The sequence below is a fragment of the Gossypium raimondii genome, chromosome 12, assembly GCF_025698545.1.
Source record: "Gossypium raimondii isolate GPD5lz chromosome 12, ASM2569854v1, whole genome shotgun sequence".
Lineage (NCBI taxonomy): Eukaryota > Viridiplantae > Streptophyta > Magnoliopsida > Malvales > Malvaceae > Gossypium > Gossypium raimondii.
The window spans coordinates 38,728,464-38,800,552 of NC_068576.1; the positions used below are offsets into that span (position 1 = coordinate 38,728,464).

At 33.7% G+C, this 72,089-nt stretch overlaps 4 protein-coding genes and 1 long non-coding RNA gene across 11 annotated transcripts in view; all 5 read right to left on the reverse strand.

Annotated features, from left to right (window-relative positions):
• The window catches only part of LOC105764009 (proline--tRNA ligase, cytoplasmic), a 5,024-nt gene extending 2,207 nt beyond the window's left edge, over positions 1 to 2,817 (reverse strand). Inside the window, exons 1-8 of the mRNA XM_012582437.2 lie at positions 2,649 to 2,817; positions 2,120 to 2,182; positions 1,933 to 2,018; positions 1,746 to 1,838; positions 1,501 to 1,617; positions 1,181 to 1,368; positions 838 to 904; positions 1 to 85 (exon numbers count right to left, since the gene is read on the reverse strand). The exon at positions 1 to 85 is cut by the window's left edge and continues 38 nt beyond it. Coding sequence (XP_012437891.1) covers positions 1 to 85; positions 838 to 904; positions 1,181 to 1,368; positions 1,501 to 1,617; positions 1,746 to 1,838; positions 1,933 to 2,018; positions 2,120 to 2,174 — 691 coding nt within the window. The 5' untranslated portion in view covers positions 2,175 to 2,182; positions 2,649 to 2,817. The remainder of the gene's footprint in view (positions 86 to 837; positions 905 to 1,180; positions 1,369 to 1,500; positions 1,618 to 1,745; positions 1,839 to 1,932; positions 2,019 to 2,119; positions 2,183 to 2,648) is intronic.
• A 1,344-nt stretch (positions 2,818 to 4,161) lies between these two features.
• Positions 4,162 to 8,510, reverse strand: LOC105764010 (protein transport protein SEC23). 3 transcript variants are annotated; one of them, XM_012582440.2, is made up of 6 exons: positions 8,369 to 8,510; positions 7,489 to 8,286; positions 5,495 to 7,315; positions 4,975 to 5,091; positions 4,796 to 4,867; positions 4,162 to 4,720 (listed from the first exon to the last, which is right to left on the reverse strand). In XM_012582440.2, exons 2-6 carry the CDS (start codon positions 7,933 to 7,935, stop codon positions 4,583 to 4,585), a joined length of 2,595 nt encoding a protein of 864 aa, XP_012437894.2. In that variant the 5' UTR covers positions 7,936 to 8,286; positions 8,369 to 8,510; the 3' UTR covers positions 4,162 to 4,582. The 3 variants fall into 3 exon arrangements, with proteins under 3 accessions (XP_012437894.2, XP_052481476.1, XP_012437893.2); XM_052625516.1 differs by having other exon boundaries at positions 4,796 to 4,859; positions 7,489 to 8,504; XM_012582439.2 differs by having other exon boundaries at positions 7,489 to 8,502.
• Positions 8,511 to 12,785: 4,275 nt separating this feature from the next.
• On the reverse strand, positions 12,786 to 17,980 carry LOC105764011 (ABC transporter B family member 4). 2 transcript variants are annotated; one of them, XM_012582441.2, is made up of 11 exons: positions 17,856 to 17,980; positions 17,205 to 17,613; positions 16,941 to 17,116; positions 16,647 to 16,868; positions 16,338 to 16,576; positions 15,718 to 16,243; positions 14,485 to 15,630; positions 14,137 to 14,403; positions 13,799 to 14,062; positions 13,421 to 13,714; positions 12,786 to 13,345 (listed from the first exon to the last, which is right to left on the reverse strand). In XM_012582441.2, the coding sequence occupies exons 2-11, from the start codon at positions 17,569 to 17,571 to the stop codon at positions 12,989 to 12,991; spliced, it is 3,858 nt and encodes a 1,285-aa protein (XP_012437895.1). In that variant the 5' UTR covers positions 17,572 to 17,613; positions 17,856 to 17,980; the 3' UTR covers positions 12,786 to 12,988. The 2 variants fall into 2 exon arrangements, with proteins under 2 accessions (XP_012437895.1, XP_012437896.1); XM_012582442.2 differs by having other exon boundaries at positions 17,723 to 17,871.
• Positions 17,981 to 19,455: 1,475 nt separating this feature from the next.
• Positions 19,456 to 20,695, reverse strand: LOC128035387 (uncharacterized). The gene is made up of 2 exons (XR_008191831.1): positions 20,148 to 20,695; positions 19,456 to 19,850 (listed from the first exon to the last, which is right to left on the reverse strand). It is a non-coding gene; the product is annotated as an uncharacterized LOC128035387 (long non-coding RNA).
• Positions 20,696 to 38,460: 17,765 nt separating this feature from the next.
• LOC105764013 (ABC transporter B family member 4) lies at positions 38,461 to 44,491 on the reverse strand. 4 transcript variants are annotated; one of them, XM_012582450.2, is made up of 14 exons: positions 44,291 to 44,491; positions 44,192 to 44,209; positions 43,324 to 43,670; positions 43,185 to 43,239; positions 42,932 to 43,107; positions 42,625 to 42,846; positions 42,320 to 42,558; positions 41,707 to 42,232; positions 41,343 to 41,616; positions 40,145 to 41,019; positions 39,792 to 40,058; positions 39,436 to 39,699; positions 39,071 to 39,364; positions 38,461 to 38,995 (listed from the first exon to the last, which is right to left on the reverse strand). In XM_012582450.2, the coding sequence occupies exons 3-14, from the start codon at positions 43,603 to 43,605 to the stop codon at positions 38,639 to 38,641; spliced, it is 3,831 nt and encodes a 1,276-aa protein (XP_012437904.1). In that variant the 5' UTR covers positions 43,606 to 43,670; positions 44,192 to 44,209; positions 44,291 to 44,491; the 3' UTR covers positions 38,461 to 38,638. The 4 variants fall into 4 exon arrangements, with proteins under 4 accessions (XP_012437904.1, XP_012437901.1, XP_012437902.1 ...); XM_012582447.2 differs by lacking the exon at positions 44,192 to 44,209; XM_012582448.2 differs by having other exon boundaries at positions 44,192 to 44,301.
• Positions 44,492 to 72,089: the final 27,598 nt, after the last annotated feature.

A 72,089-nucleotide genomic window follows, 5' to 3' on the forward strand; every position in this document is an offset into this window, starting at 1 on the left:
CCAGTTCACTCTTCCTGCCTTTCGTAACAGGAATTGCCAAGAATTCTTCATATATACGTCGGTATAGCTCCAATATTTGAAGAACCTGATGTATAACAAAAGTTTAGATAGATTTAAAGTGATCCAGCGGATATGCTTACCACTGTTGGTTAATAAGTCCCTGTTTTTCCAGGTTTGTTAACAGCACAATATACCAAAAATGATGTGAAAATGAGAATATATTGCATGTTAGATTCTGGAGCTAAAGTCTACAATCTACAAGCACAAAGTAAATTCAACAATAAAATACATATAACTCAGCATGTAATTTTTAGCACATCAGTCCTTCCATAATATATTCACCAAAACAATCTGTAATTGGACAGACACAAAAGGTTCTAAGGCACAGGCACATTCTTCAATGATACTTCAAAAGGCAATAAAGTGCAACTAGTAAGAGCAATGAACTATAACCATTTGATTATTTACACATTGCAAAAACAAACAACAAAAATATATTAACATTATTGACGATTATAAAATAACATCTCATGTGAACTTTCTGAAATGCTTACTTAAATACTTAATTCAGGAATTCTGAGGCAATAATGCTTTTTTAAACCAAAAGCCAGTTGTTGGTAAATGTGGAAGAATAAAGGATCAGCCATGCAATATTTCCATTCATTTTCCCCTTTATTTATCGTCTCTCTTCCAGATTGAATTGGGAAGGTCAAAGTAAATGGAAATCTTGCATGGCTGATCACAACCAAGCCCATCGGACTCCAACAGCACAATGCACAAACTTTACCTCTCTTAAGTTTAAATACTTCTCAAAAGTAAAAATTTTAAGACTGCTACCTCAGTGTCTGCCTCTTCCTTGGTTGCGAAGGCAGTATGCCCTTCCTGCCATAGAAATTCACGACTCCTACAATCAAGCATCAAGTTAGCAGTGCAAAATCCATTCTCAAATATTTTAAATAAAAATTCTAGCTTGCCATTGAAAGAATAGAGTAATTAATCTACACATCTGTGAACATTAATAACTAATGCTAAGAAAATTGACCCAATATTAGAAAATTATCTGAAAACTAGCATCTCATTACATGTACGGGATAATCCATCAGGTGGAATGGGCAGGGGGAAAGGAAGTACGATCAAAATGGAAGAGCTAAAGTAGACAACGGAGTTTAACACAAACTACCTGATAAATGGTGTGGGGTTGCTAAACTCCCATCGAACAACATTGCACCACTGGTTAAGCTTCAAAGGCAAGTCACGGTGTCCTCTTATCCACTTAGAATAGTAGGGATACATAACTGTCTCACTAGTTGGGCGGATAGCAATTGGCACCTCCAAATCAGACTCACCAGATTTTGTCACCCAAGCAACCTGATTAAATCAGGATCCTAAAAATTAGTTTCTAATGACTTCAAAAAATGATTAAAGAAAAGTAGAAACTTCAAGCTGAGGCATTTTCCACAATCACAATGTCATCATGCCAAAAAAGAACTTAGTTCTCACCTCGGGAGCAAAACCCTCTATGTGATCCTTCTCCTTTTGCAAAACACCCGGAGATACAAAAAGAGGGAAATAACAATTCTTGACTTTCATTTTCTTGATTTCCGCATCGAAGAACGTCTACAGTTTCACATGATGGATAAGTTAACCACAAAAGAAAGGAAGATAGAGGATTAGCAACCATAACCAATGAAAACTTCTACTTATTTACTAGATAAAATGCAATATAGAAAGATCATACGACTCACTTGCATGTTCTCCCATATTGACATTGCCCATGGCCTAAGAATATAACATCCAGAAATGTCATAGTACTCAATCATTTCACCATTGACAACAACCTAAAAAAAGCCAAAATGAGTATATAATAAGATATTAAGATCCCAATTTAGTATAACAAGCACTAAATCATTGCATAATTGCTACAAAACATACCTCAGAGTACCATTCACCAAAATTCTCATCCTTGGTAAAGGAGAGACCCAAACCAGTTTCCTTCTTCACTTCCTTCTTTTTCCCTCCTACAACAACAAAGTATTTACAAACATAGAAACCACCATACCTTTATGCACTCATTAATAATAAAAATCTAACCAAAACAAGCCCCAAAAAGAAAACGTACCACCGCCAGCCTTTTTCTGCTCCCCTCCACCCTTTTTCTGCTCCCCTCCAGCCATATGTTCAACTTCAAGTAAAAACACACATAAAAACATAAAAGTAGAAGAATTAGAAACAGTGTATCCCCATCAAGGCAAAATAAATCCACTACCCTAGTAATTACACATTGCTACAGTCTCAAGCATGTGGAAAAGATCTTATTCATTGGAGAATAAGTGTCTAGATTAATAAGCAATTATCCATTACTTTTACTGCGTTGACCGACTTTCAGATCAGAGATTTGGAAGTTATTTTTCCTGGAGTGTCCAAAAGGCAATGTTCTTTGACATTTTAAAGAAAGGGTACAAAGCATTCATGTCAAAACTCAAATGGGTAACCATAAAATCGTTGAAAAAATTAAAATTGCTCAAGAATTAAAAGGACAAGCCAAATTTTAGAAAGCTGGAAGTGGAAATCGAAATTAAAAAGAAAAACTGGGAAAAAAAAAAGCAAAATGAAAATGGAAAGCAAAGGGGGAAAACGTGAAGTCTTACCAAAGAATGGTGGAAGATGGTTTGATTTGCTTTTAGCTTATTCTCTATACACAGTGAAGAAATGAGAAGATAAAGAGACGGAAATAAAAAAAGATGGGCGGCGGGGGAGAAAGAGGCTGATAAATTAGAGTGTAAAACCCTGGCTTTCGAGTTTGACTCACTGGGAAAAGGGGAACCCGTTTAGCGGGTAAATTAAAGTCGTGGTCAGTCGTTACGACTCACAACTGGACCAGCTCAGTAACTCGGGATACAGCCGCGGATTACGGGTCAGCGGCTCCTAAATCCCTACTAGCCTAATCTGTTTCTATTATTTATTTCTTGGGTTAATTTCACTTGCTCTCCTAAAACTATGGCCTAAATTTTAAATTGAATCCTCAAAATATTAATATAGTATAAATTAAGTTCTTCGCAATTAGTTAGCATGCATATCGCTTGCTCAAATCTAATGTTGAACATATTGATGTGTTTACAACTTAGGTAATTTGGATAAGACATGTTTATAATTTTTTTAACACATCAGATTCAAATTATTCATGCAATAAGTACATACAATTTATAATTTAATTTATTTAATGCCTATATTGATAATTAAGTTGAATAAAGGATCTTCATATAATACTAATACTTTGATAATTCAATTAGAATATCTTGAGATTTGGAAGCCAATTTAGAATTTAGACAGTAAATTGAGGTGTTTGGTAATTAGCCCTATTAATTTTTTATTTTATATATTTAAATGCCGGGGCAATATTGTTTATAACAATGTTCTCATAATCAAATAGGACCCAACTCCGAAGTAAAAATAGATTTTTTGTTTATTTCAAATAGTTGAGTTCTTCATCATGTTATAATCTATTTTATCTTTGAATTTTTTAATATTTCATTGAAGAAGGCCAGTTTCATCGGACAAAATTGATGTAAGAGGTCTAGTATTATTCTGTAGAGAATTGAGTGTTTAAAAAGGGTACTTAAAATATCAAGCGTGCATAATCACCCACAAAAAATACCTTATACAATATATGTTATAAGATAAGGTAGAGTTTAAATCTGACAAAGTATAATCATACCCGTATGATATTGTCTTTTCAGACATCTAATAAAACTCTCGATGATCTGGCTTTTCAACCATCCCACTTTTGACTTAAATACAAATTTTTGAATGATTTAATGACCCTTGCGTATAATCTGTCTTTTCAAGCATCCAATGAAACGCTCTCACTTTAACTTAAATATAAACTTTTGAATAATTTAATGACTAACAAAACCAAAAAGCTATTAGTTACTACTTCATGGAGCCCTGAGATGAGATTAGCACAGTAAATTGATCCCCTACTTTTGTTTTATTGTAAACTGCTTTTCAATTCTGCCCAAAAAAAAATTAATTAACCCAATATGAAATTATAAAATATTAAAATTTATATTAAATATAAAATCTTTTGAAGTTTTAATATAACAACAATAACAAAAACTTCCTGAACTTAAAAAAAAAAAAATGCTGCAGCAACCACAGGGATACCATTGGAAGAGACTTGGAAATAATGGCATTACAAATTGGACTCTTCACAAAAACATACAAAAATGGCATAATAATTTGATATAAAAATGACACCATGCACTGCTCTAACAAATCATTTTCAGCTAAAAAAATGAAAGAACAATTCTGAAACTTGTAACAGTTTACTATCAAGTATAGCTTATCCTTTCAAGTTTCTTTAACAAAAAGGGAAATCTTGTATTAAAAAAAAAAAAACTAGAAAAGGGAAAAAATTGATTAGGAAAAAGGAAAAGATGAATGAGTTAGATTACATTCCTTCAACAGGGAGAAGAACAAAAAGAAAGAGCAGAATGGTACCGAATAAATGATGATTGGATGCAACTCTCCGGGGACTCCTTTTTTGGAGGGATTTTAACTGCAAAAATACCTAAAACATCTCTTAGATTGGTTCCGGGGGCACTGCTTTTAAACCCCGAATCCATTCGCAGAAGCTCGGATCATCGAAATGTATAAAACTGCTTTTCAGTTTCGTCCGTTGTTCAATTGTCAGGGTTCGAAGCTGAGGAAATCTTGCCTCCTGCAATAGTATCATGGATGGTTAATACCGAAATATTCCCAAAAATGCACAAGATCCTTGTTTTTTTTCTCTTACCTGCTCGTAAGGAGGATCCTTGTTTGCTGGTATGAGCCGAGAAACAAAATATCGAGCCTGAGAGCTGCCCTCCTGAAATGAAATAGGATCAGTAGGTTCTTTTCTGTCAATGGCTAACAAAATAAAGACACAACAATGCAAAGCTAATAGAAAGTTGGGATCAATCAAGGAAAAAAAACCTTGAATGCCAGGATCCGAGGTGCTGGAAATCGTAACTCCGTGAGCTCTTCAGCCAATGTTCTACAAGCTGCCAAAGCTGCTGCACTTCTTCCTTCATCAGCTGCAAGTTCGGCACCCTGAAGCCAACAGTTGAAAGGAAGATGTTTAATAAACCTAGCTTTTAAAGATGTTTCTATACAAAGTAACCTGGCCAACCTGTCTCCAGATATAAACATGCCATGTAAAACACATAGAGCATCAATGATATAAACATGGTCGATGGATGACATATCTGCGACCTTATTTACCTTGTGAATTTAGCAAAGCACAAATAACTTCTCAATTCAAACCCTACCCTTCAAACTAAATATGTTAACAGATGTCTATTCGATCACATAGCAAAAATGGACCCTGTATAGGACAGTCTGTGCATGCAGACTCCATAAATCAGAGATGACAACATAGAAGCAAAAGTAGCTAGAAATCGAATATAGCAGATATAGAGAATAAGAAAGCTAAAAGGTGGGTCGATTTACATACCAACCAAATGAAGACATCTGTACCATGGTCTAGAACAACAGCTGTATCAGACTGCATGGCGAGATCATAAGCAGGCAATTCTTCGAAAGTGCCTCCTTCCCGGTGCATCAGACAACGAGGGGCAATCATGCGAAGAGAAAGATCAAAGGATGCGTTCAAAAACAAATTCCGCAGTACAGACCTCTCATCTTCATGACCAACTATACTTCCCAACAGTGGGCCCCTCCTAAGATGGAATAGAAGCTCTGGTAGTAAAGATATTTCTTTTGGGAACCGATAAAGCTTTGACTTTGGCACTTGAGACCCAAATTTTGAAGCAATATCTTTAATTCTCTCATCTATTGTTGTCTGCATATCAATTGCATCAGAATAACTTTTTGCTTGCAGCAGAGTCCTCTTGGCAATTATGACTGCAGCCACCTCATCTTGAACACTCTGAAGATAGGCCGAAACACTATCCACAGTTGGCAATCTGATAGTAATCACTCTAGCTATATCAGCTTGATAAACATTTGAGTATTGAATAGCAAACTGGAAAAATACGTAATCACTCTTGATGTCATGTTTATTCTGCATCGATATTGAGAAGCACTGTGTTTCTTCAACACTCAGCATTTGAATAGAGACAGCCATATCATTTTTAAAGGTTTCATGGGTGTCTATATTTGCCTCTTCACCAGGACCCACAACCTGAGTAACAAGAATATCATCAGAACAACGTATCTCCAACAAACCATGGGAACTGGCAGCTCTGGCAGATGCCCTTTGTAAGTTTACACCAAAGGCTTCACCAAAGTCATCATGAAGAACCAACACACCTCCTGAAGCATTTGCAAGTGGCTGCAGCACAGGAACCCTTACAGGGCAAGTCCCTGCACAGAGAATGTCAACCACTATGTTATGTTGATGAGCCTCACGACCAAGTCGCTCCATCCATTTGATTGCTGTCTTTTCTCTATGAGGATAATTAGGGTGAGTATAAGAATGAGGGACAGACCCAGGACCATAAGTATTTGGTCCGCCAGCACAAACAATGATCCTGCTATTGCCACCTGGCCTTTTAACTACACCTCGAGACATATCTACAGATGGTCCTTGAATAATTGCCACAGCGACCTCAACAGCAGTACCCAAGCATCTATCTCTTGACACTTCTGGAACATTCAACTTGTATGGCCTCAATGAAGAGAATATTAGGTGTGCAACCTCTTTTGAAGCATGCATTGGCGACAAGTATATACCAGTTCCATAAATCAATCCTTTCAAGGTCTCCTGTGTTGGTGAAGTGCCACCAGGAATCACATCAGCAGACGCTATGGATTCCTCCGTAAAGTCATACACTGATACTGTGCTACCATACAAAATGATTCCTATTCTGGTTGTCGGTGGTACTGAATCGACAAAAGCATGCAAGGAGCTCTGTAAATGCTGAAGGTGTGCCTCATCTAAACATTCATCAATAACAAGAACAACCGGTGCGGAAGTTCTGGAATCAGTAACAGGTACAAAACTTGGCCTCTTATTCCCTGTTTGAATAAAATCAACCAAAGGTGACGACAGCTCAGGAAAATTACGGAGCTCTTCCTTGCTTGAAGCTATATATTCACCTTCACTTCCATTTAGATTCCGGCATATTACACACTGCCATTGGCCTGAGCCAATTAGTATGTTGGAATAAAGATTTGAATAAGCTCCACAATTATGGCATCGATGAGGATCACGGTGTATCACTTGAGGACCCGTTGAAGTTTCCCTCCCAGGAGAAACCAATACTCCGAAGCCTAAACTAGGTACATTTGCTAGCTTCTTGTGTTTCAACAACTAATATACAAAATAGATAGTAGAGGACAAGTAAATTATACATACAAATAGTGCACATAATTGCAAGATAAACAGACTGTAAATTTTAATAATATGTACAAATCACAAAATCTGAAAAAAGAACATTGAGACTTAGGTACCAAAAGCACAGGAAACTGAGAACAATAAGATACCTTATGAGCTGAGAATAAAACGCATGGTGACTCTCCTGCGGGCATTGATTCCTCTGTAGCACCGGGAAGTTGCTGTTGAAGCTCAGCTGACCCATTCGGAAAATGGGGAGGTGAAGATGTGGGCAAAGACGAACCTGATGAGAAAGCCACCGGCTGGGGGGTCACAGGAGAGGTTCGGAAAGGCACGGCAGCAGGCCGGACAGGTGATGTAAATACAGGAGGGCCAGGAGGAGTACTCAGATGGGGAACAGGGCTTCCGGTTTTGACCCCATTTTCCGGTGATAGCATAATCGGATTCTTTATCGAAGGGGAAGCGATCTGATCTTGTTGTAAATTTGGAGGAGTGAATCTAGGTGCACCAGGTGAAATTGTGGGAGGAGCAGGAGTCATTGGACTCTTTTTATCAGTATTAGGTGCTCCGGGAGATGCTTGTGGCGGAGTAGCCATTGCAATTGAATTGAAAGCTTTCTCTTAATTGAATATCAAGAACGATGAAACAAAGGGACTAAAAACAAGTAACGCCCTACCAAATTCAAGCTTTTGCGAAAAACTTCGATGCGGTGTTCACCAAAAGAAAACCATAAAACCCCCATAAACAAACAACAGCCAAGATTGGATTTCGAAGGGAACCCAAAAAAACAAAACAAAACAAAGCAATTTGCAAGAATTCAATCAAGATTCAAGAATCCCCCACCCATAAAATTCACCTTCCAAATGAAGGAGCTTTGATCACTCAGCTCTCTATCTTACACCTCAATTCAAACTTCAATACAATACATTTCTTCCAAAATCCAAAATCTAAAATTAAAAAAAAGAACAACACTGGAATTAAATCTAGGGTTTTTAGGAATATAAAAAAAAATTTAAGGAGATTTCATACCTGATATGAGAGGAAAATGAGAAAGAAAGGAGAATCTTTTGTTTGAATCATCATAGACTTGGAATCATAATAATCTTTTATTCTTTTAATCACTCACCCTTTGTTCCTCTATTTGTTGGGGTTTTAACCCTATACCTCCCCTTTGAGATTTTTATTGTCTATAATCAAATTTGATATAATTACTTTTAAATAAATATTTAATTTATAATTATTTTTATTTTCTATGATACAGAATTACATATTTTATTGTTTATTATTTACTTAATTTTTGTTAAAATATCAATTTTGTAAATCAAATCAGTGGTCGAATTAATCATGTCACCGATTCGTCAATCCTGTCAATAGAATAGATCTAATTTAAAATGTATTAAAATATAAAAAATTTGATTTAATCAATCCGCATCGATTTTCAATCTAACCGATGTAAAACCACTCTCTATATTAATATCCCTACCTATCCGATTTAAACAACTATCATTCAGTCCAAAATCCAAATAATAATATGATTAACTATTCTAGAATGCAGATAATGAATTTTTTACATTATAAAAGTATATAGGACTAAATTAACATACTATAAAAGCATATAGGACTAAATTAAAATTTTAACCTAATAAAAAGAACTAAAATAATAATTTGCGTTCTTCCCCCGCTGGCTCGATCGCTTCTTTTGATTGGTTGACATGACGTGTTCTTAATTTAAACGACGCCGTCTATGTTTCCTACGTGTCAATTTATTGGCCCCTAGATTTCGTATTCACAAAATGGACTCTCTCATAATCCAACGGCTAGTTTACATATTTTGTTTTCTGCTTCAAGGAATAAAACGCTGCCGTTTGATTATAGCAACGCATTTATTTTCTTTTTCTTTTTTCGGCCCACAAGTGTATCAATTTGGACCTTTAAAGTACCGATTAGACCTGTCCATGGGCCGGGCCGGGCCGGGTCCCAAAAAATTCGGCCCGAATCTTAGGCCCGGGCCCGGCCCGAGATATGGGCCTGAATTTTTGCCCATGCCAGGCCCGGGAAAAATAATAAGCCCGGTCCGGTTTTTAATAAACACAAAAAAATATTTTAAAAATAAAAAATAAAAAATATATTTTTAAAGTATTTTAAAATTAAAAATAAAAATAAAAAATATATATTTATTATATTCGGGCCGGGCCGGGCCCGGGCCAAAAAAGTTGAGCCCGAGCCTGGCCCATTTTTTAAACGGGCCTCGTTTTTTTGCCCAAGCTCATGTTTCGGGCCTATATTTTTACTCGAACCCTTCCATATTTCGGCCGGGCCGCCCGGCCCATGGATAAGTCTAGTACCGATAGGAAAAAAAAAAGTCTCGACCATTATTTCAAGAAGTGTTAATATTTTAAATTTTAAAGATAAATACATGGGTAAGTATTTTGTACGATCATTAGGGCTGAGCAAAATTTGATTCGATTCAAAAATTTTGATAAAAAAATTAAATTTTGAATTAAATAGTTCGAGTTAATCGAGTTATTCGATCAACTCGAATAAAGAAATCAAATTTTTGGTTTAACTCGAATATGAATTACACAATTTAAGTTATCGAAAATTCAAATAAGAAAATGCAAAACTACGTCTTTTTTATAAATGTTTACAATTTTTAAAGTTAAAAGTTAAAACCATAAAGTTAAAAGATAAAACTACGTCACTTTGGGTTAAATAATATTTACCCATAAATCTTACTGTAGTTAAATAATATTATATTTCGTCTACTAACTCAAAAACAATAACGCAAGAAGCCACATTATTCAAGTTTTAGGCTTGTGTTCTAGTTTGTTGGGTTATCTCAGGGGTTAGCCCAATCATAATTGGAGTCTCATTGTAGAAAATAAATTTTAAATTACTTTTGCTAAGAAATAAATCTCAAACTATACATGTATTGATTTAATATGCAATTGGGCACTTGAAATTTGATTTGGTACAATTATATATATGAAAATTTGACTGTAGTTCGAATGCATGCATAAATTTTTATTTTGATTCAATTGCATACATTTAAAATAAATATACCTATTTTTATATTGAATAAACATAATTATTTGTATATATGCAATATCTAAATGTAAAATGACTATATCATTAATTCTTCTAGCAATTTTAGAAAATTAGACCATCTTAAAATTTCATGTATAAAATTGTACAAAATCAAGTTTGTGTATAATAAATGCATCTTGAACCAAAGTTCATGTATAATTTTGAGATTTATTTTTAAAAATATTAACTAAGGATGCTCAAACGATTAGTTCAGTTAATACCGAATCGAACTATTGTTATCCAAATTAATCGAAATTTTAAATCTTTTAACTGTTAATGAATCAAATTTTTAAAATTGAACAAAAAATTAGTTAATTCAGTTGGTTAACCAAATTGATATTAAAAATAAATAAAATGGCAATTCTTTTTAAAAATTTTAGTACAATAAAAAAAGAGAGACAAAAATAACAAATAATGCAATAACAAATTTAAATTAAAACATAATTACAATGGAGTAATTTGTTATGATATTAAAATGAGAATGAAATAAAAATAACATTTGTTTTTATGTTTTCACAATATATTTTTGACCCATTTAGTTTACAAGTCCATTTAATTTATGTACATTAGACTTTAGCTAGATAATACATATTGAGTTTATATATAATATGTTATAGATATAACAAATAATTAGTCACGTTTTTATTTTGGTGGCCGAATTATGAAAAATTTCAATTTGATCAATAAATTATCCAAATTCGTTTTTTAAGTCAATGTGCGGTTAAGTCTGAAACGCCCATTATAAACTACATGAATGGTCACTTCTAGTCACCCAATTATAAAAAAATTTATTTTAGTCACTAAAGTTTTTTAAATTAGATTTTTTACTCACCAGATGATAATAAATTTATGTGGTTTTTTTTTTATTGGTCGGTTGCCATTCAATTCTTGAAAAAGTCAATTTCTTGAGTAATGTGATTGTGAAGGTTTGAATTTTAGTCTGTGAAATGTTAGAATGAAGCTTTAACCACTGATTTAAGTATAAAACAACTCGAGTCAAAATTAAAAGAAATAAACCACTTTATTCGGAGTTTGGGCTTGTATTCCTGCTTCTTGGGTCATCTTATGAGTTATACTATAACGAAAATTTGAAATAAAATAGAGAAAATTGATTTGATGATAATTCTAGTTATATCTGTAATTGCAACACTTTAAAATTCTGAATGTCTTTAGTAAAACTATTTCGAAACATAAATAGTAATTTTCTCTAAAATTTAAAATTTATCAATTGACCCATGATAGTAAAGTCAAAATTTGACATTGGAAAAAGGCACCAATAGTACAATTTTAGTAAAGATTAGATTAAAGATTCGTGAAAAGTAGACTAAAATGCAAATTTCTCATTTTAGAAAAAGGACAAATATTTAAGAGTTTTCTTTTTATGAATGTGAGATAGTTGGATCTGAAAAATTGAGATATAAATTTTATTGAAAAGTGGTGAAAAGTAAGGGCTAAAGTGTAATTTTACTAAAAGGCTTCGTTGTGATACCACAAATAAATAAAAATAATAATTATTTAGGACACATAAGTATGCCATGTGTCAAATAAACGGTTGATGGAAAAGGGTAAATAACTATTTTACCCTTATGTCTTGAATATGACAAAAGATATCTTAAAAGGCAATTTAGCCATTTTATCATTAAATATTATTTTTTAATTTTAAACAGGGTATTTACAAAAGGGATCCTCCTATTCTGTAGTGTGACGTGATAGGTCGTTACAATGAATAATGGATTGCAGATATAATTATCTTAAATTGTATGAGATTATTATTATTTTCTAATGAGACCGACTACGTTTGAGGTGCGTTCACACTAAATGAAAGGTCGAGGCCATCCTTTCAAAAGGTGCTAACAACATGTGTCTAAACTCTTGAAGGAATATAACAAAATTAATCCAAAAAGTTTGAAGATTTGAAGTATTTAATGTCGTTAAAGTCAAAATTCCCTTTCTAGAAGATGCCATTTTATTTTATGAAATATATACATATATTAAAAAAAAAAAGGCCGTGGATTCTCAAACTTACTGAAAGGTTGACGTTAAAAAAGGCAACCGGGTCGTGCACGGTGTGACAGCTTATACAAATAAATTAATTTAGCTGTCACATGCCGCAAACCAATCCAAGTTGTATCCATTTAAATAATTAAATGCCATCGTTTTCCTCTAGAATGTGGGATCAATGGATTTCATTTCTGCCATCAGCCATGACGCTTTCTCCACAACACCTTTACTACATAGCCTGCTTTCTCGACAGCAATGAAATCGTATTGTCTGCTGCTTCATGCTCCCTTTTTTATAGCTGTAATTTAGCGGAATTTGGGTCGAAAAATATGTTGAATTGGATTCTGAAAAGATTGACTTGTGGGACCACATTGAAACACTAGAAGTAAAATTAACTCTTGGGTTCAAATACAGGAACCTGCCTCTAATACAGGGATTTATCAAGCAACTTTTAACCATAAATTTATTGTAAAACTATAAAATACATTAGAACAAGAAAAATGCTGATTACTTTACAATAATTTTATGATTACATAAAAAACAAACAATTTAAGCAGCAGTTTATGAAGTAGAAGCACTCATATGAAGTGCAACCAAAGAAGCATAGAAACCATCTTTGATATTTATCAAAGTATCATGTTTTCCTTTCTCTACAATGACACCATTTTTAACCACTGCAATCATATCTGCATTTTTAATAGTCGACAGCCGATGAGCAACTACCACCGTCGTGCGGTCCACCATGATTTTATCTAATGCATCCTGGACCACCCTCTCCGATTCGGCATCCAACGCGCTTGTTGCTTCGTCTAGGAGAAGTATCTTCGGACTTTTAACTATGGCTCGTGCAATGGCTACCCTTTGCTTTTGTCCACCTGATAATTGGACACCTCGTTCGCCTACTAATGTATCGTAACCCTGTATGATAATTGATTATAAAGTGATTGTATGAACCAATTGAGTTAAACCCGGATTTTATGATCGAGTTCTAACCTGTTGTAATGAACTTATGAACTTGTGAGCATTGGCTAACTCTGATGCAGCTAAGATTTCAGCCTCGGTTGCGTTTCCTCCCTTTCCGTATGCGATGTTAGCACGGATTGTTTCATTAAACAAAATAGGTTCTTGGCTAACAAGCCCCATTTGTTGCCTCAACCATTTCAATTGGAGTGTTTGGATTTCGACTCCATCGATAGTGATACGTCCCGAATTGGGATCGTAAAATCTCTGTAATAATGATATCACGGTGGATTTCCCACTCCCACTTTCTCCTACCAATGCAACAGTCTGAAAAATAAAAGTTGACATTAACATACACACACACATATATGGTTTAGTGTCTATAAAATTGCAAAAGGATTGTTTTGTTACCTTGCCAGCAGGGATAGATAAATTCAAGTCTTGGAAAATTTGAATGTCTGGTCTTAATGGATACTTGAAACTGACATGAGAAAGTTCGATATCACCCTTCACGTTTTCTAATGTTGTCCCGGACTCGTCACTCGGGTCTATCTTAGAATTACGGTCGATAATTGCGAATATGGAAGCAGCAGCTGACCTGGCTTTGCTGGAATCAGGAGCAAGGGTGCTTGATTGAGAAATGCCAACAGTTGCCATTGTCAAAGCAAAGAAAACCTGTGAAATTCGGTACTGGTCTCAGTATCACAGGGACATACATTGTGAATATATAAGGTCTTAAAATAACTCACTTGAAAAACATCAGAGAATGTGGCATCGCCACTCTCAACGAGTCGAGATCCGGAGTAGAAACTGGTGGCGTAAACATTAAAGAGCAAGAAGAACGAAAGTCCAAATCCGCCTCCACTAATCAACCCTTGCCTTATCCCTGCTTTCAATGGACCTTCACATTTCTTTCTATAGAGTTCCATTACTTTTTCCTCGGCAGAAAATGAAGCAACCGTTCGTATACTCCCGACTGCATCACTAGCAACTTGGCTTGCCTCCTCGTACATCATCTGCAAAACCATTTATATTTACATCTAAATGAAGTATATGCTTAAAAAGCGTATCGGGTTTTTAGATAGTTTCGAGCATACCTTTGCGTCGGCGCTAAATCCCTTCATGGCTCTTATTTGAACATATCCATTGACCCCTAACAAAGGGATTAGTCCTATGATTATAAATGCCAATTGCCAACTCGCAACAAAAGCAATGACTAAACCGGCAACGGCTGATGCAAGGTTTGAGACCATTTGAGCTAGTGCATCACCAACCAAGGCACGTATTGTGGCTGCATCGGCCGAGAGCCTTGCACCAATTGAACCACTTGAATTATCTGGTTCATCAAACCAACCAACTTCCATGTGAACCACTTTTGAAAAACACATTAATCGGATTCGTTGGATTAGTTTACATCCAGCAACCGAAAAGAAGTACGTTCGTGATGGACATGCCAATAATGCTGCCGAGCCAAGGGCCACATATATCAGTGCCCAGAATCTTGTATCCTGTCTTAACTCATGAGGTGGTTTATAGAATGTTTCAATCACACGGGAAATCAGTAAACCGTAAATCGGAAGTATGCAACCATTGATAGTCGCAGCTATAGTTCCGAGTAGGAGCACGGGAATCTCTGGCTTGTTGAGGTAAGCTAGCCGACGGATGGGAACTTCTGGATACTTTGATGACTGTTCAGTAGAGTCTTCGGTTTCTACTACTGCAGGTTCATTGGCTTCTATTCCAGTAGGCACACCAAAGGCTATAGATAAAGAATGGCGGCTGCTACTTCCGATAGATGATCCCCTACTGATTGATCGCTTCATTGATCTTCTCAAGCTTGATTGTCTAAATGATTCCGGGTTAACTTCTGATACATCCGTTACTTGTTCCAACTCTTTATTTACTTCTTGTAATCGAATAAGCTGTGAGTACCCTCCCTCTGGATCCTTGAGTAGTTCTGAATGTGACCCTTTTTCAACCATCTTTCCTCGATGAATTACGGCAATCGAATCTGCATTTCTCACGGTACTCAAACGATGAGCAACGATGACTGTAGTCCTATTGCCCATTATGCGGTCCAATGCTTCTTGCACCACTCTTTCGGATTCAGCATCTAATGCACTTGTTGCTTCGTCTAAAAGCAATATCCGAGGGTCCTTTAGAATTGCTCTTGCTATTGCTACTCTTTGCTTTTGTCCACCAGAAAGTTGAGTTCCATGCTCTCCAACCATGGTGTCTAGCCCCTACATATTAAGTTCAAAATTCAAACCTTTCATATCTTTTATAACATATGTGATATAAAACATGTTTTTCAGACAAGGGATTAGAACCTGAGGTAGTTTATCAATGAAGTTAGCAGCATTTGCAAGTTCAGCAGCGGCTCGTATCTCTTCTACGGTTGCACCTTCTTTTCCATATGCAATATTATCCTTTATACTTGCTGTAAACAACACAGGTTCTTGGCTAACAAGGCCAATTTTTCCCCTAATCCATCTAAGTTGAAACTCTTTAAGATTAATACCATCGATAAGCACTTCACCGGCTTGTGGATCGTAAAACCTTTCTATAAGACTAATTACAGTTGATTTCCCACTTCCACTTTCTCCAACCAAAGCAACTGTTGTACCACATGGAATAGAAAGAGAGAATCCACTGAAAATTTGCTCTTCTGGTCTAGCAGGATAACTGAAATAAACATCCCTCAGTTCTACATCGCCGTTAATGTCCTCCAACACTTTCCCACTCATATTGTACGGGTCAATCTCCGGTTTCCTATTGATAGTCTCGAACATCTTAACCGCCGCAGCTTGACCAGCAGCAAATGCACTCATGCATGGTGATGATTGCCCCAGGGACCTTAAACATATCCATAACCACAAAGAGTTCAGTTTCAGCCTATGAACTATGAAGCATGCATCATAATTATGTAGAGATTCGGAATTTAACTTACAAAGAACCAATCAATACCGCGACAATCACATTAATGACTTGACCTCCGGTGTATCCATTGTTCAAAATCAACCTCCCACCAAACCATACAGCCATACCATAACTGCAGAATAAGATCATCATAGCTACACCGAGACCAAGTCCAGCAGCAGTCCCTTCATGAACACCTGATTTATACGCAGTAACAAGAAGCTTGCTATATTTACTTATAGCCTGCTGCTCACCAGTAAATGACGCAACCTGGAACGATATCAAATAATCAGTCACATATTTCCAACAAGAACAACAACTATGTTGTGTTAGAACATACAGTTCTGATAGAACCAATTGTCTCTTCAACGATGGTGCCGGCTTTAGCATACGCTGCTTGTCCTCGAGACACCATCTTCGATATAATAAGAGCCATTGCTCCACCAGCTGTTACAAGTAGAGGTATAGCTGACATCATGACAACAGCAAGGAGCCATCCTCTAACAAATGCTATAACAAAACCTCCTAAGAATGTAGACACCAACTGTAAAAACTTCCCAACCTGCAAAAACCAAATTAGTTAATATTATTTCAATGGTTTCAACCAAACTTTTAGTCAGATTTCGATATATACCTTTTCGCCCATCGCGTCCTGTATGAGAACCGTGTCACCGGACATACGTCCAACGACCTCTCCCGTAGTTGTTTCCACATCAAAGAAAGCTATATCTTGTCTCAATATGGTTTTTAAGTACAAACCTCTTATTCTTGCAGCTTGTCTTTCACCTGTAACCATCCAGCAACTCACCTCTGCAAAAAAACAACAACAAATCCAAGCTTTATTAGTCTATGGATAAATTGAGACATAATTGAGACATATAAAGGAGAGATTATTTACGAAGACAAGCCGCCGTTCCGGCCCCGGCAGCGAGGTAGACAAATCTTAAAGCAACCCTTGAGACAACATGAACTACTCGGTCGTTACTCTGGTTTTGTCCAAAAGCATCAATAAGATCTCCAAGTATGGTTGTCATAAGTGGCATACATAAACCGTTCCCAATCGCGCCGATCGTGCCGATGATCATTAACATGGTATCTGTCCGATCGGCGAATGCAAACAGCTTGTAAAATGGAATAGAGTTGGTTTTTTCATTCTTTTTGTTGGTTTCCGTGTCTTTATTTTCTCCATTAAGCTGTTCTTGGTTTTTTGATGTGCTGGCTTCATGTAAGTTCGTATCACCATTTGAGCCATTCTCAGTAGCCATTATTGAAGCTCAAGCTCAACAACTTGAAAATTTATATCGAAGCTGCAAAAAAAAAAAAAAAAAAGAGACAAATCTGAGACTGTTTGATGTAACACAACAACCTCGTTTTTAAAAAAAAAATGAATCAAAATTTTTTAAAACAAAGCTTCACCGTTATTTGAACAGTAAGTAGTGAAGATCGAAGAACACGCCATTGATAAAGCTATGATTTAAGCATTACCCAAATCCCAACAAAATCACCAAAAATGAAAAAAAATTGAGTCAATGAGAAGCATTTTACATACCGAAAATACAAAAGGGGTAGTTGAAAACTTGAAATGAAACACTCAAAGAGTGAATTTGGGTTGTTTAGAAACATGTATTGCTTACTTATATTGCTTATTTCATGGCTCTTTGCTTGAGCAACAAGAACATTCTGTCTTGCAAAAAGGCCTTCAATATTTTTCAATGGGTTAAATTTGTCATAAGTCCTCGTACTCTTTGAAAGTTCGAAATTTAGTTTCTATACTTTTATTTTTAATTATTTAGTCTTTTCACTTTTCACTTTTCAAAATTTAGATTCAACTGTTAATGATCTTTAAATTATTTTATTAAATTCAAGTTATTTATAACATAATTTATTTTAGGTACATAACTATTAAGTGAGTATTTTTTTATTTTAATATGCCACACAAACAAATTTAATAGTGTTAACAATTGAATCTAAATTTTAAAATTTAAAAAGTCAAAAAAATAAAGAGTTTGGGGGCGAAAAAAAGCCTTTTCACCTCGAAAGTAATGCCAAACACTTGACTTTTAAAGTTGAAAGTGTGGTAAAAAAATATTATTCCACCAGGAGTTTAGATACATTTTACTTTTGCGTTTTAAAGTATAAATTATAAAATACCCTTATATCTATTAGCTATTTAAAAGATATTTAAAATTTACATTAATTTATATTTTAGGTATCATTATATTAAATTATTTACATATGTATTATTATATTAAATTATTTAAAACCATTTGCTATTATATTTAAATTTTAAATATTTAATTTATAATTGAATTTATAAATAATTTATTAATTATTAAAAGGTTTAAAAATATTTTATATATAGTTATATTAAATTAAATATTACCTAATTTAATTTATTTTTAATTTTCAATATCATGTATAAAATGAACATTTTAATTTCTCAAGACAAATATTTAATTTTCATTAGAACATTTTAATTTTCAATATCATGTATAAAATGAACATTTTAATATTCAAAACATTTCTTCCGATCGAGTTTTTAAAAGCACTTTTCAATAGAACAACAATGCTAAACTAAACCTAAATTCCTTGAAATAAAAATATATGGACTAAATTTTAAATTTTGAGAAGTTGAAGGACTTATATTTTAACCTTTTAAAATCATAAACGTTCCTGCAAAAGTCAATTTCTTTTTCTAGTTTTCCCCATTCAATGATATGTTATAATATTGTGTAAATGATGAATGATGCATTTGACTATTGATATATATATCCACGTTTCTAGCTTCGTATAATGTATGAAAATGAAACCATGTTCACATTTATTACGGCTAATACTTAAATACCGGAAAATTACAACTTGGGATATTGACAATTGAGACCGCCAAGTTTTGTCTTCATTTGGAGCAAATCTATTATCTTTATATGTCTTGTTTCTTTTTCAATTTTAATATTTTCTTCTAGAAGTTTTATTTTGGATTGATTTGATGGGTTTGCCTTGGAGTTTATTATTCGCAGAAAAGTTGATAATCACATGAAACGTTTGAAATCATCTAACAAATAAGATTTAGAGCACATTTGGTTCGCTGTAATGGAATAGAGGTGTAATGGAATAGAGGCGTAATAGTAATTCAATTATTTGGTTGAATGGAATGGAATAAAACTGTAATAGTATTCTTGTGTTTGGTTGAATGGAATGATGTTGTAATAGCATAAGGAAAAAAACTAAAATGACTAGAATACCCTTAGCAGATTTTTTTAGGTAGATGATTATTGTTATTGTACAGACTAATTTTTGACCCGGGCCTAGTACCCAAACTAAACCCACAACCCAAATTAAGCCAAAATAAAAAAAATAGCCCAAACAAAATAATGACCCAAAACCTTAAAAATTTTTGGAATGGCCAGAAACCCTAGGGTTTCTGGCGCCCCTTGCGCCGCTGCTACCCCATGTGCGCCCTCAGCGCGCACCACGCCCGATGACGACGCCTCCATCCATTTTTGCACCAAAATGGCAAAGCTTTCTGCCAATGGACTCCACAAACCTGCAAATAACATGAAAAAGAAACAGGAGCAGCACCGAAAGAGCAGAAACAGTGAAAAAAATAGAAAAAGAGCATTGATATTTCGGCTTTATAAGCCCGAAATTATGTTGTAAAAGAGGGAGGAAACGGATTGAAAAAAAAAACATTGATGAATCAATAAAAAAAATCGAAAATTTGAAGAAAAGGTTTTCTTCTTTCCTCTTCTTCGTTCTATCTCCTGATTTACTTCTTTCGTTTTCGTTTTTTAGCATATATATATATATTAAATAAAAAGAAGAAAAGACGGAGAGTTCTTACCTTGGCGCCGTCGAAGCTCTTCTTTGCTCCGTCCAAATCGGTGTTGAAGAAGAGCGGCTTCAAGCGGCGGATAGAAAAAAGGGGGAAACCCTTAGGGTTTCTCTTGTTCTTATTATTGTTTTTTTTTGCTGATACAGACTGAATTTTTCCCTTTCTTTTTGAGTCTTAAAGCAACTGTGAAACGACGTCGTTTGTGGCTTGCTTCAGTAGCCTCAAAACGACGTCGTATAAGGCTCAGACCCGATGACCCGATCCGCTTGCAGCTTGACCCGCGCGTTTTGGTATGGGGAGGGTTATTTATGTTCCAGGTCCTTATTATTTTTCACCATGATTCAATCTGGTCCTTTCTTTTCTATTTATGTCAAGATTTGCTACTAAATTTCTATTTAATTCTAAATCGGTCCTTTGTTTTATTATTTTTATTAGTTTACTACTAGTTTTACTTTACTGTTACTATTATTATTATTTAGCATTATTATTATGTTTTATTAACCTATATAACGTTTTATATACGTAATCATATTTATGACATGTTATTACTTTGAGCTTTTACTTATCATATATTATCATTTAATTTTATAATGTATCATTCAATTATTTATTATTAATATAACGTAATATGTATACTTTAATGGTTACTTTGTAGTATATTCTTAAGATTCACTTATATACATTTGATGCTTTAAAGATTTATGCAACAATATTTTATATGATACACCTATATATAATATTTATAATATTTACTTTTATTTTATGTATATATCATTTATTTTCATATCATTAACTTTAAGTTGTCTTTTAAATTTATTTATATGTTTTTTAAAAACAATTTCATTTTCTACACGTATATAATTTATATTTCATAATTTATTGTTGATTCCTATTATATCTTTGTTATTCATTTCAATATACATATGTACACTTAGATACCTTTTATAACTTATTTATATATACATAGAAACTCGTATATATTTTTATTTATTTTGTAATTTGTACCCATATCTATATATATATATGTATGTATACATTTTGTTTTTATGAATATACATATACGTACTTCCTTTTTCATATATTTTATGATATATATATATACATATATGTACATACATGTATATCTTTTATATGTTCATAATTTTATTCATTTTCTTTATTGTTATTATTTATTTATTCATGTGTTCATCATCTTTTTTTAAAAGGGACATTTTAATTCTATTCATTTTTTTACTTGTTGTTATGTATGTGATTGATTCGTCTCTTATATTTATTTATTTCATTTTGTTGATTGTTTGCATTATTTATGCTTAACTTGTCGTATTCATTATCGTTTTGTTATGCATATTAACACCGTACATCAAAAAGAAAATTTTCTAAATAAGGTAATATTTTGTGTTTAGAAAATCGAGAAAACGTGCCCTAATGTGCTGGGTTTCGATTTCTCGTTCGACCCAAATAGCCAAATACCCTTTTTAAACTTTCAAAATAAGACCATATTTCGCATTTGGAAATTCGAGAAAACGTGCCCTAACGTGCTGGGTTTCGATTACTCGTTTGGCCAAATAGTCGAATATCTTTTCGAAATTTTAAAACGAGGCAATGTTTTGCGTTTAGAAATTTGAGGAACGTGCCCTAAGGTGCTGGGTTTCGATTTCTCGTTTAATCAAATTGCCAAATATCCTCTTGAATTTTAATCTATGCTATTCTAGTTTTTTTTAAGGATCGTATTTTAAATTTCTTTAAAGTTTTTTCAGTTTTTCGATACTAAGACATTAAGTAATCAACTAGGTACCAATTTTTGGGCGATCGAGGTGCTAATCCTTCCTCGTATGCGAATCGACTCGAACTCATTTTTTGAATTTCGTGGACCAAACTTGTTGTTTTAATAAAATCAAATCATTTATTAAAAACAACCACTTTTCAAGGTGACCCGATCACACCTTATAAAAAAGGATCGGTGGCGACTCCCATTTTCGTTTTCATTTTCAAAAACCCAAGTCGACCCCGTTTTCCATCAAAAAAATGGTGTCAACAGCTTGGCGACTCCACTGGGGAAATAAAATAAGAGAGTCAAGCCACGAGTTGATTATTTCTTGTCTTTTTGTCGAAAGTTGAAAATGTGATTTAAATATACGATCCTCTCATTGCATTTCCTTTGTTTTGAGTTATAGTTTTCGTCATGTTTTGTATTTTAAATTTTTATATCTTTCTGCACATTGCATTGCATGACCATTGGTCATACCTTTTAAGTGGGAGTGAGAAGCTATTTCCTTCGTGAGGTTTTCACCTTCGTGCAGGATAGTGGATCGCTTTCGGGATACATCCGTACCTATGTCTTCGTGAGGTTTTCATCTCCGTGCAGTCATAGGGAAATGTATTCCCCTGAACTGAACTCGGTCTGTATGAGCCTATAATGGGTGAAGATCGAGGAATCTGCTGGTTCGGGTACCTCATCTTTAGAACCAACCCTCATATAGTGGACTTAGGAACTTAACCTAGGTAGAGCCACTCCAAGTCCCTAGTAGTTACCTGATTAGGTACCTTTTGTTTTCCGTGCTTGCTTATGTTTTGTTCTAACCCCTCTTGTTGTGTTGTGATCATGATTGCATTACATTGCATTTGCATCTTAGGAAAGAGATATTGATTCAAGTTCAATTATTAAATTAGAAAGCTTGTCATGGAATACGAATTCCTTGATAAAGTGGAAAACAATACGACTTCCCGAATATATTCTGAGAAACACAAGAATGGCGATGGAAGAGTTCGTGACCCTGCTTCGTGGCTTGAGGATTCAAGGCAATTGTCTAAGAGCCTTCAACATTCTAACCCCTTAAAGAGGCGGACGAGCCTTATGAGGACGGGCAGGTGATGGATTGCAACCAAGATCAAGAGAATGAGCTAGCAATGGCATCTATTGGAAAGATTACCTCAAGCATGCAGATGAAAAAAAGGATAGATGATTGGAATATGAGGGTGAGGCCGTACATGTATCCGTTTTATGTAAATGAATTTGCTTTCTAGAAAAGTTTCCTAAATGTAATTGAATCAGAATCAACGTCTCTTTAGGCATGCATTTCATACATTGCATTACATGCATTAAAATCCTTTGAAAGAGTCTAAACGAGTAAATTTATTTCAGTTAACCTGGAAAACCAACCAACCAAACACCTTCACGGTACTCGTCGCAAAACTAAAATTATGGATCAAAGGTTGGACAAGCAGAACGACTTCAAAAGGAAATGCAAGACCAGTTACAGACGCAAATGAAGGAACAAATGGAAAAGATTCAGCATGACATGGCACAAAAGATGCAAGAGTCTCAAAATGATCTGATAACTAAGATGATACAATTATTAAAGGGAGTAGATAAGGGGAAAGGTCATGTGATTATTAATGAAGAAGATAACAATGGTGAACCACTTTACCCTCCAGGTTTTACGCCTCCGCACGCGCAGGTTCAGACTGAGCTGCATTCGCGAAGACCCTCTGTGTCGGTTAGGCCTCAGCAGTTCCAAGGCGATATTTCAATACCGATAAATTTTTAACTCGGAGCGGGCTCTAATCCCGGTGATAGCCCGAATAATATTGCTATCCCAGATCTTGATGAGATGGCTGAAAGGGACAAGGCGAAGGAGGAGCTTCCAAAACAATTTGAGGAGAAATGGAAATGGATCGAAGAGAAGTTTAGGGCAATAGAAAGCATTGAAAGCTATCATGGGATAGACGCAAAGGATCTGAGCTTGGTTCCGGACTTGGTGCTACCTTACAAATTTAAAATGCCGGAATTTGAGAAATATAACGGGACCAGTTGCCCAGAAGCCCATATTACTATGTTTTGCAGGAGAATGACGGGGTATATTAATAATGATCAATTATTAATACATTGCTTTCAGGAAAGTCTTACAGGAGCGGTGTCAAAGTGGTACAATCGGCTGAGCAGAACAAAAATTGGTACTTGGAGGGATTTGGCATAGGCTTTCATGAGACAGTACAATCATGTCTCGGAAATGATGCCTGACAGAATTACCCTGCAAAATATGGGGAAAAAGCCTAATGAAAGTTTTAGGCAATACGCACAAAGGTGGAGGGAGATTGCCGTACAAGTTCAGCCACCACTCCTGGAAAAAGAAACAACAATGCTCTTTATCAATACGCTGAAGGCCCCGTTCATTACGCATATGTTAGGAAGCGCGACAAAAAGCTTTTCAGACATAGTCATGAGCGGTGAAATGATTGAAAGTGCCGTGAGAAGTGGAAAGATTGATGCTGGGGAGAATAATAGAAGGTCAGACTTAAAGAATAAGGAAAACAAGGTGAGCAATGTGAACACTTACAATAAGGTGATTGCTAGTCAGCAAGGTTCATCTAGACAAGAACCTTGTGCGAAACAAGGTACTGAGAACCTCCAGTTTACGCCAATTCCGATGACGTACAAGGAGCTGTATCAAAAGTTATTCAACGCGCGCATTGTTGCCCCTCTCTATACAAAGCCTCTACAGCCTCCGTACCCTAGATGGCACGATGCGAATGCACAATGCGAATATCATGCGGGAAATACGGGGTATTTGATAGAAAATTGCATTGCTTTTAAAAAACTGGTTGAAAGGCTTATTAGTATGGGCGTCGTTAAATTTGATGATTCCTCCTGTGCGGAAACTCCATTACCCAATCATAATTGATAAGTGGAGTGAATGCAATGCAGAAGCAACTGAAGAAGGGACCCTGTTAGATATTTGCCCTTATAAACGTGGAAGTGTTCTAAGCAATTCAACTGCGGAAGAAAACCCTATAGTCTCTAGAGATTTTTAAAGTAATGTTCAGAACATTTTTGTTGTTCTTAGCCTAGAAATGATAAAAATTCCTTTGTGAAATAGGCTTATGTCTGAACGTTATTATTTTAATGAAATACATCTTTACGATTATTTTTGAGCCGATATTTTCATTCTTTACGGATAATTCTATATTCTTTCATTCTTTTGGATTTTCTTCCAAACCATCATTCATTCATAATCATATTGTAAATAATCATTCATAAATTTATACATTCTTTTGTATATTCTTCGGTGCATATTATGGGTCATCAGATATCAATGACGTGAATGACTCTGCTACAGACCCAGATTTTTCTTTTGAGAAAGTCATGTGTTCAGAGGGATCTCAGGATTTTGAAAATGACAAAGATTGTAGCTTACTTCCGGACTTATTGAGGATGGTTGAGCAGGAGGATAGACAGATCCTACCTCTCAATGAATCATTAGGAATTCTGAGCTTGGTGAAGATTAGAATTGACTTGTCCTCAAAAATGAAGTAAGACCTTGTTCAAAGAGGTCTTTGTAGGATCACAACAGGATACGCCGGGTTAAGCACTGATAAAGAAATCTACACAACAACACGATGTCAAAACTTGTATGAATGATACAATTCTCTGCTGGGGCAATGCCGTTCTCGTCGATTCAGCATAGCTTTGCCCGTTGGAAGTCAAGTTTCTATCCTTTCATGATATTGGATTTTATCCCGATGGAAGAGGAAGATCAAAAGTTTCCAGTTGTAGTTTTGCCCCAAAAGGCTCTATAAGGGAACTCCGATATTAGAGGAGATCCTTTGAAAGGGATAACAAGGACTTGCCTAATCCCAAGAGTTCAGATCCGATTCGAAAAAAAGGAAAAGAAAAAGAGAAAAAAATCAAAATCAAAATCAAAATAAAAAAATAAAAAGAAAAATAGAAATCAATCAAAGTCAAAATAAAAATATGAAAAGCAAAGAAAAGAAAAGAAGAGGCCAAGGTAAAAACCCAAAAAGGGCGCTTTGTGACCAAAGGTGGTTTTGAGTTGAAAACCCGAAAAGGGCGACTCAAATTTCGAGCAAAATGGGGCATGGACATCACCATTATCGAAGACTTCTAATGGGCATTGCTTCACAATTGAGATCATTAATTACTTCATCAAAGGGATAGAGGCTATTGCACGCGTCAATGTCATCATATGCTGATATAGAATTCTATAGAGGATGGTATTGGAAAATGCATTGAACTGGAATGACAACACGATAGCTGAGGGCTGTAATCAGTTCAAAATTAGACACCACGGTTTGTCACTGTATTGCAAGACAATGAAGTTAAAAAAAAAATATGAAAAATGAAAATGAAAAGTAAAATAGAGAGGCTAAGGGGAAAACCCGCAAAGGGCACCTTAGGCCAATGGGGATTTGAGTTGAAAACCCGAAAAGGGCGGCTCAAATATTGATCAGAATGGGGCATGAGGTAATCAAAGCAACTCGAATCTTGACCAAATTAGGCATATGGTGATCTTGCTATGCCTGAATCAACAGGAAATGATAGACGACATCTTGGGGCATCGACAGAGCACTGTAGATCTCCTAAACACATGTCCAACTCAAAATGGACATTAGAAAGTTTGTACAGAGAAGTTCAAACTGCGATATCTGTGGCACCCAATTCTCATATTATTTGTTATTCTTGGAATACCTTTTTCCTTTCCAAGATATACATTCCCAATTAATTCATTTGTCGTCCTTCTTTACTATTTTCGATAATTTGTTCTTTTGAGCTATGCTTAGAACCAACTTTATTCTTATCCATTGTTATGACCATTTTTGCAAGCGTGTTGCATTGGAATAATAATTAATGGACTAATAAAACTTTCACAAAGGAAGTTTTGCATATTACTCTGAAAAGTTTCTAAATAATATAGGAGCCTGAAACAGGACTATTGTTTAGAACACACCAATTTTAAAGGTTGAAAATCTGAGAATGAATAATCTAAATTTAGCCATTCAAACTCCATCAAACCTGTGAGCCATTCAAACTCCATCAAATTCTATCAGTACAAGACTCTTGGAATTCTACAATAACAAACACAATGATACTATTTATTTTGTTACAAGAAAATTGAACAGAAAAGATCTCTACTTGGAAATGAAAATAATTTAGATGTAGATATTGAAACTCCAAATCTACTTGATAACACATAGTACATACTGAAAAAAAATCAAGGACTAACTGATCTTTAAGAAGAAGCTCTAGGTAAAGCACATTCTACATTATTGGATTTGTTCCTACAGCAATATCGGTATACTGAGACATAGATCCATCATCCGTTTGAACAAATATTTTACAATCTGAACTGCACTTTATATTTACAGAGCTTTATGTATTGGAAAATTAAAAGCCAAAGCAACATGGTCTGAGCATAATCACTCCCAAACTACTATAGCAACTGAACAAATTAGAGCAGAGCTTATGTGCTAAAAACGAGTTGCAAGTTCTCCATGAATAACATTTAATTACACGAATGACAGAGAAGTCTACAAGAGAAGAAGAAGACGTAAAAAAATTCCAGCATATAGTATATATCACGAAAGGAAGTGGTTGTTCAAAATAGCAAGTTGAGTCAATTACGCTTAATTCCAAAACACAAATGGCCAAATTCCTTGCACTTTTTTTCTTCTTTCTAAATCAACTGTCTCAGCAAAGATCACATGCAAGAAAGGGGTTAAAACAAGAAGTATAAGTAAAAGGGTACAAAGCATATTATGGTTCCACATAAAACTTCAGCTCCAACGGAAGAATGAACAAACTTCAATCCAGAATCTAAGAATTCAACTTTCAGGTAAGCATTTTTCCTTACATTTCGAGAATCATAGTCACTCATTCAAATAAAATATGTTTCAGAACACAAATGTCAGATTCGTATAATTTAGGAGAAATGAAAAAGCTCCAGCAACAAAGATTTTATGTGAAGTAGATATAGAATTTTTTTAAAAAAAACCTCGTGTTGCAACCGCCATTTCTCACTTACTCGTCCGCAAAGCATTTGGAATTACAAAAAAAATGAAATAAAAAAATTTAAAATAATTAAAAAAACACAGTGAAACATAACTAACAGAGGAAGTGAGCAATTAGAGAATGGCCGCAAAATGCAGGAAAAAGAAAAAAAGAGAGCAAAAAAGCAACAATGGAATCAAATCTAAAATACCTTTGGGAGATGTTTTCTTCTTGAAGATCTTCAACATGAGATTAACTTCACTGGTTTATCCTTCAAAAACAGACAAAAACCCTAAGAAACTAATTTCAATGTGAGAGCAATAGCACTTCCAGTGAGGGAGAGACCTGGGCATGAAAAAAGAGGGAGAAGGTTGGAAAGAAATGGGAAGAAGAATGAAAAAAAGAAGAAGATGCTTCAGACGTATTACACCCTCATCTAAACCAACTCCATAAAACGAGAAGAAGAAGAAGCAGAAATCGATGGAAGGGAAAGGAAAATTACCTCTGGAAGGGAAACGTGGGAGAATCGATGGAACGAAAGCTTGATGAGGGCAGAGAATGGAATAGAAAAAAAGAATAGGGAAGGAATCCCTAATCAGCGTTTGAGGCAGTGAATGACTATTACAGCCAATGAAGGTAATAGCCCCGTAACCGAATCGGGCCGTAATAGCATTACGGGCAACCAAATGCCCATTTGGTGGTGGGCCCGCAGAATAGGGGGAATGCATGCCTATTCCCCCCAACCAAACGCCCCATTAGGGATAAAAGAAATACTTATATCTAAATTTGGTAACTTTATCTTGGTATGTAAAAATTTTTTTGGTTGATATTATGGTGTTTGATACTTTTTTTCAATTTTACCTTTAAATTCGAATTTTGTTAAAGTGTGCTGATGTGACATTAAAATTTTTTTTGGTCAGAACATTTTCAAAATGGATTAAGAAACAAGAGCTTGGTACAAATTCCTTGACAACAACAAAAAAAAAAGTCACAACAAATCATACTAAAAACCCCTATTACAACGATAGAGATAAAAAATCTTAACTCATAAAAAATCTTGACTCCAAGTTTATTTAGACAGTCATCACTATTCAAAACTTTAAGGGAGCAAGTAGCTCATATTTGTCCAATATGTGAACGGGAGGAGATAGGGGTCTCCTGACCCAACCAATAAGGCTCACCCTCTTCTTTGTTTGCAATGCAACTCAATCTGTTGCTCTATTAGCATTTCACGTGATTAAGCTAAATCGAACATTACGGTTCTCTACAACCAGTTTGTCAAGCTTATTCAAGCCAGGTGCAAGCTTCCATATTGCTTTGCTATCCTTTTTGGAGGCCTTCTGAAAAATCACTTGTGAATCAGTTTCTAGATTCACCCACTCTATCTTGTGTCTAACAACATATTTAACACCGATGCACATGGCATGCAGTTCAACCAATTCAGCTGATTCTACAATCATCGCCTTCCCATACCCACTCTTTAAAGTTTTTGTTTCATCTCTAACAATCACTTCAATTCCAACTTTATTAGATTGCAAATCAAAGGTACCATCCTCATTTATTTTCAACCACCCAAGGTTAGGTTTTTTCCACAAGTTGCTAGCTTCTTCACTTGGGTCTCTTATCATATGATCTCTACTTTCTTGCATTAAACCATCACAAATATGAAATAAAACAACTTTTATTCTAAAGATAACCCTCTGAATATTAATTTCCTTTCTTGCCAACATTCTTTTGTTGTATCTGGTGCCCTAAGTGTAAAATTTTTATCAATATACACTTATAATTTTTCGATCAGATTGGTTAATAAAATAAATTCATTGATTATGATTCATATACTTTGTATTATTGTTCTCAACTAGTTTTTGCACGCAAAGTAAAATGGAAGCAAATGTTACTCATTGGTTATTTAAATGTTTAACTAATACTAAGCGATATTATGTGGTCGGATCGTAGTACGGAAAGACAACTTGTATTAGTAGACGAACCTTAACATATCCTTAGCCTAATCGAAAATAAGCAAATCGATTAAAATACTAATATGTCATCTATCAAGTTCAATTGGGAAGATACCTTGTCTTGAGCACCGAAACGGATGACTCCCAGAAGATAGAGACATAGATGTGATTGACTGGACTGACAATACATCAGAAAAGACCCAAGCATAATAGATCTTGAATCTGTTTATGGATTTATTCACTTGTGATGTTCATAGTGTGACATACATAAATCTTGAGTGGATGGCGGACTATGTATGCGTGACTCATACACTTTGATGTAAGTAAAAGCCTAAGTTCAAATAAATAAGGAATTGAAAGATGATGCGTTGGGTGTACGAATTTTGTAGTATATAGCGTCATTCACAACAATGGAATTCATATCCCAAAACATGGGTAAATGATATCCTTTCATTGGCATTACATGGTTAAAGAAAAGTAAACGTGGCAACAAGTTGTTCGTAATTGTGATGGATGACTTGATCACTATTTGATAGTGATTGACTTTTCATGAAGGAAGATGTAATGGCTACCATGAGATAAAATAATATCATATTAGGAGAACAAATATTATCCCCAAGAGATCAATGATACCCTATGAGGGTAACACACTTATGACAAGGTCATTGGATGAAACTGAGTAGTTGCTTTCGTAATTGTATGTCGTTGGGGAGAGTTTAGTCACGATACTACAGTGGAATGACTTTATGACTAAATAAATTTATAATTAATAGGTGAAAAGCCAAAACATAATTATAAATCATTTGAGCCTCAACTATACATGTCCAATCGATCTATCTACTAGCTCGTTGAAACCAGAAATGAATTCCTAGTGTGGATTCTTTCTTTCACTGAGTTCCTATAAGATGGTTTTTTGGCCTACCCTTCTACTGATCCTTAGATACTTCCCCCTAGACAACCATTTCAATTTTTTTTAGTCCAGGACGGGCTCCTTTTTTTACCATAGTCTTGAAGGACTTGCTAATGTCCCAACTTCTAGGATAACTAGTGAGATTCCATATCACTTTGGTGGATTAAGGCCCTCTTGGGATAAATAACAGTTGGATTACTTCCTTATAATCCACATTGTTTGAGGTACCATGCTTGAATGTGTAACATATCCATCTGTTGTGGGCCTTTCTGACCTTTAGTACTCCGCTGACTATCGTTGGAGTGGCTATTTGTGCCTATGATCTATCTCATATTGGTCCCCTATGGAACTAGCCATTTGGTGGGTACTTTCTTAATGGCTTTCCCCTTTTGGTAACTCTATCTATTATTGGGTTCTAACTAACTCCTCCCGTCCTTGTGGACTAACCAACATACTTCGATCAACAACTAACATACAGGGTTCCTTGAGCACCCTCTGGAGATTCTTGATGGTGAATCCTTATTTGTGATCCTCGGTTAAGCCTTAATTCATTTGCCTATACACCAGACACTACTAGTGTGTTAATTTACGTGACTACTTCTTGTTGGGTACCACCCATATGACCTACTGGCTTTCACAACTACTTTTCTAATAGTCTTTTCCCACTTTTATTCAATGGCTTATTCCTTCGACCTGCTTGGCTAACTATTATGTGTCCATACTTTCATTTTTCCCCTAACTCTTCTTTCCTGTTTACAGAAGTTCCCACTATTGTCATCTTGACTGACCACCCGTGTTTATTATCTCGACAGACCTCACAAGCTGCCATAGCTGAGCTATGATCTTACTTGCTAGGTTCCATGTTTAATGTCCTGGCGGACTCCATTGTTTTCCATAACCAAGCTATGGCATTACACATTATAATCCCTGTGTTTACTATCTCGGTTGACTATCCCATATTTAATGTCTCGTCAGACTATCTCGTGTTTAACTTTCTGTCAGACTATCTATGATACCGTAACGTCTTTTAATCATGGTCTTACACAACATAACCTCGTGTTTACTGTCCCGTAAACTATTAAAGGATGCCAAAGTGTCTTTCAGCCATGATCTTAGTCCTATTCAACCATTCCGGTGTGCTTTAGAATGATGCCATAACATCTTTCAGTTGTGGTCTTACTTATTTCTATCATGATGCTATAACATCTTTTAGTTATGGTTTTACTCATTTTTGGTATATAGCCTCCGATTAAACCCATGACCTAGCCATGATCTTTTTATTTATCTTTCCTATTGCATTTAATCCATTCCTACATTTCACCACCTAGACTTGATGCTCAAATACTTCAGTGTCCCCTTCGCAAGGCTTGGAGCTTCGCACATCACGAGTGCACCCAGCAACACCGTATGACGGTATCTAACAGAATCATCCCTTGTTCTCTATCCTATCTTCATCTATTTCCCTTGATAATTTCCCTTTTAGTATTCTATATAAAATGCACGCATTTTAGAAATAAGACCTTATAGGATCATGCAAGATGAACTAAAATGGCAGATACTAGTATATAATACAAAAATCAGTAGAGATAATTCGTCATTCAAAAAATGGAGTATAGAAACTCACCTAAAGTTTCTTCACCTTCCTTCCCCAGCTTAGCTTTCCCGAATTATAGAGCTCCTACTCTCTCCTGAAAGCTAAGCATATAACCAAAGTCATGAGCTAAGCTCAGAATATTTAGTTTAAACTTAATTCTTAGAAACATACAGAACCCTAGAAAGTTTCTTGAAAATCCTTGACTTTACTTTCTAAATCTTACGTGTATAGAAGGACTAAGAACTTTACCAGTTCGCTGGTCTCTCTATTCTTTCTATCAAAAACTCATTATCATCACTCCATGTAGAGCTTCCCCTAACTATCTCTTCTTCGAAGCAACCAAAGAAGAAAATGAAGAGGAGAATAAAGTGAAAAAGAAAAATGAGAAGAATTCCCTCTTGGGAAACCATTTCCCCAACTATATATAGCCCCCTCTCTCACAGTCTTCAACCCTTTAAGAACAATCCATTGCCAACTATTTCGTCCCCCACTAAGGGACCACGCTGGTTCTAATCTATCTGAACCAGATTTGAAGCTCAACTATCCAAACCAGCTTCAAATTTTTTGGTAAGGATCGTCGGCTAGTGGTCTCTTTTAATTTAATCCCTAACTATCCGACTTTATGGGTTTAAAGGAAATTAGGTGTGACAGATTCTTAGTTAAGAGTGACTATCAATATAATTAGTATAGATTTATTAGCTTAGTTAACGATTAACGAATCAATTGACCATTGATTTATCATTTACATTTTCTAAAATATGGAATAAAATTAGATTAGTTAGTTTAATTGATAATTTAAATTTAGTTTATAAACAATTTTTTATTTGAACTTGCATTAATAATTTTTGACTCGATTAGATTAGTAATTGCTTAACTTGTAATTAACTTGGTAAATACATTTACCCAATTGACAATCCTTTGGGTTCGAACCTAAGGATACTCGAGTGTCCTATTGGCACTACAAATTTTACAATTGACACTGTACGCTTACAGTTAAAAACTCACTTTTAAATTATTTTATAAAATTATTTGTATTTCTGCGCATGCGACACACAGTCATTGATGGATGCCCATACTTGATCTCTATTCCTCCGAGGTGCCCAGAAAGCATCCATCAAGGGCTTATTCACCTCCAGTTCAACACGCATGCAAAGAAAGCTCCTCCCAAGTCCACCATAACCTTATGGACCATCAACCTTAATCACTCGTCCTAGATGTTCTCTTATGTTTCTCGCATTTTTTCGATTCAACATCTTCATAGGAAGATTATGAATCTGGATCCAAAAATGGATTCAAGAGAAATCAATTTTAGAAATAACTAAATCCTTTTCCCACCTCTGCAACTGAATTAGATTACTCATAATTGGACCAATGGCTCTCATAAATTACCCTTTGCATTTTCGTTTCAGATCTAAAGGAGATCGCAAAAACATTTTCCCTTTGACGAAATTCCGTAAAAAAAATTGAGAACTCCTTTGTGTCACTGCAAGGCTTTGATCATCCCCCTCATCCAATCAAATCTCCATAGACTTGAAACAGAAAAGAATAGAGTAAGAAAGTTGCGCACAACACTACTTCCAACCATTTGGTCGCAAAACCTAAGTATTCAATTAGATTAAAAAAAAAGAAAAAGAAAAAGAAAGAGACCTACGTTGAGAATAGAGTTAAGGACACCTTAGAAAAGGGAACAACGCTTACAAGAAAGAAAAAAAAAGTCTTAGAGGGAAAACTCCTGAGAGTAAAACTTTGACTTAGGTTGGATTTAAACAAGGATTTTCTTGTGACACTGAGATGATGTCATGTGATCATATGAATTCTAAAAAGAAAATTAAAAGAATTTATAAGTTTTTTTTTTATAGTTTTTAGATTTTATATAAAATTTTCAAGAGATTATGTAACAATAACATTAATGAAGGGTCTGTTTGATTGACGGAATTGATTTTCCGGAAAATCGTTTCCAACTTTTCCAGCGTTTGATTGGCGGAAAACATTTTCCATTTGAAAAATGAACTCCAAAATAAGAGAAAATGAGTTACATTTTAGGGAAAATGTCTTACCCTTTCAATTTCTGTAAGACATTTTCCGTGCTCTCCTCTCCATCGCCTCCTTCATTCATTCCTTCATTTCCGGTAGAAAGCTGCTTCTGTTTATCGATTTTCCAGTAACTTGTTTTTTAATTATTCAATACTTATTTTTTTAACACAATTACAAATAATTTATTTGATATTAGTTTTTTTCAATTTATAACGATTAATATTGTAGCTTAATAATTGAATATTATTATAAATAAATCATTGCAATATATGTAAAAATAATTTAAAATATAAAAATTTATTAATATATATTAATATATGTAAAAATAACTTTTCCGAAAAATATTTTTAAAAATCTGCCAAGCAATGAAAATATTTTACATGATTCAATCAAACACTAGAAAATATTTTCCAAGAAATCATTTTACAGAAAAGTAAAACATTTTCCAGAAATCATTTTACGGAAAATATTTTACTGGCAATCAAACAGACCCGAAAATAAAGTTCAAGAAAAAATGGTTCTAAAACTTACGTGAACACAAAAAAGCTGAAGAATTAAGTTAAGAAAAAAAATCAAATTTAATGACTAAATATTGGTGTATCCCTAAAATTTATAATATTAATAAATAAAAAAGCCACGTGGGTGGAAGATAAGATCATCAAAATGCCTAGTCATCCAACCTCTTACATTAAAATATATACCTAATTGTTCAATGTTAACATTTTTCAAAAAGCTCTCTAAGTAGATTTGATTAATATAATATTAAAGAAGAATTAGAGTATGAGGGGATCAGATCTTTTGTTTTGGTTAAAATGATGTTAAAATGGATTAAATTAAATTCTTAATTTGTAGAAATTAGGATTAACTATTTTCTTTTCGTTGAATTAAAAGGTAAAAATTATTAAATTGAATCAATAATTTTAGAAAATCAATAACAGTTGAGTGCAGTGCATTCTTAGGAAGATACTTCTAATTTGAATCTTGGAGATGACATTATCGAGAGAGACAACTATAGAACTAGAAATGATTAGTTTTCATGAACTATAAAGTAGATATAAAAAAATTAGAAAAGCTAAGAAAATGATATTAAACTATTTAATTAAGGGGGTCGAAGCTCCTGCCTACAGGGGTGAAGCTAGAAAATTTTTCTTGGGCCGAAATTATTTTTTAATTTTTATGAGAGTTAAAATGTAATTTCTCAATTTTAATAGTTTATATATTTATAATTTTTTAAAGGACTAAATCAAAATTTTATCATTTTTTGAAGTAAAAGTGCAATTTTACCTATAATACTAATTTAGAATTTTATAAATTGTAAAATACCAAAAGTAAATTTCTCATTTTAGGGGAGCGGGGGCCTACCCCCTTGTCTACCTACTTCATTTAGATCAATTTTGGGTTTGAGTAATTTTTTTATTTAAATTATTTTTCATGTTCAAGTGATTTAATGAGCTCATATCATTTCAAAGTTATGATTACTTCAAGTTTAAAACATTTCAAATTACTTGTTTGAATTATTTTGGATTTGAGTTATTTCAAATTCAAGTTATTTTGGCTTTGTGTTAGTTTGAATTCGAGTTGGCTGAGTGAAGTATATGATTTATATAGGTGAATATACTTGAGAGGTCTCTCTATTATAAGAACTTGATCAATTTAGTCCATGCACTATTAAATGGATCAAATTAGTCTTTGTACTATTAAAAAGAATTAAATAAGGCCAAATTGGAATAGAGTTAACATTTACGGTTTAACAAAGTTAATATTTTTAAAATTTTTATGGTTTTATAAATAAAAGTTTTATTTGAAATTGAACTACAATTGAAAATAAATTAATTTCAAGATATTTTTATACAATAAATGTTAACTCTATTATAATTTGAACTTATTTGACTCTTTTAATAGTACAATGATGAAATTGGTCTATTTAATAATAGAGGACTAAATTAATCCAATTCATATAATATAAGGACCTCCTGATACTTTAACCAATTTATATATATCTCAGTTTTTGGAGTTAAATATTTAGCAAATGACGTCTAAAGGATTTACACTAAATAAAAGTTGAGACACTATCTTTGATTTTTGACCATAATATTATAATTAATATAACTAAACAACGGAGGTATTAATCTATACTTAGTAAAAATTATTCAAAGTCTAAATCTCAACTTAGATTTAATATATTTATTTACTTTGTACATTATTAACTAATAAAGTTTATGAATTTCAAGAAAAAAATGAATTTGAAGTGATATAGACGAGGGGCTGGTAGGGGCTCGATTCCTCTAGATGGAAAATTTTCTTGTTTAAGATTTCTAAAATTTTAAATTAATAAATGTAAAATTACACGTTGATTCCTTTAAAATGATAAAAATTTGATTTAATCTTTTAAAATTATAAAGATATAGACTATTAAAATTGTGAAATTACATTTTACTATCGTAAAAATTATAATTTAATTTCGACCCTAAAAATTTTCCAACTTCACCCTATGTACATGATAAGAAAATATATATATATATATTTTATTTGAATTGATTTTTTGTCTTAAAGCATTGCGCATCGCTTGATATTTTCTTTATTTAAAAAATTGATAAATATTTGAAATAAAGAATAATCCTCCTTTATCATTATTATTAATTGATATCGAATATTCGAATTTACAAGTTAAGATGTAGTTTCAATATTTAATAAATCTATTACTTTCCTTCATCAATAAGTCAACTATTTTGACCGAATCAAATAGAGGTTGGCCTAATTAAGGATTTACCCTTGTTTATAATATATAATCATGTACACTCAATCCAATAATATCAAAATCAAAGTTGATTAATTGAAAAACCAATCAAATTAAAATTGATTTGGTATATATGGCCAGTTTTCTTAACTAAAGTTGGTTGAATTTAATTTTTATGTTAAAATCTATTACATCCATTTTAAAAAAACAATTGACCAAATCAACCGATTAAACCAGTTGCTCCTCTATGAAACCTATACCAAACTTTCTATAGTATTTAAAGTTACAATACCAACAACAATAGGAAATGTCATAATAAGAATCAACCACAATGGGAGCATCATGGGGAATAGTCTGAGTGGTGTGTTAATAAAGAGTCTCAATAAAGGAGGAAGTAAGGAGGAAAAGGTGGTGAAGATAAGAAAACTGATTCATCTGTGATAAGTGGAGAGCTGAAGTAAAAGGTTGAGGAGGAGAAAGAAGAGGATGATGAGTAAGGAGAAGGCTGAGGGGGTACACTCGAGTTTTCTTGAAGAAGAGGGGGAGATACTTCGTTTCTCTTGCTTTGAGGTATATATAGGAGGGTGCCACTCGTTTGGTAGTGCCACGTAGCCGACAATACGGAAAGTAGGCCTATTTGTGTGGTCGGCCAAGTAGCAAGGTCATTATAGGTCAGTTGTCGCTATATACGATCCTACTCTAATATTCTCCTTGCTGAGATTGTATGAAGTTGTTATAACTTAGTAGTCCATCAGTGATTCCCACGGAGAGTTCATAACGGATGGTCTCTAGATGGTTCAAATGGGATTTGTGAAGGGTTGATCATGAATGGTTCTGAATGGGGACTTACCACAAAAGGCATTAAGCAGAAGGTTGCTCGTGAGTTGCATCCAACGGAAGGTCTTTACCAAGCCGTCTCATGTTCTGTCACATGTTCTCGCCACAGTAGGGTATAAAATGGTGCCTTTCTAATAACAAAGTGCACCCTTAGAAGATCAGATGGAAGCTCTAAGGAAAGAGAAGGAATCTTTTCGTAGAACCAAGTCCAATAATGTTGAATAGACCTCATACTCCAACGATCCCAAGGCTTAAAAAATTGCTAGTGAGCAGATGCCTAATCTGTGTCCTATATATATAATTTGACCTAAACACACATGCTAAGGAAACCCTTGAAATTTATAAAAATATTAGAAGGATTAAACGGTGAACAATAATGCATCTTACATTCATTGACTTCATGATATTTTATTCCCATATTATATGCAATAGTAAGACCAAATTATCAATCAAGTAAATTTAACAGTTTGCTTCAAAGTTAAATTCCTCAATTTTCTAATAGACATTTCAACCTATAGTACAAGGACCTATTGGGTAATTTAACCATAAGTTTATTATAAAATACAATGCGTATAAGATCAGATTTGCTAGCAGAGAAAAGAATAAGAAAATGATCCTTATGGTTACCAAAAAAGAAAATAGTTTTATGAAGCGGAAGCACTCATGTGAAGTGCAACCAAAGATGCATACAAACCATCTTTGATATTTATCAAGGTGTCATGTTTTCCTTTCTCTACAATGACACCATTTTTAACCACTGCAATCACATCTGCATTTTTTATTGTCGACAGCCGATGAGCAACCACCACTGTTGTGCGGTTCACCATGATTCTATCTAATGCATCCTGAACCACCCTCTCTGATTCGGCATCCAACGCACTCGTTGCCTCGTCTAGGAGAAGTATCTTCGGACTTTTAACTATGGCTCGTGCAATGGCTACCCTTTGCTTTTGTCCTCCTGATAATTGAACACCTCGCTCTCCTACTACCGTGTCGTAACCCTATATGATAATTGATTATAAAGTGATTGTATGAACGCACTGAGTTAAACCCGGATTTTGTTATCGAGTTCTCACCTGTTGTAATGAACTTATGAACTTGTGAGCATTGGCCAACTCTGATGCAGCTAAGATTTCTGCCTCGGTTGCATTTCCTCCCTTTCCGTATGCAATGTTGGCACGGATTGTTTCGTTAAACAAAACAGGTTCTTGGCTAACAAGCCCCATTTGTTGCCTCAACCATTTTAATTGGAGGGTTCGGATTTCAACTCCATCAAGAGTGATATGTCCCGAATCTGGATCGTAAAATCTCTGCAATAATGAAATCACTGTGGATTTCCCACTCCCACTTTCTCCAACCAAAGCAACAGTCTGAAAAAAAGTTGACAATAACGTATGTATGATTTAGTCTCTATGAAATGGCAAATGGATTGTTTTGTTACCTTGCCAGCATGGATAGACAAACTCAAGTCTTGGAAAATTTGAATGTCTGGCCTTAATGGGTACTTGAAACTAACATGATGAAGCTCGATTTCTGCCTTCACGTTTTCTAGTGTTGTCCCGGACTCATCGCTCAGGTCTATCTTAGACTCGCGGTCGATAATTGCAAATATGGAAGCAGCAGCTGACTTGGCTTTGCTGGAATCAGGAGCAAAGGAGCTTGATTGAGTAATTCCAATAGTTGCCATTGTCAAACCAAAGAAAACCTGCAAAACTAGATATCAGTCTCATTCTCATAGTTATATACATAGTGAATAGGTCTCAAAATGGTTCCAATAGAACTGGATTTTAGACTCACTTGAAAAACATCTGAGAATTTTACGTGACCGTGCTTGACAAGCTGAGCTCCGGCATAGAAATTGGTAGCATAAACAGAAAACATCAAAAAGAATGACAGTCCGAATCCTGATCCACTAATCAACCCTTGCTTAATCCCTGTTTGCAATGGACCCTCGCATTTCTTGCTATAGAGTTGCATCATTTTTTCCTCTGCACAAAATGAAGCTACTGTTCTTATACTCCCGACAGCATCATTAGCAACTTGGCTTGCGTCTTCATACATCATCTGTAACCATTTATATTTACATCCAAATGAATTATATGCATATAACATAATGCATTAGATATTGAGGTCGATAGTTTTGAGCATACCTTTGCATCTGCACTAAATCCCTTCATGAAATTTGCTTGAAAATATCCAGTGAATCCTATCAAAGGGACTAGTCCTAGCATTATAAGAGCCAATTGCCAACTTGCAACAAAAGCAATGACCAAACCAGCAATGGCAGATGCAAGGTTTGATACCATCTGAGCTAGTGCATCTCCAACTAGGCCACGTATTGAGGCTGCATCAACCGAGAGCCTTGCACCGATTGAACCACTGGAATTATCTGGTTCATCAAACCAACCAACTTCCATGTGAACCACCTTCGAAAAACACATTAATCTGATTTTTTGGATTAGTTTACATCCAGCAATGGAGAAAAAGTATGTTCGTGCTGGAGATGCCAATAATGATGCCAGGCCAAGGGCCATAAATATCAGTGCCCAGAATCTCGTATCCTTTTTCAACTCATCAGGTGGTTTAAAGAATGTTTCAATCACATGGGAAAGCAGCAGACCATAAATTGGCAGTATGACACCATTGGCAACAGCGGCTATAGTTCCAAGTAGGAGAACAGGAATCTCTGGCTTGTTGAGGTAAGCTAGCCGACGGATAGGAACCTCTAGAGGCTGCTTTAATGGCTGTTTGGAAGGGTCTTCGGTATCTACTGTTGAAGAATCATTGACATTCATTCCAGTAGGCAAACCGAAGGCTACAGAGAAAGAATGGTGGCTGCTATCTCCGATAGATGATCCCCTACTGATTGATCGCTTCATTGATCTTCTCAGGCTTGACTGTCTAAATGATTCTGGGGTAACTTCTGATACATCTGCTACTTGTTCTGACTCTTTATTTACTTCTTGTAACCGAATAAGCTGAGAGTACGCTCCCTCGGGATCTTTGAGTAGTTCTGAATGTGACCCTGATCGATTCACAAAATGTTATTAGTGCTTAAGCAAATGCATCTCTCAACATATTGAGCCAACTCAATCAGTTCAACTAGTGTTAGTTAATGTCAGTTAGTCTGTTGAAATCAGTTAGAGGTTAGTTCTTCTGTTATGAAGTAGTTAGATTTTGCTGTAAAGCATACTCATGTGCTTATGAATCAGGTTGATATAATCAAGAATTCTCAGATTGCTTCTAAGTTTGTTTTTGTTTTTGCATCGTTTCCTAGCTGTTCTATGCAACATAGCTTCCGTTATGAGCAAGTTAAAACAATTCAAGTAAGACATTCTTTTAACCTACCTTTTTCAACCATCTTTCCTCGATGAATTACGGCAATTGTATTTGCATTTCTCACGGTACTCAAACGATGAGCAACGATGACCGTAGTCCTATTGCCCATTATGCGGTCCAATGCCTCTTGTACCACTCTTTCAGATTCTGCATCTAATGCACTTGTAGCTTCGTCTAAAAGCAAAATCCGAGGGTCCTTTAGAATTGCTCTTGCTATTGCAACTCTCTGCTTCTGTCCACCAGAAAGCTGAGTCCCATGCTCTCCAACCATGGTATCTAGCCCCTACATATGAAGTTCAAAGTCGACATATCTTTTATAAAATGTATGATACGAACAAGAAATAATCATGTTCTTCAGAAAAGGGATTAGAACCTGAGGTAGTTTATCGATGAACTTAGCAGCATTTGCAAGTTCAGCCGCGGCTTGTATCTCTTCTATGGTTGCATCTTCTTTTCCATATGCAATATTATCCTTAATGCTTGATGTAAACAACACAGGTTCTTGGCTAACAAGGCCAATCTTACCCCTGATCCATCTAAGTTGGAAATCTTTGAGGTTAATGCCATCGATAAGCACTTCACCGGCTAGTGGATCATAAAACCTTTCTATAAGACTAATTACAGTTGATTTCCCACTTCCACTTTCTCCAACTAAAGCAGCTGTTGTACCACATGGAATAGAAAGAGAGAATCCACTGAAAATTTGCTCTTCTGGCCTGGCTGGATAACTGAAATAAACATCCCTCAATTCCACATCCCCGTGAATGTCCTCCAACACTTTCCCACTCATATCGTATGGGTCGATCTCAGGCTTCCTATTGATGGTCTTGAACATCTTAAATGCCGCAGCTTGACCAGCAGCAAATGCACTCATGCATGGCGATGCCTGCCCCAGGGACCTTAAACATCCATAACCATTAAGGGTTCAGCCTATGAACTATGAAGCATGCATCATAATTAAGTCGAAATTTAAAGTTTTCACTTACATTGAACCGGTCAATACAGCGATAATCACATTAACTACTTCACCACCAGTGTACCCTTTCTCCAAAATCATCTTCCCACCAAACCATACAGCCAAAGAATAACTGCAGAATATGATCAACAAGACTACACCGAGACCGAGTCCAGCAGCAGTTCCCTCATGAACACCTGATTTATAAGCCGTAGCAAGAAGTTTGTTGTAATTGCTTATGGCTTGCTTCTCACCAGTAAATGATGCAACCTGGAATAAGATGAAACAATTAGTCATATATTAAAAAACAACAACTGTGTTTTATGTAGAACATACGGTTCTAATTGAACCAATTGTCTGTTCAACAACGGTGGCAGCTTGAGCATAAGCAGTTTGTCCACGAGTTGCCATCTTAGATATAATGACAGCCATCGTTGCACCAGATATTACAAGGAGAGGGATAGATGACAACATGACAAGAGTTAGAAGCCATCCCTTGACAAATGCTATAATGAAACCTCCAAAGAATGTGGACAGCAATTGTAAAACCTTCCCAACCTGCAAAACAAATACGTAAACATTTTGATGATTGGTTCTATATGATGATTTCCATAGGACTTGTTCATTGATTCGATATATATACCTTTTCTCCCATGGCATCTTGTATGAGGACTGTGTCACCAGACATACGTCCAACGACCTCTCCCGTGTTTGTTTCAACATCAAAGAAAGCAATATCTTGTCTCAATATGGTTTTCAAGTACAAGCCCCTTATTCGAGCAGCTTGTCTCTCACCTGTGACCATCCAGCAACTCACCTCTGAAAAGCAAGTCCAAGCTTCCTTAATCTCTGGTTAAAATGAGACATAAAGAACTCAAAACAAGAGATTTACTTACGGAGAAACGCCGCCACCCCGGCCCCAACCGCGAGGTAGACAAATTTCAAAGAAACCTATGATTTTTGCAAGAATCGTGTTAATGATGCCTTCATTTCAAGAACTGACAAACAAATACAAGTTATAAGACATAACTATACCTTTGAGACCACATGAACCACTTGGTTATTACTCTGGTTTTGTCCAAAAGCGTTAACAAGATCTCCGAATAAGATTGTCATAAGGGGCATACATAAACCGTTCCCGACCGCACCGACTGTACCAACGATCATTAACAAGATATCGGTTGAATCTGCGAACACAAACAATTTGTGAAACGGAACAGTGTTGGTTTTCTCATCTCCTTTGCTGGTTTCCTGGCTTTTTGATGTGCAGGCCTTGTGCAAGTTGGTATCACCATTAAAGCCATTCTCAGTAGCCATTGTTATGACTTCTCAAGCTATATTAATTTGGTTGATGCTCAACAACTTCAGAATTTATACTGCAGCTGCAGCAATGAATTTAAGGTACAACATTTGAGGATTCAAAGGATTTCTTATCCTATAAGCAACTAAAACAAAAACCTCAGTTTTTGGATTCCACAGATTTAGATTAAAAAACAAGAATAAAAATTTTTACAAAGAAAACCAGGCAGACACAGCATTAAGATCATTGTTTTAATCCCAGGAAAGAAATAAAAAAGCCTCCTTGAAGTAAAAAAATCAATTCACATTAAATAAAAAATTATAACTTTCTTGAGGACGTATAAATTTAGCACCTTGGTTAAATTTATTCCATGAGCCCAAAAAAAAAAAAAAAAGAAAGAAAAACCCACATAGGGCAGTCATGATTCATATTAAAAAAACAATACCAAACCCCTGTTTTTGGCATCAAAAGCTGAAAGCTTCATCATCATTTGAACACTGAATGAAGAACATACCATTGATAGAACCATCATTTATGCACAACCCAAATCCCCAAAATCACTAAAAATGATGAAAAAGTAGTCATTGAGAAACATTTACATACCCAAAGTTCAAAGGGCAGCTGAAATGAAAAAAAAAAAAAAAACTCAGTCTTTGGCTTTTCTCTCTGTGTTTTGAGCTGTTTAGAGACATGTATACTTACATTGGTTCTTTTCCTTTGAAAGTTTATGACTTGCTGCCACTGGAAATAACAATCATGCAAACGATAATCACACTTAGTACCAATTAAATCACCAAACAAATAATATTAATCATTTAAAGAAAGAACAACGTCGGACACATGAAGACTCTCAAGACAAATCATCAAATATTTTATTTTAAAATATACCTAATTATTCACAGTTATTGTCTAAGAAATATCTAAATAAATTTTATTAATATGATATTGAAGAGGATTTAAAGTATACATATATGCCATTAGACCTAACTATTTGAATAGACTCAATTTGAGTTAAACGAGTGTTTGAACTAAAAATAATAGAAAGAACATCTAACTACAAGCGTAATAATCACGTCTTGTAATTATAAGAATTTTAACTTTTCTTTATATATTTTAGATATCACATACTTATGACATAGTTAGGACTGCTCGTAAATATAAAAATTTCCATTTAAGTTTTTAAAATTTTAAAAATTTGAATTATTAAAGGTAAAATTACGTTTTGACCCTAAAAATGATAAAATTTTGATTTAACCATTTAAAAATTATAAAGATATAGGCTATTAAAATGATGAAATTACATTTTACTATTGTAAAATTACAATTTAATTTCAACCCCTAAAAAAATTTCGACTTCGCTTAACGCACATAATATTTGCAAGAGAATATAACTATTAGAGTAATAATATTAATATTATAAGAAAATTTATGTATTTAATTAGAATAATATAATTATATCTTAATTTCTTACATTAGGTTTTATATTTTCTTTCCTTTAATAAATTTTGTTTAAAACAAATTGGAAGTCGTCAATGTTAATAACTCACTTTCTTAAGAATTGGAGTGTGTAATTGGAGTTCTCCAATTAAACTCAATTAATCGAGACATACTAACTATAATGATTACCCAAACTTGTCACACATATGTGATTACCAATAATGACACCCAAATTCAATTATTAAATGCCTTTCCATAAACATGTTCATTCCATAAAGTGTAATATATCTTAAAAATGAATATTTTAAAAAATTATAGTTATCAAGATTACTAATTTAATACTGTAATTGGATGCTTCAATTACACTCAATTCGTAAATTTACTATTTATAATGTAACACAAACATGTTATGTGTGATTAGAAGTAATTATTTTTAATCTAATTATTAGGTGGACTTTCCAAATAGCCTTAACAATTCTTTTAAATGATTTTCCTAACGCACCCTAAGTTATTTTGATTTTAAATGTTTTAAGTAATTTCGATTTGAATTAAGGTTTTGGTGAATTTCAAGGTTAGTTCATTAGAATTTGAGGTTGAATTTTTAAGTGAATTTTAATGAGTTCATATATTTTCTAGTTTTTATTATTTCATATTACTTGCTTAAATCATTTTAAGTTTTAGTCATTTAAGATTCAAATTATTTTAAATTTATATTAATTTAGATATGAATTGAAGGAATTTAAGTTATTGACTTGCATATTTTAAAAAAATTATTTCCTTAAAGTACTTGCATTTATTTTTTTAAAAGTAAAATACTTGCATTTTAATTAGTTTAAAAATTTTTGGGCACAAAATTTAATGGCACTACTTGTAAAAGGAAAAAAATATTTTAAAATGTGATACAAAATGTGTCAATCAATATATTAAATTACAAGAAAATGTGAGAAAAAGTTTATAGTTAGAAAAGAATGTATTAAATTTTTTATACAATATCAAGAATAGAGAATGAGGATAATACGGTTGGAATTTGTACTAAACAGATGTCGACAAAAATTAAAGCTTAAAAAATTGTAGTGTTCCAAAATCAAATACTTTTATATGGTTGTAAGTGAAACAAACAAAAATATCAAATAAAATTATTGTTATTATTATCTGAAGAAACATGTCATGAATGCATGTGATATAGGTATGCCAAAAACTTCATCTAAACAGATACAGAAAATAAAATAAAAGTACACCAGAAAAATTGAAAAACTCGAAAGAAGAAAAATTTCTAATGCCTATTCCTATTTATAACCTTTAGATATTATTTAATAGGCAAAAGAGTTAATTGAAAATATACTATACCTATCAAATAATACATTAATTAAGAGAAATAATAAAATAGAAATGTACTAATAGAACCCAAAATGAAAGACATGATCTTACTTGATAGCCATTGCCATGTTTCTCAATCAAATTGTGAATATGAAGACATTGCTTAGTGGTTGTTACATATTTCTATTTTATGTTCATTAATATTGCCTTAGCATTTATAAGCTAATGGTGTGGTTGACCATGAGTATATATGCCAACAATAGATTTCTTTCCTAGTCTAGATTCATTTCAAAATATGTATATTACCCCAAAAGAAATATTAATGCTATACCATAATGTTATAAAAAAATTAAAAGAAAATCACAATTTATTCTATACTAATATAGGAAGAAAATAAATGGTTAAACCAATTAAAGAATCAAACCAAGCCAATAATTGTGTAATTTTATATGCATTAATTAATAAATGCATTTAGTAATTTTATTTTTCTAGGACTAAGTTATTTATATAGTAGGTTAAAATATATTGTTACTTCCTATATTGATAAAATTTATATATTTAAAATTTTAAAAATTCAATCCTTTTACCTTTTTTATTTAAAATCTCGGTTCATCATTAAAATCTTAAGTATTTTCATCAAAATTTGTCAATTTGAAATTTTAATTAGGGACCCAGTTGAATAAAATGAAAACTATTATGAAATCGGTAGGAATAGAAAGGAGAAGGTCCCTAATGAGTATATGTGAAATAAGATTTTAATTTGAAACTCTAAATCGAAAGTTATGTTTATCTTAGGTCTAGGGATTAAATTGAATAAATTGCAACATATGTTTACCTTTGTAATTAAATGTGATTTGATATGAAATTTGATATTGTGTTATTGTTGAATAACTATTCGTATCTAAAGATGACGTTGGGCCATCGAGAAGGAAAGGAAAGGCGAGTGACTCGAGTTTTCGGTTTGTATTTCTATGTTTCGAGAACAATTTAATTATTGCATATTCATGTTAAACTGCGTGATTCAGTAAAGATGTGAGTATATAAACGATTGTATGAGTTAAATTGTGGTGATTGATATGGTATATTGAGATAGATGACTAAATTGAGTAAAATGGAAAGTAGCAAACCTAATGGTTTATGACATTTGGTATGAAATTGAGTTGAAACATGTTATATGTCTAGAAAAAATGATGAATTGTTGATAAATTGAGATTGATAGCATGTGAATTGAACTATGTAATAAAATTGGAAAATTGGTTACCCTATTAGCTGATCGAGTAGAGTCGGATATAGTTAACATATCATAGGAGAGATTGAGTATGGGTTACTTCAACTATATGCCTATGAGCACTAGATGCATTTTCCTTTGGACGTTCTGATGAGTGCTGGACATAACTTTTACTTCAGTTATACCGATAAGCGCTGGGCGCAATCTATTTACTTCGGACGTTTCGATGAGACATTGGGTGCTAAATTGGTGTTGGTTGAGATCCGTGTATCCAATCGAGTCCAAGTCAGGTTAATAGGGTTATAATATGTAAAGTTGATAAATGATATATGAATTGGATTTGATAATGTGATTGATGATTCAAAGTTAAGTTGCAATATATGAATATTGATAGCATGTGAAAGATTATGCAAACCGAATATACGAGCCTAGATAGTCGATATGAAAACATGATGAATCAATCGAATTTATTTGGAAATAGTATGTTAATATGGTCGTATGTTATGAATTGAATAGAAATGTGAACATCAATAATGCTAAATTTTAATATAGTATATTCTTTAGATTGATTAATTGAAACATATATAGATTGATTTGTATAGTTTTGTTGGTACTTTAGTTACATATGCTAATTGAAAAATTGGTTGAAAATTTGGTATGAATGGCATATTGATTGGATGAAAATGAGATTTGAAATGAATATATGAAATTGATTTAACTTATACCATATTGTCTTGAATCATGGAAATATCACTGAGAATTATCTCTAAGCGTACGGTTTGCTTTTTCTGTGGGCATGTATAGGTACATCTCAGGGTCCCAAGAAGTGATTTCAACATCCAAGAAACGATCCTTGGCTCAGCAATGTTTGTATATTCTCCTTTTTTTCGTCATACGACGTGTACCTAGGTTTAGTCGATTTTGGTATAATACGTAATCTTATGAATGTTAATGTTAGAAATGGTAACTTGAGAATGGTCAAATGGATTGATTTTGTACTAGAGTTTGACACTTAGTTGAATTGTTTAATATGTTTCCATAATAGTGATCTATATATGAATGTGTATGACAATATAGTAGGAACTTGAAAATTTGCCATAAGTGTATAAATTTAGAAAGCAATTGTGTGTATTTTAATGCATATATGATAAGATATGTTAGAAATGTAAAATTTAGGTTGGTATAATTGGCTAAAGTGGTATATGATTGAGGTAATTTGGCTTTCTAGGTGGAGCTTGTTGGTACCAATTTAGACCTTTAGAAAACAGTCAGTTACGTTGACATTACTCTCAACGTCGCAATGAGACCAAACAAAGAGTTACGTCACGGATACGTACTCTCAATGTTAAAACGAGCCAAGTCAGCATGTTCTGTCACAACGAGGAAACCCCGAAGTTGCGACATCAACCTGGTACTTTGAAATTTTTACAATTTGATCCTAATTTGACCTTGGTTAGCAAAAGAGTTTTCGTAAGCTCGTATAAGACCTGAAAGTAATCATATAACATATTATACGTGTGTATTAATCATATTTGAATATATAATGGTTCTAAATTGAATGAAATTGTTTGCAGTTACTTCGACAACGAATGTGGCATCTTGTAGCTTGGACCTGGTGATCGGGTTAGGTATTAGGGTGTTACAAAACTAGTCGTTACTCACAAGGGACCTATCCTTTCCCCTTTTGGAAAATGCATTTTGCTAACCTGATCATCAATCTTGGGGGCTAGATCCTTTGGCCAAAGTTAATGAAAACAATTCGAAATGGATTTTAGACAAATCAAAAACATTAAAAACATATCGAGCTATTTGAACAAATATGTTTGAAATTTTAAATGCTTGAAAATGTTTTATAATATATATTTTTTAAAATACCCAGATTATTAAGATCCAAGTGCATTCGAACATGGCATAATTCATATCATCGAGATGAGATTTGCACCATTGGCACCTACATTGTTCCTCAATCAGATTCACCCTTCTCCTCTTCAAAAACACCTTTATTGTTACTCTATTAAGCATGACTAGTTTGAATCCTTGCACTTTAAGGGTGTGCTTGGTTGAGTGGAAAAGAGGGAAAAAAAATAAATTTTGGGTGTGCTTGGTAGAAAAAAAAATGGGAGGAAAGAAAATAGGGAAGATGACCATTTTCCATCCTAATGCATAAAAATCGATCCTTCCAATTTGGAATGATAATGGGAGAGGAAATGAGGGTAAGATGTACGTTAGTTTAAAATTATGCATTTTTCAAATGTTTCATTTTTTTTTCCTCTCATTTTCAACTTTATCAAGCAATAGGTGTCAAATTTTCCATCTTTCCCATCAAGCACACCTATAGAAAGGAAAATTATATTTTCTATCTTTCTACTTTTCCATCCTTTTAAGTTTTCATCTTTCCAATTTTCTTTCCACCCTACAAGCAAAGCCTAAGGGTGTGCTTGGTTAGATGAAAAAGTGGAGGGATGGAAGGGGAGAGAAAAAGTGGAAAAAAAAATAAAATTTGAGTGTGCTTGGTAAGGAAAAAAAATGAGAGGAAAGAAAAGAAGAGAGATTATCATTTTCCTTCCTAATGCACAAAAATCAATCCTTCAAAATTGGAATGATGAGAGGAGAGAAAATAAAAGAGATATGTATGTTAGTTTAAAATGATACATTTTTCAAATGTTTTATTTTATTTCCTTTCGATTTTCAATTCTACCAAGTAATGAATGGAAGAAAATTACTTTTTCTTTTAATTTTTTCATCTTTCCTACCATGCACACCTACGAAAAGAATTTTTTTTCATTTTTCTATTCTTGCACCCCTTCAATTTTCCATATTTTCAATTTTCTTTTCACTCAACTAAACAAAGCCTAAAAGATATCTTCCAGCTCCACAACCTCTTGAATTCAAAATTAAAGAGATTTACCTGATTCAAGCAACTCAACAAAAGAACCAAACTTGATAGATTTCTACTCTTAAAATGGTGGATTGTTAAGTTTAAAGACTTTGAATGGAGGGGTTTGAGTGGAAATGTTTTGGATCACATCCTTATTCTACCCTCAGTTTCTAATAAGCAAGGTTTGATTCATTAATATTTTTTCCATTTTGGTAAGAATGATGATAAAATTATCAGAAATCTCACATCACTAAGGTAATGTAAAATTACCTAAGTGGTAATGATATTACCATTATATTTCCATCCATGAAATCGCTAGTAATATCATCCAAACATAAAATGTAATTCTAAAATGTAACATTAATACTAATAATTACATTTAAGTGAACCAAACGTCTGCACTTAATAGAAGTTGAGACACTATAACTGAGACATGAAAATGAATTTTGACTATATGTTATAATTAATTTTTTATACAATATAAGATGAGGATGGAATCACATGGTTTAAACTTGTATGAAACAGATATCAAGACACCATATACTAAAATTATTATATAAAGGTGCAATCAACAAATAAATGGAGGAGATAATCAAAATCTGATGACAATTATTAAAAGTCTTAATCTGAAGTAGTTTTAATATATCCATCCAATATTTGCTTTATGCATTATTAACTAGAAAAACATAAGATTTTCAACTTTTTGATGCAAGAGATGTAAGTTCCATATAGAGGCGAAAATGAATATGAAGTGATGTGGACGTGCATTATGAGATGAAAAAGGTAAAAACGAAAAAAAAAACACTAAGTGCTCATCCAACTTTATCTCAATTTTCAATTTTCCAAAGGGATGAATAGTCAATTTTAGGGAACAACAAATTTATAAATTATCTCGTGGGACCAATTACTACATGTGACACATGGATAAAGTAATTTATTATTATATATATATATATATATATTTAAATTACCCAATCCAATCCCTTTAAATTTTAATTAAATAAATTAGAATTGTTGATACTAAGATTAGACAAGGTTTGGTGACGGTGATGTAAGGTAGTCCACCTTACTTAGGGTAAGGCGGAAAGCCCCAACGGTTGTGATGATTATGGAGTTGATCGGTGGAGGAAGAGAGAGTGAAGAGAGGAAGAGGGGAGAGATCCCTCTTTTGGTTGTGGCTAAGGGCTTATATACCTTTAGCTATGATCTCAAGGTGCCATGTGTTATTTTTTCATATGTCAGCTCAAGGTAAATTGGCCAAGTGGTTTGTCACTATAGGTCCTAGGTAAGACGACGATTAGACATGTTATTAATCACTTCAAATAGACAGTAATTATGACAGAATGAGTCACTATAAAACATGACCAAATTGATCATTTAAATATATTTATTTTTTAAAATAAAGATAGATTATAATTCAATCACCCTAATTCCATTTTACTTTATCTTAAACCCCTTTCTTTAATATCATTAAAAAATACAATTTATGTCCTATTAAAAATATAATTTAACTAAAACACCCATGCTAGGGAAACCCTTGAAATTTATAAAAATTAAAAGGATGAACAACAGAAATTCATCTTAGATTCATTGACTTCAGGAGTTGGACACCAAATTGGGCATATGGAAAATGTGAAGTCAAACCAAACTTTATATCTTTTTTCACGAGATGAACACACACATACTTCTTGCTTTTATGTTTCCTTTAACCAAAAATTCAAACCATTTGTTTGAACCCAAACTACTTTGATTTGAAAGGTTTTACAGGTATTTTTTTTATCTTATTAATTATTACTATCAATTGTAGATACTTTATTTTCAGTTTAAAATTATTTTTTGTGGATATAAAATAAAACAAAGTGTCTACAAAGACTCAAACTAAAATACCTACAGGAGATTGTTGAAACAAAAGTAAAACGTCTTCCTTACTGTGATTATTTTAAAATAGTATTACATACCTGCATAAGCTAATTCTATTGTTTTTAATTAGTTGGTATATTTGTGCTGGTGGGTATGGATGTGTTTAAGTTTATTAAAATAGTCCGTCATTCTTAGTTTATTATGAAGCCTTGTTGTAGTTAGCAAAACTTACTTAGAATGATAGAGAAACTTGAAGCAATTTTTATACCATCAAACGTAACTAGAAATTAATTATACGAGTGCATTAACACAAAATTTATTTATTCAATATTATTTTATTAGTTTAATTATTTACTTTTTTAGTTTCTTTTAAAATATTTTTTAGTTTCTTTTCGTTCTATAATTATTACTATATTTAATGGTATGATATGTTTCTTTTTTTTTATTAACATATATTTTGTAGTTTCTATAATTTAATGAAAAAAGAGATAAATTTGAATGAAAATTTGAAAGAATGCTCTTAAGTCACTATTTTTGTTGAAGGTGAAAATATATATGTCCTTCATTAGTAAATATTAGAAGTAACTAAGTAACTTGAATTTGTTAAGAGCAGTTCATTGTTAGTTAAGTAGTTAAGGGTAGTTTTCTACTCTGTTAGTGATTCATTTCTGGTGTATATGTATTAAAGGTTTGACTGTAATTGCTAAGTTAAATTAATAAATTTTCTCATCTTTCATATTTCTAATATGGTCTTAGAGTAGGGCTTTTTTTTCTTGCTTCTAATAACTGCGTTAGCTATGGATACTACAATCTTGACAGAATCAGCAACTGGAAAATTTTTCAATCCATTTGCTTTTGCCTCACAGAAAGCAGCAGTGCTAGTCGATGATAGTAATTTCTTAGCTTGGAACCAGCATGTTTTACTGGTAATCAAGACTCACAGATTGCATTCTTTCATTGATGAAATGGTTCATATATCGTCACAAGAAATTGTTGGAGCAGACATCACCTGTCACGATTAAATCATCTACATACACAAGAAGAAAAATACAGCCAGAGAGAGTTTGTTTGGGGCTGATGGTCTTCCTGTTGAAAATCAAGTGTATGCACAGTATGAATAGCAATATTCGTCGTTGTGTGCCTGGCTTCTTTCCACTGTAAGTGCTTCACTACATAATCAGTTGATTGGGAGTTCGTCTTCTGCGTTCGAATTTTGGTGTGCTCTTGTAACACCCCTAACCTATATCCGTCGCTGGAACAGGGTTACGGAGCATTATCGGAGTTTACGGAACAAATACAGTTAATTCATGGCATTTACTATTTATATTTGAAACCAATCATATTCAATCATATTGTCACTTAAATGGACCCTCGATGGCCAATTTATGTATTAGAAACAAATCGGGACTAAATCGGAAACTCAAAAAATTTTTCACGAAATTTTAAAAATTTTCCTAGGTACAGTGGACACACGCCTGTGCGGCCAGGCCGTGTGGCTCACACGGTCATCGACACGCCCGTGTCTTAACCTGTGTGAGCATTCGATGTGAGGCACACGGCCGTGTCCCAACCCATGTCCATACTTGTGTAACTCTTTGACTCGGGTCACACGGCTAGCCACACGCCCGTGTGCTAAGCTGTGTGGACAATTTATTTTTCAAAAATTAGGTGCAGGGAACACATGACCAAACCACACACCCGTGCGCATGGTCATGTGTCACACACGGCTGAAACACACGCCTGAAACACATGCCCGTGTCTCTGCCCGTATGGACGAAAATAGGTCATTTTATGAACATTTTTCTCACCCAAAATTTGGTATGAACCTAGACACAACCATTTGCACATTTACAAACCATAACTGTCGAAACCATTTTTTAAAAACAAAAAATTTAGGTTGTCGACTTTAAAAAATAAAAATTGGGAGTCGCCACCAATCTTTTATTAAGGTGTGATTGGATCACCTAAAAAAACGGCTTTGGTCTACGAGTTTTAGAAAAATGGATCCGGGAGTCAGTTACGTACGAGGAAGGATTAGCACCCTCGTAACGCCCAAAATTGGTACCTAGTTAATTAATTAGTGTCTTAATGTCGAAAATTTGAAAAATATAATCCTTAGCAAAAACTTAAAAACGTTAATTATTAAGACCCTTATCATTTCGAAGAAAGAAAATGTCACACCCAATGCGTTAGGGCACAACATTCTAATTTCCTCAAAAATGAATTAGTCTAAAACTAGTGTAATAAAAATTTAAAAGAATATTCATTTGTTTAATATTTAAGAAATTGCGGCCCAATACGTTAGGGCACAATTCCTCAAAATCCCAAACTTGAAATATTTCCTTTATTATTATTTTTTCAAAAAATCTTTGTCTCGAGAAATCAACACGTCACATCCAATATGTTAGAATACAACATATTTAACTCCCTAACAACAAGCTTTTTATTTTATATATTTTTTTATTAATAAGCAACCCTCGATCGTTGGATTTAACGAAGAAAATCAGAACCCAATACGTTAGGGCTCAATTTCCTTGAAAATCCTAAATACGAGTGTTATCTCAATTTTGTAAATTTTAAAATAAAAAAAATGATGTGATGCTACATTAAATATAAAATGTAATAATAAATACAACAATGGCATAGAAATAAACAAAATTAATGTACATAAACAACGACATGTAAAATATCAAATGAATATAAATGAAAACATAAATCAAAAAGCAAAAGAAGGAAATAAACAAAAAATATAAAGAGAAAAAGATACAAAATATATATACATTTGAAATTATGAAGAATAAAAGACATAAAGATAATTTTCTCATAAAATTTTGGGTTATAAAACTTATATATATATATATATATAAAATACATAATGCATTTATGAAAACAAGGAAAATATAAATATATACATATAAAATATATTCATGCATTTACAAAAAATAAAATATATAAGTATAATATAAAACGTGGAAAATATTTATAATAAGTTTTGAATGGAGTATAAATATATGTGTATATATTACAAAAATGTATAAACATATAAAAATCATAGAATATGGGCAAACGTATAAATATTATGAAATATAAATGTGTATATATATATATATGTATAAAAACTATGAAAATAAAGTAATAATAAAGTATGTATATAATATGTATATATATTAAAACGTTTAAAATATATATGTATATATATATTAACATGCATATGCATACATATATGTAGGTATAAAATAATAATATATAATATAATAATAATAATAAAAATAACAAAATTAATAAAATAGACTAAAAACCTAAAATGAAAGATTAAGGATTAAATTGAAAATCAACATAATTTTAAAAAAAATGAAGGGCCCAATTAAAAGGCGCGAATAACTCATAGGGCTCGAATGAGAAAATATCTCCATCCTTTGAAACGCGTCACTTTATTAGGGCTAAATAAAATAAATAAAATTCGCAATGGTATCACATTCTCCCTTTTTTAAAATCGTAAATAAGTAAAAAATAATCGAAAAAGAAAAAAAAAGAAAATAGTAAGCCACCTTTAAAAAACTGCCAATCGTTCTCCCTTTTTTATTGATTCTTTTTTTTTCTGGACAATGAAGGGAGAGGCCTCTATTTATAGCTGAGGCTCCCCAAATCCAACGGTACAGATCAATTACATCAACGGCTAAGATTAAAGGGTATCTACAAATTAAATCTCTAAGATTACAAAATCATATCTTCTAAGATTGTATATATCATATCTAAGATTGCACATATCATATCTAAGATTGTATATCCTCGAAAATTATGTTTCCATATGTGAGCCCGGGCTAAAATTGGGTATTACAGCTGCCCCTCTTTGCTCGTTGTCGTGTAACAGGAACGGAGCAAAGACTTTAGAAATGGCCAATTTTTGCCCGGTCACGCTGGATCTTGGTGCTCTTCTTCTTCAAGCAGCCACATCCATCCTACTGCATCTTCAGAGGTATAGGAATTGGTGTCTCGATCCATTCCACCGTAACATCGGAGAGATAAGATTGGTGACTCGTAACTTTTAATCTGCTTAACTGTAATTTCAGAGAGATAAAATCCATCACTCTAATCCACTCCACTACAACTTAGGGAGACAGGATTTGTTTATTTAGTCGCCTCACCGCAACTTCGGAGGATAAGACTTGTTTACTTAGTCGCTCCTTTGCAACTTCGGGAGATAAGACTAGACGCGATCTGCTCTCGCAACTTCGGAGAGATAAGATCCAAGGTTTTGATCCGCTCCTTTGCAACTTCAGGGAGATAGGATTATCGGCTCTAATCTGCTCCACTGCAACTTCAGGGAGATAAGATTTGCCATCTTCAGTCTACCTCACTGCAACTTCAGGAGGATAAGACTTGCTTGCTGAGTCTGCTCCACTACAACTTCAGGGAGAAAAGACTAGATGCGATCTGCTCTCTGCAACTTCAGAGAGATAAGATCCAAGGTTTTAATCCGCTCCACTGTAACTTCAACGAGATAGTATTATCGGCTTTAATCTGCTCCACTGCAACTTCAGGGAGATAAGATTTGCCATCTTCAACCTACTCCGCTGCTGCTCAGGGAGATAAGGCTTGGTGGCTTAAATTTACTTCCCACTATCTTGGAAAGATAAGATTTGCCGTCTTTGATCTGCTCCACTACTGCTTAGGGAGATAAGATCTACAATCTTCAACCTTCTCCGTTGCTGCTCAGGGAGACAATGCTTGGTGGCTTAAATCTGCTTCCCACTATCTTGGAAAGATAAGATTTGCCGTCTTCGATCTGCTCCACTACTGCTTAAGGAGATAGGATCTACAACCTACTCCGCTGCTACTCAGGGAGACAAGGCTTTGTGGCTTAAATCTGCTTCCCACTATCTTGGAAAGATAATATTTACCGTCTTTGATCTGCTCTACTACTGCTTAGGGAGATAAGATCTACAATCTTCAACCTACTCCGCGCTGCTCAGGGAGACAAGGCTTGGTGGCTTAAATCTGCTTCTCACTAGGAAAGATAAGATTTGCCGTCTTCGATCTGCTCTACTACTGCTTAGGGAGATAAGATCTACAATCTTCAACCTTCTCCGCTGCTGCTCAGGGAGACAAGGCTTGGTGTTTCACCGGTTTGTTCTCTGGGGAACATGACCTGTATAATTCATTTTATAAACCTAATCATGCCTAGTGATTAGGATGTCATGATCAGAATGAGTCAAATGCTCCTAACTAGGTATGTATGAATGATGTTTGCATGAATGCGGAATGTCATTTTTTTTACAGCGATCCTTCTTTATCATTGCTCGACATTTATTAAGGTTTTATCACTGACGTGTTGTAACGCCTTTGCTCAGCTGGCATTTCCATTTAGTCAGATTGCCCCTATTGTAAACTTCAAAGTTCAATCCACTAGGACGCAAAATTTATACCATTATTCTTCCACTGCAACCCGAGGGTAGACATATACAGCTTTTTCTCAATTCATTCCTATCACAATTTAAGGCTACAAAATGTGAAGTTCTTTGGTCCTTTACACTATGCCTATGGTGTTGTACCAAAGGCTTATGCTCAAATGAAGGCTTTCTTCTCCGAGGGAACCTCTTCCTATTGCCTGGTGATCATTGTTTATTTAAGCCTTATCACCAACACGACATCTCATTATTTTGCTCAATCGATGCTTTTTGACAACAAAATCTGAAGAGAAAGTCCTTATTTAGACTCTTTCTTCTCAAATTTCCAACCTTTAAACTTGGTGCATTCTAAACAATAGTCCTGTTTCAAGTTCCTGTATTATTTAGAAACTTCTAAAATAATATGCAAAACTTCCCTTGTGAAAGTTTTATTAGTCCATTAATCATTATTCTAATGCAACATGCTTACAAAAAGGTCATAACAATGGATAAGAATAAAGTTAATTTTGAGCATAGCTCGAAAGGAATAGATTATCAAAAATAGTAAACAAAGAAATTGATTGGGAATATGTATCTTTGGAAAAGAATGAAGTATTCCAAGAACAACAAATTCAATATAAATAGTATAAAAATTGGGTGTCCTAGATATCGCAACTTGAGCTTCTCTGTACAAACTTTCTAAAGACCATTCTGAGTTTGACATGTGTTTAGGAGATCTACAGTGCTTTGTCGATGCCCCAATATGTCACCTACCCTTTCCTGTTAATTCAGGTATAGCAAGATCATCATATGCCCCAATCAAAATCTGAACTGCTCTGATTACCTCATGCCCCATTCTGATCAAATATTTGAGCCGCCCTTTTCGGGTTTTCAACTCAAATCCTCTTTGGTCTCAAGGCGTCCTTTGCGGATTTTCACCTTGGCCTCTCCTTTTGCTTTTCTTTTCCTTTTTCTTTCTTTTTCTTTTCTTTCTTTCTCTTTTTTTTTTTGAAAAATTTGAATCTGAACTCATAGGATTAGGCATGTCCCTGTTATCCCTTCTGATCAAAATCGACACTTTTCAGATAAGGCCTTCCACATAAGATCTTTTCCAGCTTGAGATGAAGTTCTTCTTTGTATGGGAAGGATCTTCTTCAGTACCAGGTCCCTCTCAAAGAATTCTATAGGGTGGACCTTTTTTTGTGAGCTCATATCATTTGCTTTTGGCACATTTGTCCATGATGAATAACTTTAAACATTCCTCTTCAATCGGAATTAATCCAAAAACTCAGAGAGAAAGAATCTTGTCTTCAATAGGTAATACCGCAATTGACCCAGGAGAAAGGTATTGTCCCGGCGGAGTTTTTTTTGCGATATGGCATTAATCGCGAACAGACTGCAAACCTTTGATATTGTGCTATTGTTCAAATTTAGTACATTGTCAGATATGATCTTTTTGGGGTTCCATACTGACATAGGATTCTTCAAGAATTTACTGACTGTCGATTTTATGACATTGGCATACGATGCAACTTCCACCCATTTAGTAAAGTAATTGACGACCACAAAGACGAATCGATGATCGTCAAACTCTTTTGGCGAGATCGACCAAATGACCTTCATACCCCACATAAGGAGAAGTCATGTATCCCAATGATTTTTTTTGTAGGGTAAGATCCGTTTCTCGACTTGTTCTACCATTCTTAACAGGTCCAGAAATAGGCTACGATCTATGTCATAATCAAAGTCATGAGATCCCTCTAAACACATGTCTCGCTCAGAAGGAGATTCTGAGTCAGTAACAGCGTCACTCATGTCATTGATATCTGGGGACCCATAGTAAGTGCAAAAGAATATACAAAAGAATGTGTGAATTTACGAATAATTATTTGTATAATATAATTATGAATGAAAGAATGATTCAAAAGAATAAAAGAATAATTATTCACATGAAAAGAATGGAAGAATATTTGCTCAAAATGTAAAGATGTTTTTCATTAAAATAATAACATTCAGACATTAGCCTATTTCACAAAAAGTTCTCATTGCTTCTAGGCTAAAAGCAACAAGTGTTCTGAGTATTACTCTAAATAAGCTCTAAAAACTATAGGGATTTCTTTCGCAGTCCAATTATTTAGAACACTTCCAAGTTGATGAGGGCGAATATCTAACAAGGACCCTTTTCAGTTGTCTTCATGCACGGCATTGATGTGAACGCTTCCTAACACTTTTTTATACATTACATTCACCCCATCATTAATGTAATTAGGTAGCAGATTTTCTGCACTGGATGAACTATCAAATTTGACAATGCCTATATTGATGAGTCTTTCAACTAACTTTTTTAAGGCAATGCAATTCTCTACTGAGTGCCCCGTAATTCCCGCATGATAATCACATTGCATGTTTGTATCATACCATTTAGGGTACGGAGGTTGTGGGGGTTTTGAGTAGAAAGGTGCAACAACGTGCGCATCGAATAAGCTTTGATATAGCTCCTTATACGCCATCGAAATTGGTGTAAACTGGAGCTTCTCAATACCTGGTTTCCACCAGATTCGTACTTTAAAGGACTCTGATGTCTGGTGGTTTTTGTCTTTGGCCGGCCCACAGTGATTGGTTTTGAGTGGCCTTTGTTATATCGGCCTACATTATCCCCTTTATTCCCCTTTCTCTTTGGGGCCTTTATAGTATCTGAGTATTCTACCCTCGCCTGTTTTATTTCTACTGGATTATCAAGAGCAATAGGGTTGACTAAATTATTCTTCAGATTGGATCTTGAGCCTGTCGGGCGATTCATTGGCGTTAAGGTATTAGTCTGATATTGCTGGGATTTGATAGTAAGGGGTGCCCATTGTGGGTGCATATCTGGCTGGACACTTATCGGGATAAAATTTGAGGGATGATTAGGGTCTTTTTTATCCTCCCCAAAGTGGACCACTGGGCTTTCCTCTCTTTCTAACCCTCTAGCCAATAACTGGGTTAACTGGTTTATCACATTGCTTTGGAATTCTAGCATCTGATCCTTCATATTTTGTTAAAATTTGGTCAATTTCTCTTGCATCTGTATTTGCATTTGCTCTATTCTTTCCAATCTTTGGTCCATGCCTCCTGACTTTGCTCGGGTACTATAACGGTGTTTGGCAGGTTGGTTGGTTTCCAAATTAGCTGAAGAATGATTTTAATCGATTAGGCTCTTTTAGTGGATTTTAATGATTATGATGTCATGTAACGCGAATGCATGCAATGAATGCATAAAGAGATGTTGATTCTGATTCAATTCCATTTAGAAAACTTTACTAGAAAACAAATCTCTTTACATAAAGTGGATATTTATTCGGTCTTGCCCTCATAGGCGAAGATATTCGATCCTCTTCTTCATTTGAGCGTTAAGATAAATCTCACGAACTCTTCAAAAAAACGTCTCTTCTATCTCCTTTTTGCTCGATCCAGGCCGTAACTTGTTGCTCACTCATCCTCGTGATGCTCGTTGACTTCTCTTTAAGAAGGTTCAGCAGCTCTCGAATAATATTTATCATCTTGAATCCCTGGGCAATGGAGCCATAGTCATGTAGTCCTCCATTAAATTATCATCTTTTTCTTATCACATGTTCTTGGACCATATTCGGACAACCATATTGTCATCCCCTTTATCAAGAAACCCATTTCCTTATGACAAGCTCTCTATTTAGCAACTGAACGTGAATCAACACCTCTTTTTTAAGATGCAAATGCAATGCAATCATAATAAAAACAACATAAAAAACAAGTTAGTACAAAGTAAAAGCAAATGAATAAAGTACCTATTCGGGAAACCACTAGGGTTTGGTGTAATTATTCCTAAGGTGGGCAACTAGGGTTCACTATATGTAGTTCGGCTCTAAGGTAAGGGTACCTGAACTAGCAGATTCCTCGATCCTCACCCATTATAGGCTCATACGGACCAAGTTCAATTCAGGGGAATACATTTCCCTATGGCTGCACGAAGATGAAAATCTCACGAAGACATAGATACGAATGTATCCCGAAAGTAATCCGCTATCCTGCACGGAGGAAATAGCTTCTCACTCCCACTTAAAAGGATATAATCGAGTGGTTATGTAATGCAATATGTAAAAACATCAAAATTCAAACCAATAAAGTAATTACAAACCGAAATAATTATAATCGTAACAAAAATGGACAAAATACAACAAAATGATTGTAAATTTAAACCAAGTTTTCAGGTGACCTCTAGGCATTCGGTGTGATTCTACCTAGGGTAGGCTCCTAAGGCTCATTATATGCGGTTCAGTTCTAAAGTAAGGGTACCCGAACCAACAGATTCCTCGATCTTCACCCATTATAGGCTCATATAGATCAAGTTCGGTTCAGGGGAACACATTTTCCCTATGACTATACGGAGATGATAATCTCACGAAGGCATAGGTACCGATGTATTCTGAAAGCGATCCACTATCCTATACGAAGGTGAAAACCTCACGAAGAAATAGTTTCTCACTCTCACTTAGAAGGGTAAAATCATTCAACTCATGTAATGAATAATGCAAAGATCAATTAAGTAATAAAATGAATGGATGCACAATGATCTCATGATTTTTTTTAAAAATTTATTTTCTCGACAACAAGACAGAAATTAATCAACTTTGTGGCTCGACTCTCGTATGTGTCCCCAGTGGAGTCGCTAAGCTGTTGAAACCATTTTTTAAAAACAAAAAATTTAGGTTGTCGACTTTAAAAATTGAAAATTGGGAGTCGCCACCAATATTTTATTAAGGTGTGATTGGATCACCTAAAAAAACAGCTTTGGTCTATGAGTTTTAGAAAAACGGATTCGGGAGTCAGTTACGTACGAGGAAGGATTAGCACCCTCGTAACGCCCAAAATTGGTACCTAGTTAATTAATTAGTGTCTTAATGTCGAAAATTTGAAAAATATAATCTTTAGAAAAAACTTAAAAACGTTACTTATTAAGACCCTTATCATTTCGAAGAAAGAAAATGTCACACCTAATGCGTTAGGGCACAACATTCTAATTTCCTTAAAAATGAATTAGTCTAAAACTCGTGTAATAAAAATTTAAAAGAATATTCATTTGTTTAAGATTTAAGAAATCGCGACCCAATACGTTAAGGCACAATTCCTCAAAATTCCAAACTTGAAATATTTCCTTTATTATTATTTTTTCAAAAAATCTTTGTCTCGAGAAATCAATACGTCACATCCAATACGTTAGGGTACAACATATTTAACTCCCCAACAACAAGCTTTTTATTTTATATATTTTTTATTAATAAGCAACCCTCGATCGTTGGATTTAACGAAGAAAATCGGAACCCAATACGTTAGGGCTCAATTTCCTTGAAAATCCTAAATACGAGTGTTATCTCAATTTTGAAAATTTTAAAATCGAAAAAAAAATGATGTGATGCTACATTAAATATAAAATGTAATAATAAATATAACAATGGCATAGAAATAAACGAAATTAAAGTACATAAACAACGACATGTAAAATATCAAATGAATATAAATGAAAACATAAATCAATAAGCAAATGAAGGAAATAAACAAAAAATATAAAGAGAAAAAGGTACAAAATATATATACATTTGAAATTATAAAGAATAAAAGACATAAAGATAATTTACTCATAAAATTTTGGGTTATAAAACTTATATATATATAAAATACATAATGCATTTATGAAAACAAGGAAAATATAAATATATACATATAAAATATATTCATGCATTTACAAAAAATGAAATATATAAGTATAATATAAAACGTGGAAAATATTTATAATAAGCTTTGAATGGAGTATAAATATATGTGTATATATTTCAAAAATGTATAAACATATAAAAATCATAGAATATGGGCAAACGTATAAATATTATGAAATATAAATGTGTATATATATATGTATAAAAACTATGAAAATAAAATAATAATAAAGTATGTATATAATATGTATATATATTAAAACGTTTAAAATATATATGTATATATATTAACATGCATATGCGCACATATATGTAGGTATAATAATAATATATAATATAATAATAATAATAACAAAATTAACAAAATAGACTAAAAACCTAAAATGAAAGATTAAGGATTAAATTGAAAATCAACATAATTTAAAAAAAAATGAAGGGCCCAATTAAAAGGCGCGAATAACTCATAGGGCTCGAATGAGAAAATATCTCCATCCTTTGAAACGCGTCACTTTATTAGGGCTAAATAAATAAATAAATAAATAAAATTTGCAGTGGTATCACCTTCTCCCTTTTTTAAAATCGTAAATAAGTAAAAAATAATCGAAAAAGAAAAAAAAAAGAAAACAGTAAGCCACCTTTAAAAAACTGCCAATCGTTCTCCCTTTTTATTGATTCTTTTTTTTTTCTGGACAATGAAGGGAGAGGCCTCTATTTATAGCTGAACCTCCCCAAATCTAACGGTACAGATCAATTACATCAACGGCTAAGATTAAAGGGTATCTACAAATTAAATCTCTAAGATTACAAAATCATATCTTCTAAGATTGTATATATCATATCTAAGATTGCACATATCATATTTAAGATTGCATATCATATCTAAGATTGTATATCCTCGAAAATTATGTTTCCATATGTGAGTCCGAGCTAAAATTGGGTATTACAATAACAACACCTTCAATTCAAGCCAAACCAAGTTTTATATCTAACAAATCATCACATATAATCAAATGTCTTAACCTACCAAATTAATCACATACACTTATATGCATCCTTTACTAAATTTACTAATTCAAACCATACTTCAATATATCTATCAAATAACCATTATCTAACTATTTCTAGCATGCCTCATGTATTTTTAATTTATACTCATATAAGTTGATTTGAAATATAAACAAAACATAGTTTATAATATTTGTACAAACCAACTTTACTTAAAAAGCAATCCAACCATATACATGCCATATAAACCTTAATACATGTTGCAAAAGCTACTGAAGTGAGTTAGATAGTGTGGCTTGACGCGTTGATCCGATTTCCCCTAACCTCACAATAATCTACAAAGACATTAAACAAAACAAGTAAGCTTAACGAAGCTTAGTAAGTTCGATGGTTTTAAACATAAATCTTACCAGAAATTGAACATACTATAATCAAATCAAGTAAATCATTCAAATTATATTTTTTGCCAATCACAACTTCAATTTATGAATTCACTTATTTCACATTAATTCTATCAATAACTTTAATTCTTCTTATATAAATTTCATATGTCACTTACCATCCCTTACCAAATCGGAGAACGACTTACGAATCTAAGTATATCGTATTCAGAAGCTCAAAGGTTGCACACACAAGTGCTAAACGGAAACCCACAAGAGTTAAACGGAAGCTCATAAGAGCTGAACGAAAACCCGTAGAGGTTAAACTGAAGCTCAAAAGAGCTGAACTGAAACCCATTAGGGTTAAACGGAAACTCGTATGAGTTAATTGAAGCTTATGAGAGCTAAACAGAAAGTAAACACGAAAGTTTGCAACAAATGCTGAACCTCGGTTTACTTGGGTAAATTGCCATCAATTCTTCCTTTGCCACAGAACGATCGTACTCAATCCCGCGTTCCACTTTAGCCGGATGCTCATTCCAATTCAATATATAACAATATTTCATTTTTATTCAATAATATATTAAATACATAATAAATTTAACAACATTCCATTTTTCAACAATATGTTAAATACGTAACACCATTCATCAATTCAATATAATTATTAAACTTCAACCATACGAACTTACCTGGGGTAAATTTGTAACTTTTGTAGTAGTTTAGGGACTATTATACTAATTTTCCTTTTCTCATTGGTCTACAGACTTTCGATCTAAAATATAAAATTATTAATTCATTAGCATACTTTCGGCCCAATTCACTTCATAATTAGTACCCTTCAATTTTGAAATTACACAATTACCCCAACTAATCTATCAAATGAGCTAATTTTTCTCAATTAACAATTTATATAAATATTCTAGGCTATTATGCAGCCCTTGATAAATAGAATTTAATACCAAACCCTAATATTTAATCTTTTCACAATTTAGTCCTAAAATCAATTTATATGAAAATAACTTGATAAAATCATCATATAATAAAATTAAAGCTCTAAATACATGTTAATGCATCACAAACATCCAGTACTCATCAATGGTAACTTTCAAAATTACCCATAAAATAAAAAACTAATGACATAAATAGTTGAACCTAATTGTAAAAGTCTTGAAAACACAAAAAATTCAAGAAAAGAGCAAGAATTGATTTTTGGACTGAAATTTGTGAAGAAATGTCTAGAATTCAATTTAGTCACTTGTTTTATTTTTAATTTCAACCAAATTACCATTTTGTTGTTAGTTCACACTAATTTTTTTTATTTCTTCTACCCTTATGCCGCCTCAGCCAACTTGCTTAGGCTAAATTATTCTTTAAGTCCTCCCTATTTACCCATTAAGCTATTTAATCACTATTTCTTTTAATTAGCAAGTTTTGCACCTTTTTCAATTTAGTCCATTTTACTTAATTAACTATCAAAACATTAAAATTTTCTAACAAAACCTTAATACTAGCTTAATGACACTCTGTAAATATTTATACAATATTTACGACTCGGTTATAAAATTAGGGTCTCGATACCCTATTTTCATAACCAATTTACCTAATAAATTCTTCTAAATCGCAATTCACTAATTCAAATGTCTTCCTAAAATCACACTTGACTTGTAAATAATAAATAATAAAATTTTTGAACTCACTTGTCGGATTTGGTGGTCTCGAACCACTATTTCTGACACCATTTAAAATTAGGTTGTTACAGCTGTCATGCAAATTTTTGGAACTCAGTCCACTACCAAAGCCATGAAGTATTGTTCTTTGCTTCATAATTTTAAGAAGAATGAGCTTTTGATATCGGCTTATTTGGCTAAAATTAAACACATTTGTGATTCGCTAGCTGGGTGTGGTTACCATATCTCTCTAGAGGAGTATCAATCCGTCATTCTTAATGGCCTTCCTCTGGAGTATGACCATGTTGTTTCTATAATAACAACTCGAAATCATCTAGGTTTGGACATTTGGGCTCGTTGTATAGTAGGCCAGGAACTCAAAAGCGTCGTGGCTTTGTTTCAGCTTATGTGTTATGTTGATAGTGGGTCATATGGATGTCATAATTTTGGGCCTATTTTGCATTATTCTGATTATGATGTTGGATTATCTAGTGGTCACAATTTTGGACCTCATGTTCGTTGCCCTGGTCCGGGTTCAAGTATTATCTATTCTGGTCCTGTTTATTCTGGCCTATCTGAGAATTCTTTAGGGTTTGTAGGTACATCGCACGCGTTATTGACAATTGTTGCTTATGTTCCTTCAATAGTAGCCACTCCTTTTATTGTTTCTGATCCGGCATGGTACTTTTGACAATTGAGCTACAACACACATGACGAATGACCCTACTAAGTTCACTGACTGTCAATTGTATAATGGGTCAGGTAAGGTTGCTAAGGGTAATGGTCAATACATACATGTTTCTTGTATTGGTGAGTCTATTTTATCAAATGGCTCTAATCCATTGTTGCTTAAAGATTTATTATATGTTCCTGACATCCACAAAAATCTTCTATTTATTTCAAAGTTTGCTAAGGATAACAGTGTGTTTTCTGAATTTTATCCAAATTCTTGCTTTATAAAGGATTTAGAAACACGTTGGATACTACTTCGCGGTACTGAGGTAAATGGGTTGTATCAATTTTCGTTTGTTGCTCTTGATTATGCATTTCTTGAATCACTAGTACGCCTCGTGGTACTGCAGAAAAATTATTTCAACAATCGTCAACCACAGATCCATGTACGAGGAACGAGTCGAGTTGAAATAGGGTTGAAAATATATCTTTTTCAAACTGAAAAATGACGAATAACTTTGATGGTCTGATCCCAATCCAAGCCGTAACAAAAATGTCTCGGCCTCTACGTAGTCCTCTCGGTTAAGCATGAACAGAAAAATTCTTTTAAACTTTTTCGAAGAGTATTCAAAACCTTTTTGGTTGCTAGAATTATTTTTGATCTTTCTTACTTACACCTTCATAATCCAGGATGATATTCCTTTTAATAATATCATGGATATTAAATACGAAATAATTCCCTTTTATTTTTTCAAAGAAAATCATGGAAGATATTGAAATTATATTCTTTCCAAAAGAATACTAACTTCCATAAATATTAACTCTGGAAAGAAGTTGCAAATTGTATCAGTTAGTTGCGAATTGTATCCACTAGGTAACACTGTCTGCTAGGCGATATTATTCTCCAAGTTAAGTTGTGCCATAGGCAGTATTATCCGCCACGTGATACTCACCTGCCAATGATAAGAATCCGCCATAGTTGTATGTAGGAAGGTATACGCCCATTCTATTTGCGTAAAGTCTGTTCACTTTAACCATAGGGTGTGACCTTGTAGGTTATTGTAACGTTGGTAGTAATACTAGAACATTTCTAATGTTACAAGCAATGAGTGGCATCTAACAATGCATCATTGCTACCCAAGTTACAAGAAGTAGTGATTCAACATAACCTTTCTGTGATAAACATTTCATATATTATATCTTTTTATCCTTTATATCTAGATTGGACACAAGTCATGGTTTAGTCACACTTATACAGTTCAATCTCATATTTCTTGATATTCTGAGTAGACTACAATAAACAAATAAGTGTGATATCTCATATTAACTTATTTGAGCATGGTCATGTATGTCTAATCTTACTTCATCAAGTGGCTCAAGATATTACTCCTATTATGTGGGAGGGATAAATTCTATCTTGATCAATCATATCCCACTATATGGATTGTGGTATATCTAACTTTAGTCTTTATAATTCAACCTGTTACGATAGACATTTGACTATATCAAAATATACAACTCACATTGTTGGGACAATAATGATCTCAAGTCTGAGGATCATATACATAATTATCATTATGAGTAATGTTTGTGACTATTACATAATAATCCAAGAAACATACTCATGGTAGGTCAGTCCAGTATGTTGTTCTCTAACACATACTCATGTATTGATTTTGACATCCCTATGTCAATGACAACACTTTGTCATCAATCAACCACACATTAGTCTCAATGCATTATTATTGTCCAAGCCCACAATAATACTTGACTAAGGACCTTTTAAGAATAATCATATTATTCTTAAGACTTTATTATTGATCAGTTTATTTATATACACAGAAAAAGAAATTAAAATAATAATGACGTTGCCTTATATTAGTAAACAAGGTAAAACGAGTATGTAATTACAACCATCTCATGATTGATCTTTGGGCATACTTTAACAGCGTTGACTGTTGAAAATACAACTGCTGATGAGGCATGTCAAAACTCTAATTCAGATTGCAGGTTCAATTAATGGCATCAGCGGCTTGGTCATCCATATTTTGCTGTTGTAAAACAAGTTTTGATTTCTTGTAATGTTCAAACTTCTAAAATAAGCCGCATTCCCTATGTAATGCTTGTGTTCTTGGTAAAAGTCATAAGCTGCCATTTTTACTACTAATTCAGTATATTCTACTATTTTTGAACTTGTTGTTGCTGATTTATGGGGTCCTGCTCCTTATTACTCTTCTGGTTGTCAGTATTACATTTTGTTTGTGGATGCGTTTTTAAGGCGCACATGGATATATTTTCTTTGTAATAAATCTAATACGTTGCAAATGTTTTTAGCTTTCAAAACTCATGTTGAAATTCAACTAGGTGTCAAGATCAAACAACTTTAGACATATGGGGGAGTTAAGTTTTGCAACTTTGATATGTTTCTCAAGGGTTGCAGTATAATGCATCGACTCACGTATCCGCAAACATCTAAGCAAAATGGGATAGTAGAAAGGCCTCACCGAAAGATTGTGAAAACTGGCTTGGTTATGCTTCCCATGCATCATTACCTTTGTCTTATTGGACTAATGCCTTTTACTCTACAGTGTATCTCAGGAATTTGCTTCCTACGAAGGTTTTAGGCAGAATATCTTCGAGTAAAAATCTTCTTGGTCAGAAGCTTGATTATAAGATGTTTTGTGTGTTTGGGTACTTATGCTATCCATTATTGAGACCATAAAACCGTCACAAGTTGTAGTATAGGTCCATGTCTTGCACATTTCTAGGCTATGCGCCAAATTACAAAGGTTATAAGTGTTTGGATCAGACTGTTCGAGTGTACATTTCTCGATATGTACAATTTGATGAAGGGGTTTTTCCATTTGCCAAAGTTCCAGTACTGTTACTACTCTTCAAGTTGTTATGTTTCCTTTACCTGTGAGTACTCGCCCTATGGTTTCTATACTTGTTTCTTATGATTCTTCTGTGCAGTCTCCTCAACCAGACTCTACTATTCCAAACTTGTTTGTACCAAAGTTAGATGATATTCAACATACTTAAATTGTAATTCTTTCCTCCACTTCAATGATGCAAGGTTCAACTCAGAGTAATAGTCATCCTATGATTACTCAGAGTAAAGATGGGATTTAAAAGCCAAAAGTTTACACTGCTACACTTAGACCTGTTGAGTCAGTTGACATTCATAAAGCTAGGGCCATTCCTGAATGGAAGGATGTTATTCATGATGAGCTATAGGCTCTAGTAAAAAACAATACTTGGGATTTAGTGCCAACACCAGTTGATCGATCCTTTGTTGGTTGCAAGTTGTTATTCAAGATCAAGAAGAACCCAGATGGTAGTGTGGCTCGAAAGAAAATTTGTTTGGTTTCTTAAGGCTTTTCTTAAGCTGTTGGATTGGATTATCATGAGACAGTCAATCCAGTAGTCAAAGCAAACACAATTCGAACTATTCTTGCGCTAGTTGTGTTGAGAAAGTGGAAACTACACCAAGTTGATGTCAACAATACTTTTCTAAATGGTGTTTTGGTTGAAGATAATACATGAGATAGCCACTTGGTTTTGAGGTTTTGGATGTCAATGGGAAGCCTCTAGCTTTTCGACTAAACAAAGCTATCTATGGTCTTAAACAGGCACCGAGAGCATGGTTTGAAAAATTAAGGAATGTTTTTATTTAGCGTTTGAATTTTTAGGTTTCACACACTGATTCATCATTATTTTTCAAACAAACTCTGTCTGGTTGTATTTTTCTTCTTGTGTATTTTTCTATTTGCTCTGAGTTAGATAATGTGATTCAGTGTTTGGATCAGAAATTCTCCTTAAAGGATTTAGAGGAGTTGAAATATTTTCTTGGCCTTGAAGTGGATAGAAATGGAGATTGTATGCATGTGTCTTAGAAAAAGTATGCTCGAGAACTCTTGGAGCAAGCTAATATGGCTTATGTTAAACCAGTGAATACACCTATGGTAAGATCTCCTAAGCTCACTTCGTTGACTGGTTCATCTCTTGAGGATGGTACCAAATATAGGCAGGTTGTTGGTAGTTTGTAGTATCTATGTCTGACCAGACTAGACTTGACTTGACATGCATTTGTTGTTAACAAAGTCAGTCAATACATGCATTGTCCACATGGTGTTCATTGGACGGCTATCAAATGAATTCTATGTTATATTTGAGGTACACTAACTCATGGCCTGGTGTTTCAGCCTTCGAATGTCTCCTTCACAAATTTTTCTGATGCTGATTGGGCTAGCTCTCTTGAGGATCGTAAGTCAACATCAAGTTTTTGCATGTATCTTGGCAAAAACCTCAATTTTAAACAATATTTATATAATTTTAATGTACAGTATATAATATTTTTACAATATTAAAACATAATATTTAAATAATGTAAAATATACAATATTTTATACAAATTTTAGAAACAGTTATTTAAAATTATTTGTGAAAAATCTTTTAAAAATTTACAAATAAATTTAATATATTGTAATTAATATATATAATTAATCCACATAATACACGGAATAAAAAATAATCAGTAAAATATATAAAATACATCATCAATAAATTAATAAATAATTTTAAAATAATTATAATTTTTAAATAACAAGTAAAGTATTGTAATTTCCGATAAAATATAATTCATGCACAATCAATCCATCAAATCCGACATGTTTGTGTTTGGCCCTTGCATAATAATTAGCAAAATCAAAATAAAATTGACTGATTCGATTGGACAAAAACATTTAAGGATTATATCAAACAACTCACAAAATGATGCAAGGTTTCCTCAATGCGAAATAAGTTGCCTCCATTTTAACTATTTTTATATCATAATTACAATTTAATTCTTGGATACATATTTGACTGACCATTATTAGTCCTTGGTAGAAGAGAAGAAAAACATAATTACAAGGGGTGATGTTAGGATCGTCCCAA

Coding starts and splice junctions, on each gene's coding strand:
- LOC105764013 (XM_012582447.2), bottom strand. CDS start 43,605: ATGGCTACTGAGAATGGCTTTAATGGTGATACCAACTTGCACAAGGCC. Junction 42,559..42,624: donor CAATTGGTTCAATTAGAACC/GTATGTTCTACA, acceptor ATCTTATTCCAG/GTTGCATCATTTACTGGTGA. Junction 41,020..41,342: donor AGGAAAGATGGTTGAAAAAG/GTAGGTTAAAAG, acceptor TGAATCGATCAG/GGTCACATTCAGAACTACTC.
- LOC105764011 (XM_012582441.2), bottom strand. CDS start 17,571: ATGGCTACTGAGAATGGCTCAAATGGTGATACGAACTTACATGAAGCC. Junction 15,631..15,717: donor TCATTGATAAACTACCTCAG/GTTCTAATCCCT, acceptor CTTAATATGTAG/GGGCTAGACACCATGGTTGG. Junction 13,346..13,420: donor TCATAAGTTCATTACAACAG/GTTAGAACTCGA, acceptor ATTATCATACAG/GGTTACGATACATTAGTAGG.
- LOC105764010 (XM_012582440.2), bottom strand. CDS start 7,935: ATGGCTACTCCGCCACAAGCATCTCCCGGAGCACCTAATACTGATAAA. Junction 4,868..4,974: donor CTCGGATCCTGGCATTCAAG/GTTTTTTTTCCT, acceptor ATTTCATTTCAG/GAGGGCAGCTCTCAGGCTCG. Junction 4,721..4,795: donor AGGATCCTCCTTACGAGCAG/GTAAGAGAAAAA, acceptor ATACTATTGCAG/GAGGCAAGATTTCCTCAGCT.